Below are 72,089 nucleotides of genomic sequence, written 5' to 3'. Positions count from 1 at the left end.
TTCTCTGTGGAAATATGTTCATACGTGTCAGTTGTTAGGTAACAGCTAGGAGTGATATCACAGGTTATTTGTCGGCTGCTTTCCGACTTACCTCATGTTCTGTGATTATCTCTAGGCTCATCTATGGTGCTGCAAAGAGCAGTGTTTCATCCTTTTCCATGGCGAATATTGCATTGTGTAGATGGACCACTTCTTCTTTGTGCATTCATCTGTGGATGGACATTTTGGTTACTTCCAAGTCTTGGCAATGCTAAATATTGATGCAGTGCAGGATTGCCAGCCTGTGTCTTTTGGATTCTGGTCTTCTCAGGGATTAGGCCCAGCAGTGGGCCTACTAGATCATATGGTAGTTCAAATTTTTCCCTTTCAACGCACCTCCATTCTGTTCTCACTACTGGCTGTTACCAGTTTACATCCCACCAGCAACTAGAGGGTACACAGTTCTCTAAAACCCCTTCAGAATTTATTGTTTGTAGACTTTTTACTGATGGCATTTTGAGTGTTGGGTGGTGATACCTTCTTGTAGGTTGGATTTGCATGTGTCTAATAATTCCCGATATTGAGCTTTCATCTACATTTTTTTTAAGTAAAACAGAAACTCACCTCTTCAAATTGTTTCCTTGAAAAATTTGCCATGTTCTGAATTCCTGTGGCCATTACCTGCACCAGGACATTTTTTGAGGGCAGGTGTCCTTTACAGCCCTGTAGTAATTGTGAATATCACATGACCATTAGTTCTGCATTTAAAGCTGCTGTTGCAGGAAACGGCCACAAGGGGGCAGCATTTCTATATTCCCAACTCTGGTTACTAGGGCAACACAGCCTTCCTGGAAGTCCTGTTTGTAGGTTGTAAAGTAGAGTGGAATGTGCCAGGACAAACCCCCAGAAACTATGTCTACTTATTTGTTGTTGATATTCTCAGTTTAATTTTCATTTTTCTCAGAGCAAATTTGATTGCAATGTTGTGTTTGTTCTAGGTGTACAGAATGTCTTTCATTGATTCATATATCTTTTCATGTTTGGATCCTGTTCCGTAGAGATTATTACAGAATGTTGTGTAGACCTCTCTTGGTATTCGGTATGTCTGATGATTATATATTTTATAAGTATTAGCATATGTCTGTTAAACCCAATATCCTCCGTTATACATTCCTCACACCTTTCCGTTTGGTTAAGCACAAGCTTGTTTTCTGAACACGTGAGTGTCCTTCTCTGTGGAAATAGGTTCATTCCTATCAATTTTTACATAAGACCTATACGTGATATCATAGGATATGTGTCTCTCGCTTTCTGACTTACTTCAAGTTGTGTGATTGTCTGTAGCCTCGTCTATGGTGCTGCAAACGGCATTGTTTCATTCTTTTCTGTGTCTAATATTGCATTGTGTACATGGACCACTTTTTCGTCCATTCATCTGATGATGGACATTTTTGTTGCTTCCATGTCTTGGCTATTGTAAATACTGCTGCAATACACGATGTTCCATCCTGTGTCTTTTTGATTCTGGCTTTCACAGGTGACAGGCCCAATAGTGGGCCTTCCGGATCATATGGGGACTCAATTTTTACCTTTCAACGCACTGCCATTCTGTTCCTATTATTGGCGGTTACCAGTTTACATCCCACTTAGACCGAGAGGTTACGCTATTCTCCACAACTTCTTCAACATCTATTGTTTGTTGACGTTTTGCTGATGGTCATTCTGACTGGTGTGAGGTGATATGTTTGTGTAGATTGGATTTGCATGCGTCTAATAATTCCTGATGTTTTGCGTGTATCAATGTCCTTTTCATTTTTTTTTAAGATTCAGCTAAACTTACAACTTCAAATTTCCTTCTTGAAAAATTTGCCGCGTTTGGATTTTTTTGGCCATTCCCTACCCCAGGACAGTTTTTGAGGGCATGAGTCATTTACAGCCCTGCAGTCCTTGTGAATATTAGTGACCATTAGCAGTGGATTTAAAGCTGCTGTTTGAGGAAACGGCCTTAAGGTGGCAGCATTTCTACGTTGCCAACTCTGCTTGCTAGGGAAACAGAACCTTGCTGCAAGTTGTGCTTTTAGGTTGCAGATTAGAGTGGAATGTGTCAGGACAAACCCCCATAAGTTTTAGCCTCCTTAATTCTTGTTTGTGTCTTTAAGTTTTCATTTTTATCAGAGCAAATTGGATTTTAAAATGTCTTTTGTTCTAGCTGCACAGAATCTTGTTCATGTACACATATACATATATCTATTGATCTTTGTGTCCTTTTCCATGTAGGTTATTGTAGAGTGTTGAATAGACCACTCTTGGTATTCCATAGGTCTTTGGGGATGATATATTTTATATGTATTAGTATATGTTTGTTAACCCCAATATCCTAATTTGTCCATTCCTCACACCTTTTCTTTGGCTTAACCATAAGTTTGTCTTCTCCATCTGAGATTGTCTTTCCCTATGGAAATATGTTCATTTTTATGAATTTTCAGATAACATAAGTGATATCGTAGAACATTTGTCTTTCGCAATCTGACTTACTTCACGTTGTGTGGTTATCTCTAGGCTCATCCGTGGTGCTGCATATGCCATTCTTTTATTTTTTTTCGTGGCTAATATTCCATTCTGTACATATACCACTTCTTCTTTGTCCATTCATCTGTTTATGGAGCTTTTTTTTGCTTCCATGTCTTGGCTCTTTCAATATTGCTGCAGTGCACATTTGCCTGCCTCTGTCTTTCCGATTCTGGTGGTCTTAGGTTATAGGCCCAGAAGGTGCCCTGCCGCATCATACGGTAGCTCAATTTTTACCTTTTAAAGCAGCTGCATTCAGTTTTCATTAGTGCTGTTAGCACTTTACACCCCATCAGCAGCTAGAAGGTACACAGTTCCCTAAAACCTCTTCAGCATTTATAGTTTGTAGACTTTTTGCTGATGGTCATTTGACTGGTGTGAGCTGAAACCTTTGTGGACGTTGGATTTGCATGCAGCTAATAATTCCTTATACTGAGCTTTAGGCGTGTCTTTTTTTTTCTTTTCCTTTTTTTTTTAAAGAGTGAGTACAACTTCCCTCTCATATTGACTTCTTGAAAACTTTGTCATGTGTTGAAATTTCTTGCCTATTCCCTACCCCAGGACATTTTTTGAGGGCAGGTATCATTTACAGCCCCGCAGTCCTCGTGACTATTAAGCGACCATTAGCACTGTGTTTAAAGCTGCTGTTGTGGGAAACAGCCACAAGGCGGCAGCATTATTACGTTCTTAACTCTTGTTACTAGGGCAACAGAGTCTTCCTGGACGTCGTGTTCCTCGGTTGTAAATTAGAGTGGAATGTGCTGGGACAAGCCCCCAGAAGTTTATGTCTCCTTACTTATGTTCGTTTTTTAAATTTAATTTATATTTCTTATCGGAGGAAATTTGATTAGAGTGTTGTGATTGTCTGGCTGTACAGAATCTGGTCAATGATTCATACATATGTCTGTTCATCTTCGGATCCTGTTACCATGTATGTTATTACAGAATGTTGAGTAGACCTCCCTTGGTATTTGGTAGGTGTTTTGTCATGATATATTTTATATGTATTGGTGATTATATAATTCATATAGTTTATATGTTATATGTTTATATACATTTAACATACGTTAGTATATGTATGCTACCCCCATAATCCTAATTTATCCATCCTCCCACCTTTCATTTTGGTTAACCATTAGTTTGTTTTATCAGTCTGTGAGTGTGTTTTTCTGTGGAAATATGTTCATTGGGAGCAATCTTAGGATAACACGTATAAATGATATCATAGGATATTTGTCATTCCCTTTTGACTTACGTAACGTACTATGATTATTTCTAGGCTCATGTGTAGTCCTGAAAACGGCATTGTTCATTTTTTTCCCGAGGCTACTATTCCATTCGGTACGTATACCACTTCTTCTTTGTCCATTTATCTGTTGATGGACATTTTGTTTGCTTGCATGGCTTGGCTATTGTAAATATTGCTGCAGGGCATGTTTGCCTGTCTGTGCCTTTCCCATTCTGGTCTTCTTAGGGTATAGGCCCATTAGGGGATCGGCCGCATGATATGGTAGCTCAATTTTTACCTTTTAAACGCAGCTCCGTTCTGTTCTCATGATTAGCTGTTACCAGTTTACATCCAACCAACAGCATAGTGGGTATGCATTTCTCCCCCAACCCGTCAGCATGCATTGTTTGTAGACTTTTTACGGATGGCATTTTGAATATTGGGTGGTGAAATCTTTTTGTAGTTTGGATTTGCATCCAACCAATAATTCCTGATATTGAGCTTTTATCCATGTTCTTCTTTTTTTAAAACAACCGAGTGAGTAACACTTACCTCTTCAAATTGTTTTCTTGAAAAATTTTCCGTGTTGTGAACTTTCTTGGCCATTACCTACCCCAGGACATGTTTTGAGGACACGTGTCATTTACGGCCCTACAATTACTGTGAATCTCAAGTGACCCTTAGCCCTGTGTTTAAAGCTGCTGTTGTGGGAAACGGCCACAAGGCGGCAGCATTTCTCCATTCCCAAGTCTGGTTACTAGGGCAGCAGAGCCTTCCTGAAAGTTGTGTTCCTAGGTTGTAAATTAGAATGGGATGTGCCAGGGAAAACCCCAATAACTTTATGTCTCATTAATTGTTGTTCGTGGTTTTAATTTTTTAAATTGGGGTAATGAGCAGAATAGTGTTTGTTCTGGGTGTGCACAATCAGGTTCAATTGAACATTATATATATCTACTCATGTACAGATCCTCTTCCCATGTAAATTACTATTATTTTTTTAAATAAATTTATTTTATTTATTTATTTATTTTTGGCTGAGTTGGATCTTCGTTGCTGCATGTGGGCTTTCTCCAGTTGCGGTGAGCGGGGGCTACTCTCCGTTGCGGTGCACCGGCTTCTCACTGCAGTGGCTTCTCTTGTTGCGGAGCACGGGCTCTAGGCGTGTGGGCTTCAGTAGTTGTGGCGCATGGGCTCAGTAGTTATGGCTCATGGGCTCCAGAGCGTAGGCTCATTAGTTGTGGTGCACGGGCTTAGTTGCTCTGCTGCATGTGGGACCTTCCCGAACCAGGGATCGAACCTGTGTCCCCTGCATTGGCAGGTGGATTCTTAACCACGGTGCCACCAGGCAAGCCCCCGTGTAAATTATTACAGAGCGTTCAGTAGACCTCCCTTGGTATATGGTCGGTCTTTTTGATACGTGTGTTTAATATGTATTTGTATACGTACGGTAACCCTAATCTTAATGTGTCCATTCCTCCCACCTTTCCTTTTAGATAACCATAGTTTGTTTTCTAAGTCTGTGAGAGTCTTTCTCTGTGGAAATATGTTCATACGTGTCAGTTGTTAGGTAACAGCTAGGAGTGATATCACAGGTTATTTGTCGGCTGCTTTCCGACTTACCTCATGTTCTGTGATTATCTCTAGGCTCATCTATGGTGCTGCAAAGAGCAGTGTTTCATCCTTTTCCATGGCGAATATTGCATTGTGTAGATGGACCACTTCTTCTTTGTGCATTCATCTGTGGATGGACATTTTGGTTACTTCCAAGTCTTGGCAATGCTAAATATTGATGCAGTGCAGGATTGCCAGCCTGTGTCTTTTGGATTCTGGTCTTCTCAGGGATTAGGCCCAGCAGTGGGCCTACTAGATCATATGGTAGTTCAAATTTTTCCCTTTCAACGCACCTCCATTCTGTTCTCACTACTGGCTGTTACCAGTTTACATCCCACCAGCAACTAGAGGGTACACAGTTCTCTAAAACCCCTTCAGAATTTATTGTTTGTAGACTTTTTACTGATGGCATTTTGAGTGTTGGGTGGTGATACCTTCTTGTAGGTTGGATTTGCATGTGTCTAATAATTCCCGATATTGAGCTTTCATCTACATTTTTTTTAAGTAAAACAGAAACTCACCTCTTCAAATTGTTTCCTTGAAAAATTTGCCATGTTCTGAATTCCTGTGGCCATTACCTGCACCAGGACATTTTTTGAGGGCAGGTGTCCTTTACAGCCCTGTAGTAATTGTGAATATCACATGACCATTAGTTCTGCATTTAAAGCTGCTGTTGCAGGAAACGGCCACAAGGGGGCAGCATTTCTATATTCCCAACTCTGGTTACTAGGGCAACACAGCCTTCCTGGAAGTCCTGTTTGTAGGTTGTAAAGTAGAGTGGAATGTGCCAGGACAAACCCCCAGAAACTATGTCTACTTATTTGTTGTTGATATTCTCAGTTTAATTTTCATTTTTCTCAGAGCAAATTTGATTGCAATGTTGTGTTTGTTCTAGGTGTACAGAATGTCTTTCATTGATTCATATATCTTTTCATGTTTGGATCCTGTTCCGTAGAGATTATTACAGAATGTTGTGTAGACCTCTCTTGGTATTCGGTATGTCTGATGATTATATATTTTATAAGTATTAGCATATGTCTGTTAAACCCAATATCCTCCGTTATACATTCCTCACACCTTTCCGTTTGGTTAAGCACAAGCTTGTTTTCTGAACACGTGAGTGTCCTTCTCTGTGGAAATAGGTTCATTCCTATCAATTTTTACATAAGACCTATACGTGATATCATAGGATATGTGTCTCTCGCTTTCTGACTTACTTCAAGTTGTGTGATTGTCTGTAGCCTCATCTATGGTGCTGCAAACGGCATTGTTTCATTCTTTTCTGTGTCTAATATTGCATTGTGTACATGGACCACTTTTTCGTCCATTCATCTGATGATGGACATTTTTGTTGCTTCCATGTCTTGGCTATTGTAAATACTGCTGCAATACACGATGTTCCATCCTGTGTCTTTTTGATTCTGGCTTTCACAGGTGACAGGCCCAATAGTGGGCCTTCCGGATCATATGGGGACTCAATTTTTACCTTTCAACGCACTGCCATTCTGTTCCTATTATTGGCGGTTACCAGTTTACATCCCACTTAGACCGAGAGGTTACGCTATTCTCCACAACTTCTTCAACATCTATTGTTTGTTGACGTTTTGCTGATGGTCATTCTGACTGGTGTGAGGTGATACGTTTGTGTAGATTGGATTTGCATGCGTCTAATAATTCCTGATGTTTTGCGTGTATCAATGTCCTTTTCATTTTTTTTTAAGATTCAGCTAAACTTACAACTTCAAATTTCCTTCTTGAAAAATTTGCCGCGTTTGGATTTTTTTGGCCATTCCCTACCCCAGGACAGTTTTTGAGGGCATGAGTCATTTACAGCCCTGCAGTCCTTGTGAATATTAGTGACCATTAGCAGTGGATTTAAAGCTGCTGTTTGAGGAAACGGCCTTAAGGTGGCAGCATTTCTACGTTGCCAACTCTGCTTGCTAGGGAAACAGAACCTTGCTGCAAGTTGTGCTTTTAGGTTGCAGATTAGAGTGGAATGTGTCAGGACAAACCCCCATAAGTTTTAGCCTCCTTAATTCTTGTTTGTGTCTTTAAGTTTTCATTTTTATCAGAGCAAATTGGATTTTAAAATGTCTTTTGTTCTAGCTGCACAGAATCTTGTTCATGTACACATATACATATATCTATTGATCTTTGTGTCCTTTTCCATGTAGGTTATTGTAGAGTGTTGAATAGACCACTCTTGGTATTCCATAGGTCTTTGGGGATGATATATTTTATATGTATTAGTATATGTTTGTTAACCCCAATATCCTAATTTGTCCATTCCTCACACCTTTTCTTTGGCTTAACCATAAGTTTGTCTTCTCCATCTGAGATTGTCTTTCCCTATGGAAATATGTTCATTTTTATGAATTTTCAGATAACATAAGTGATATCGTAGAACATTTGTCTTTCGCAATCTGACTTACTTCACGTTGTGTGGTTATCTCTAGGCTCATCCGTGGTGCTGCATATGCCATTCTTTTATTTTTTTTCGTGGCTAATATTCCATTCTGTACATATACCACTTCTTCTTTGTCCATTCATCTGTTTATGGAGCTTTTTTTTGCTTCCATGTCTTGGCTCTTTCAATATTGCTGCAGTGCACATTTGCCTGCCTCTGTCTTTCCGATTCTGGTGGTCTTAGGTTATAGGCCCAGAAGGTGCCCTGCCGCATCATACGGTAGCTCAATTTTTACCTTTTAAAGCAGCTGCATTCAGTTTTCATTAGTGCTGTTAGCACTTTACACCCCATCAGCAGCTAGAAGGTACACAGTTCCCTAAAACCTCTTCAGCATTTATAGTTTGTAGACTTTTTGCTGATGGTCATTTGACTGGTGTGAGCTGAAACCTTTGTGGACGTTGGATTTGCATGCAGCTAATAATTCCTTATACTGAGCTTTAGGCGTGTCTTTTTTTTTCTTTTCCTTTTTTTTTTAAAGAGTGAGTACAACTTCCCTCTCATATTGACTTCTTGAAAACTTTGTCATGTGTTGAAATTTCTTGCCTATTCCCTACCCCAGGACATTTTTTGAGGGCAGGTATCATTTACAGCCCCGCAGTCCTCGTGACTATTAAGCGACCATTAGCACTGTGTTTAAAGCTGCTGTTGTGGGAAACAGCCACAAGGCGGCAGCATTATTACGTTCTTAACTCTTGTTACTAGGGCAACAGAGTCTTCCTGGACGTCGTGTTCCTCGGTTGTAAATTAGAGTGGAATGTGCTGGGACAAGCCCCCAGAAGTTTATGTCTCCTTACTTATGTTCGTTTTTTAAATTTAATTTATATTTCTTATCGGAGGAAATTTGATTAGAGTGTTGTGATTGTCTGGCTGTACAGAATCTGGTCAATGATTCATACATATGTCTGTTCATCTTCGGATCCTGTTACCATGTATGTTATTACAGAATGTTGAGTAGACCTCCCTTGGTATTTGGTAGGTGTTTTGTCATGATATATTTTATATGTATTGGTGATTATATAATTCATATCGTTTATATGTTATATGTTTATATACATTTAACATACGTTAGTATATGTATGCTACCCCCATAATCCTAATTTATCCATCCTCCCACCTTTCATTTTGGTTAACCATTAGTTTGTTTTATCAGTCTGTGAGTGTGTTTTTCTGTGGAAATATGTTCATTGGGAGCAATCTTAGGATAACACGTATAAATGATATCATAGGATATTTGTCATTCCCTTTTGACTTACGTAACGTACTATGATTATTTCTAGGCTCATGTGTAGTCCTGAAAACGGCATTGTTCATTTTTTTCCCGAGGCTACTATTCCATTCGGTACGTATACCACTTCTTCTTTGTCCATTTATCTGTTGATGGACATTTTGTTTGCTTGCATGGCTTGGCTATTGTAAATATTGCTGCAGGGCATGTTTGCCTGTCTGTGCCTTTCCCATTCTGGTCTTCTTAGGGTATAGGCCCATTAGGGGATCGGCCGCATGATATGGTAGCTCAATTTTTACCTTTTAAACGCAGCTCCGTTCTGTTCTCATGATTAGCTGTTACCAGTTTACATCCAACCAACAGCATAGTGGGTATGCATTTCTCCCCCAACCCGTCAGCATGCATTGTTTGTAGACTTTTTACGGATGGCATTTTGAATATTGGGTGGTGAAATCTTTTTGTAGTTTGGATTTGCATCCAACCAATAATTCCTGATATTGAGCTTTTATCCATGTTCTTCTTTTTTTAAAACAACCGAGTGAGTAACACTTACCTCTTCAAATTGTTTTCTTGAAAAATTTTCCGTGTTGTGAACTTTCTTGGCCATTACCTACCCCAGGACATGTTTTGAGGACACGTGTCATTTACGGCCCTACAATTACTGTGAATCTCAAGTGACCCTTAGCCCTGTGTTTAAAGCTGCTGTTGTGGGAAACGGCCACAAGGCGGCAGCATTTCTCCATTCCCAAGTCTGGTTACTAGGGCAGCAGAGCCTTCCTGAAAGTTGTGTTCCTAGGTTGTAAATTAGAATGGGATGTGCCAGGGAAAACCCCAATAACTTTATGTCTCATTAATTGTTGTTCGTGGTTTTAATTTTTTAAATTGGGGTAATGAGCAGAATAGTGTTTGTTCTGGGTGTGCACAATCAGGTTCAATTGAACATTATATATATCTACTCATGTACAGATCCTCTTCCCATGTAAATTACTATTATTTTTTTAAATAAATTTATTTTATTTATTTATTTATTTTTGGCTGAGTTGGATCTTCGTTGCTGCATGTGGGCTTTCTCCAGTTGCGGTGAGCGGGGGCTACTCTCCGTTGCGGTGCACTGGCTTCTCACTGCAGTGGCTTCTCTTGTTGCGGAGCACGGGCTCTAGGCGTGTGGGCTTCAGTAGTTGTGGCGCATGGGCTCAGTAGTTATGGCTCATGGGCTCCAGAGCGTAGGCTCATTAGTTGTGGTGCACGGGCTTAGTTGCTCTGCTGCATGTGGGACCTTCCCGAACCAGGGATCGAACCTGTGTCCCCTGCATTGGCAGGTGGATTCTTAACCACGGTGCCACCAGGCAAGCCCCCGTGTAAATTATTACAGAGCGTTCAGTAGACCTCCCTTGGTATATGGTCGGTCTTTTTGATACGTGTGTTTAATATGTATTTGTATACGTACGGTAACCCTAATCTTAATGTGTCCATTCCTCCCACCTTTCCTTTTAGATAACCATAGTTTGTTTTCTAAGTCTGTGAGAGTCTTTCTCTGTGGAAATATGTTCATACGTGTCAGTTGTTAGGTAACAGCTAGGAGTGATATCACAGGTTATTTGTCGGCTGCTTTCCGACTTACCTCATGTTCTGTGATTATCTCTAGGCTCATCTATGGTGCTGCAAAGAGCAGTGTTTCATCCTTTTCCATGGCGAATATTGCATTGTGTACATGGACCACTTCTTCTTTGTGCATTCATCTGTGGATGGACATTTTGGTTACTTCCAAGTCTTGGCAATGCTAAATATTGATGCAGTGCAGGATTGCCAGCCTGTGTCTTTTGGATTCTGGTCTTCTCAGGGATTAGGCCCAGCAGTGGGCCTACTAGATCATATGGTAGTTCAAATTTTTCCCTTTCAACGCACCTCCATTCTGTTCTCACTACTGGCTGTTACCAGTGTACATCCCACCAGCAACTAGAGGGTACACAGTTCTCTAAAACCCCTTCAGAATTTATTGTTTGTAGACTTTTTACTGATGGCATTTTGAGTGTTGGGTGGTGATACCTTCTTGTAGGTTGGATTTGCATGCGTCTAATAATTCCCGATATTGAGCTTTCATGTACTTTTTTTTTTTAAGTAAAACAGAGAAACTCACCTCTTCAAATTGTTTCCTTGAAAAATTTGCCATGTTCTGAATTCCTGTGGCCATTACCTGCACCAGGACATTTTTTGAGGGCAGGTGTCCTTTACAGCCCTGTAGTAATTGTGAATATCACATGACCATTAGTTCTGCATTTAAAGCTGCTGTTGCAGGAAACGGCCACAAGGGGGCAGCATTTCTATATTCCCAACTCTGGTTACTAGGGCAACACAGCCTTCCTGGAAGTCCTGTTTGTAGGTTGTAAAGTAGAGTGGAATGTGCCAGGACAAACCCCCAGAAACTATGTCTACTTATTTGTTGTTGATATTCTCAGTTTAATTTTCATTTTTCTCAGAGCAAATTTGATTGCAATGTTGTGTTTGTTCTAGGTGTACAGAATGTCTTTCATTGATTCATATATCTTTTCATGTTTGGATCCTGTTCCGTAGAGATTATTACAGAATGTTGTGTAGACCTCTCTTGGTATTCGGTATGTCTGATGATTATATATTTTATAAGTATTAGCATATGTCTGTTAAACCCAATATCCTCCGTTATACATTCCTCACACCTTTCCGTTTGGTTAAGCACAAGCTTGTTTTCTGAACACGTGAGTGTCCTTCTCTGTGGAAATAGGTTCATTCCTATCAATTTTTACATAAGACCTATACGTGATATCATAGGATATGTGTCTCTCGCTTTCTGACTTACTTCAAGTTGTGTGATTGTCTGTAGCCTCATCTATGGTGCTGCAAACGGCATTGTTTCATTCTTTTCTGTGTCTAATATTGCATTGTGTACATGGACCACTTTTTCGTCCATTCATCTGATGATGGACATTTTTGTTGCTTCCATGTCTTGGCTATTGTAAATACTGCTGCAATACACGATGTTCCATCCTGTGTCTTTTTGATGCTGGCTTTCACAGGTGACAGGCCCAATAGTGGGCCTTCCGGATCATATGGGGACTCAATTTTTACCTTTCAACGCACTGCCATTCTGTTCCTATTATTGGCGGTTACCAGTTTACATCCCACTTAGACCGAGAGGTTACGCTATTCTCCACAACTTCTTCAACATCTATTGTTTGTTGACGTTTTGCTGATGGTCATTCTGACTGGTGTGAGGTGATACGTTTGTGTAGATTGGATTTGCATGCGTCTAATAATTCCTGATGTTTTGCGTGTATCAATGTCCTTTTCATTTTTTTTTAAGATTCAGCTAAACTTACAACTTCAAATTTCCTTCTTGAAAAATTTGCCGCGTTTGGATTTTTTTGGCCATTCCCTACCCCAGGACAGTTTTTGAGGGCATGAGTCATTTACAGCCCTGCAGTCCTTGTGAATATTAGTGACCATTAGCAGTGGATTTAAAGCTGCTGTTTGAGGAAACGGCCTTAAGGTGGCAGCATTTCTACGTTGCCAACTCTGCTTGCTAGGGAAACAGAACCTTGCTGCAAGTTGTGCTTTTAGGTTGCAGATTAGAGTGGAATGTGTCAGGACAAACCCCCATAAGTTTTAGCCTCCTTAATTCTTGTTTGTGTCTTTAAGTTTTCATTTTTATCAGAGCAAATTGGATTTTAAAATGTCTTTTGTTCTAGCTGCACAGAATCTTGTTCATGTACACATATACATATATCTATTGATCTTTGTGTCCTTTTCCATGTAGGTTATTGTAGAGTGTTGAATAGACCACTCTTGGTATTCCATAGGTCTTTGGGGATGATATATTTTATATGTATTAGTATATGTTTGTTAACCCCAATATCCTAATTTGTCCATTCCTCACACCTTTTCTTTGGCTTAACCATAAGTTTGTCTTCTCCATCTGAGATTGTCTTTCCCTATGGAAATATGTTCATTTTTATGAATTTTCAGATAACATAAGTGATATCGTAGAACATTTGTCTTTCGCAATCTGACTTACTTCACGTTGTGTGGTTATCTCTAGGCTCATCCGTGGTGCTGCATATGCCATTCTTTTATTTTTTTTCGTGGCTAATATTCCATTCTGTACATATACCACTTCTTCTTTGTCCATTCATCTGTTTATGGAGCTTTTTTTTGCTTCCATGTCTTGGCTCTTTCAATATTGCTGCAGTGCACATTTGCCTGCCTCTGTCTTTCCGATTCTGGTGGTCTTAGGTTATAGGCCCAGAAGGTGCCCTGCCGCATCATACGGTAGCTCAATTTTTACCTTTTAAAGCAGCTGCATTCAGTTTTCATTAGTGCTGTTAGCACTTTACACCCCATCAGCAGCTAGAAGGTACACAGTTCCCTAAAACCTCTTCAGCATTTATAGTTTGTAGACTTTTTGCTGATGGTCATTTGACTGGTGTGAGCTGAAACCTTTGTGGACGTTGGATTTGCATGCAGCTAATAATTCCTTATACTGAGCTTTAGGCGTGTCTTTTTTTTTCTTTTCCTTTTTTTTTTAAAGAGTGAGTACAACTTCCCTCTCATATTGACTTCTTGAAAACTTTGTCATGTGTTGAAATTTCTTGCCTATTCCCTACCCCAGGACATTTTTTGAGGGCAGGTATCATTTACAGCCCCGCAGTCCTCGTGACTATTAAGCGACCATTAGCACTGTGTTTAAAGCTGCTGTTGTGGGAAACAGCCACAAGGCGGCAGCATTATTACGTTCTTAACTCTTGTTACTAGGGCAACAGAGTCTTCCTGGACGTCGTGTTCCTCGGTTGTAAATTAGAGTGGAATGTGCTGGGACAAGCCCCCAGAAGTTTATGTCTCCTTACTTATGTTCGTTTTTTAAATTTAATTTATATTTCTTATCGGAGGAAATTTGATTAGAGTGTTGTGATTGTCTGGCTGTACAGAATCTGGTCAATGATTCATACATATGTCTGTTCATCTTCGGATCCTGTTACCATGTATGTTATTACAGAATGTTGAGTAGACCTCCCTTGGTATTTGGTAGGTGTTTTGTCATGATATATTTTATATGTATTGGTGATTATATAATTCATATAGTTTATATGTTATATGTTTATATACATTTAACATACGTTAGTATATGTATGCTACCCCCATAATCCTAATTTATCCATCCTCCCACCTTTCATTTTGGTTAACCATTAGTTTGTTTTATCAGTCTGTGAGTGTGTTTTTCTGTGGAAATATGTTCATTGGGAGCAATCTTAGGATAACACGTATAAATGATATCATAGGATATTTGTCATTCCCTTTTGACTTACGTAACGTACTATGATTATTTCTAGGCTCATGTGTAGTCCTGAAAACGGCATTGTTCATTTTTTTCCCGAGGCTACTATTCCATTCGGTACGTATACCACTTCTTCTTTGTCCATTTATCTGTTGATGGACATTTTGTTTGCTTGCATGGCTTGGCTATTGTAAATATTGCTGCAGGGCATGTTTGCCTGTCTGTGCCTTTCCCATTCTGGTCTTCTTAGGGTATAGGCCCATTAGGGGATCGGCCACATGATATGGTAGCTCAATTTTTACCTTTTAAACGCAGCTCCGTTCTGTTCTCATGATTAGCTGTTACCAGTTTACATCCAACCAACAGCATAGTGGGTATGCATTTCTCCCCCAACCCGTCAGCATGCATTGTTTGTAGACTTTTTACGGATGGCATTTTGAATATTGGGTGGTGAAATCTTTTTGTAGTTTGGATTTGCATCCAACCAATAATTCCTGATATTGAGCTTTTATCCATGTTCTTCTTTTTTTAAAACAACCGAGTGAGTAACACTTACCTCTTCAAATTGTTTTCTTGAAAAATTTTCCGTGTTGTGAACTTTCTTGGCCATTACCTACCCCAGGACATGTTTTGAGGACACGTGTCATTTACGGCCCTACAATTACTGTGAATCTCAAGTGACCCTTAGCCCTGTGTTTAAAGCTGCTGTTGTGGGAAACGGCCACAAGGCGGCAGCATTTCTCCATTCCCAAGTCTGGTTACTAGGGCAGCAGAGCCTTCCTGAAAGTTGTGTTCCTAGGTTGTAAATTAGAATGGGATGTGCCAGGGAAAACCCCAATAACTTTATGTCTCATTAATTGTTGTTCGTGGTTTTAATTTTTTAAATTGGGGTAATGAGCAGAATAGTGTTTGTTCTGGGTGTGCACAATCAGGTTCAATTGAACATTATATATATCTACTCATGTACAGATCCTCTTCCCATGTAAATTACTATTATTTTTTTAAATAAATTTATTTTATTTATTTATTTATTTTTGGCTGAGTTGGATCTTCGTTGCTGCATGTGGGCTTTCTCCAGTTGCGGTGAGCGGGGGCTACTCTCCGTTGCGGTGCACCGGCTTCTCACTGCAGTGGCTTCTCTTGTTGCGGAGCACGGGCTCTAGGCGTGTGGGCTTCAGTAGTTGTGGCGCATGGGCTCAGTAGTTATGGCTCATGGGCTCCAGAGCGTAGGCTCATTAGTTGTGGTGCACGGGCTTAGTTGCTCTGCTGCATGTGGGACCTTCCCGAACCAGGGATCGAACCTGTGTCCCCTGCATTGGCAGGTGGATTCTTAACCACGGTGCCACCAGGCAAGCCCCCGTGTAAATTATTACAGAGCGTTCAGTAGACCTCCCTTGGTATATGGTCGGTCTTTTTGATACGTGTGTTTAATATGTATTTGTATACGTACGGTAACCCTAATCTTAATGTGTCCATTCCTCCCACCTTTCCTTTTAGATAACCATAGTTTGTTTTCTAAGTCTGTGAGAGTCTTTCTCTGTGGAAATATGTTCATACGTGTCAGTTGTTAGGTAACAGCTAGGAGTGATATCACAGGTTATTTGTCGGCTGCTTTCCGACTTACCTCATGTTCTGTGATTATCTCTAGGCTCATCTATGGTGCTGCAAAGAGCAGTGTTTCATCCTTTTCCATGGCGAATATTGCATTGTGTACATGGACCACTTCTTCTTTGTGCATTCATCTGTGGATGGACATTTTGGTTACTTCCAAGTCTTGGCAATGCTAAATATTGATGCAGTGCAGGATTGCCAGCCTGTGTCTTTTGGATTCTGGTCTTCTCAGGGATTAGGCCCAGCAGTGGGCCTACTAGATCATATGGTAGTTCAAATTTTTCCCTTTCAACGCACCTCCATTCTGTTCTCACTACTGGCTGTTACCAGTGTACATCCCACCAGCAACTAGAGGGTACACAGTTCTCTAAAACCCCTTCAGAATTTATTGTTTGTAGACTTTTTACTGATGGCATTTTGAGTGTTGGGTGGTGATACCTTCTTGTAGGTTGGATTTGCATGCGTCTAATAATTCCCGATATTGAGCTTTCATGTACTTTTTTTTTTTAAGTAAAACAGAGAAACTCACCTCTTCAAATTGTTTCCTTGAAAAATTTGCCATGTTCTGAATTCCTGTGGCCATTACCTGCACCAGGACATTTTTTGAGGGCAGGTGTCCTTTACAGCCCTGTAGTAATTGTGAATATCACATGACCATTAGTTCTGCATTTAAAGCTGCTGTTGCAGGAAATGGCCACAAGGGGGCAGCATTTCTATATTCCCAACTCTGGTTACTAGGGCAACACAGCCTTCCTGGAAGTCCTGTTTGTAGGTTGTAAAGTAGAGTGGAATGTGCCAGGACAAACCCCCAGAAACTATGTCTACTTATTTGTTGTTGATATTCTCAGTTTAATTTTCATTTTTCTCAGAGCAAATTTGATTGCAATGTTGTGTTTGTTCTAGGTGTACAGAATGTCTTTCATTGATTCATATATCTTTTCATGTTTGGATCCTGTTCCGTAGAGATTATTACAGAATGTTGTGTAGACCTCTCTTGGTATTCGGTATGTCTGATGATTATATATTTTATAAGTATTAGCATATGTCTGTTAAACCCAATATCCTCCGTTATACATTCCTCACACCTTTCCGTTTGGTTAAGCACAAGCTTGTTTTCTGAACACGTGAGTGTCCTTCTCTGTGGAAATAGGTTCATTCCTATCAATTTTTACATAAGACCTATACGTGATATCATAGGATATGTGTCTCTCGCTTTCTGACTTACTTCAAGTTGTGTGATTGTCTGTAGCCTCGTCTATGGTGCTGCAAACGGCATTGTTTCATTCTTTTCTGTGTCTAATATTGCATTGTGTACATGGACCACTTTTTCGTCCATTCATCTGATGATGGACATTTTTGTTGCTTCCATGTCTTGGCTATTGTAAATACTGCTGCAATACACGATGTTCCATCCTGTGTCTTTTTGATGCTGGCTTTCACAGGTGACAGGCCCAATAGTGGGCCTTCCGGATCATATGGGGACTCAATTTTTACCTTTCAACGCACTGCCATTCTGTTCCTATTATTGGCGGTTACCAGTTTACATCCCACTTAGACCGAGAGGTTACGCTATTCTCCACAACTTCTTCAACATCTATTGTTTGTTGACGTTTTGCTGATGGTCATTCTGACTGGTGTGAGGTGATACGTTTGTGTAGATTGGATTTGCATGCGTCTAATAATTCCTGATGTTTTGCGTGTATCAATGTCCTTTTCATTTTTTTTTAAGATTCAGCTAAACTTACAACTTCAAATTTCCTTCTTGAAAAATTTGCCGCGTTTGGATTTTTTTGGCCATTCCCTACCCCAGGACAGTTTTTGAGGGCATGAGTCATTTACAGCCCTGCAGTCCTTGTGAATATTAGTGACCATTAGCAGTGGATTTAAGGCTGCTGTTTGAGGAAACGGCCTTAAGGTGGCAGCATTTCTACGTTGGCAACTCTGCTTGCTAGGGAAACAGAACCTTGCTGCAAGTTGTGCTTTTAGGTTGCAGATTAGAGTGGAATGTGTCAGGACAAACCCCCATAAGTTTTAGCCTCCTTAATTCTTGTTTGTGTCTTTAAGTTTTCATTTTTATCAGAGCAAATTGGATTTTAAAATGTCTTTTGTTCTAGCTGCACAGAATCTTGTTCATGTACACATATACATATATCTATTGATCTTTGTGTCCTTTTCCATGTAGGTTATTGTAGAGTGTTGAATAGACCACTCTTGGTATTCCATAGGTCTTTGGGGATGATATATTTTATATGTATTAGTATATGTTTGTTAACCCCAATATCCTAATTTGTCCATTCCTCACACCTTTTCTTTGGCTTAACCATAAGTTTGTCTTCTCCATCTGAGATTGTCTTTCCCTATGGAAATATGTTCATTTTTATGAATTTTCAGATAACATAAGTGATATCGTAGAACATTTGTCTTTCGCAATCTGACTTACTTCACGTTGTGTGATTATCTCTAGGCTCATCCGTGGTGCTGCATATGCCATTCTTTTATTTTTTTTCGTGGCTAATATTCCATTCTGTACATATACCACTTCTTCTTTGTCCATTCATCTGTTTATGGAGCTTTTTTTTGCTTCCATGTCTTGGCTCTTTCAATATTGCTGCAGTGCACATTTGCCTGCCTCTGTCTTTCCGATTCTGGTGGTCTTAGGTTATAGGCCCAGAAGGTGCCCTGCCGCATCATACGGTAGCTCAATTTTTACCTTTTAAAGCAGCTGCATTCAGTTTTCATTAGTGCTGTTAGCACTTTACACCCCATCAGCAGCTAGAAGGTACACAGTTCCCTAAAACCTCTTCAGCATTTATAGTTTGTAGACTTTTTGCTGATGGTCATTTGACTGGTGTGAGCTGAAACCTTTGTGGACGTTGGATTTGCATGCAGCTAATAATTCCTTATACTGAGCTTTAGGCGTGTCTTTTTTTTTCTTTTCCTTTTTTTTTTAAAGAGTGAGTACAACTTCCCTCTCATATTGACTTCTTGAAAACTTTGTCATGTGTTGAAATTTCTTGCCTATTCCCTACCCCAGGACATTTTTTGAGGGCAGGTATCATTTACAGCCCCACAGTCCTCGTGACTATTAAGCGACCATTAGCACTGTGTTTAAAGCTGCTGTTGTGGGAAACAGCCACAAGGCGGCAGCATTATTACGTTCTCAACTCTTGTTACTAGGGCAACAGAGTCTTCCTGGACGTCGTGTTCCTCGGTTGTAAATTAGAGTGGAATGTGCTGGGACAAGCCCCCAGAAGTTTATGTCTCCTTACTTATGTTCGTTTTTTAAATTTAATTTATATTTCTTATCGGAGGAAATTTGATTAGAGTGTTGTGATTGTCTGGCTGTACAGAATCTGGTCAATGATTCATACATATGTCTGTTCATCTTCGGATCCTGTTACCATGTATGTTATTACAGAATGTTGAGTAGACCTCCCTTGGTATTTGGTAGGTGTTTTGTCATGATATATTTTATATGTATTGGTGATTATATAATTCATATAGTTTATATGTTATATGTTTATATACATTTAACATACGTTAGTATATGTATGCTACCCCCATAATCCTAATTTATCCATCCTCCCACCTTTCATTTTGGTTAACCATTAGTTTGTTTTATCAGTCTGTGAGTGTGTTTTTCTGTGGAAATATGTTCATTGGGAGCAATCTTAGGATAACACGTATAAATGATATCATAGGATATTTGTCATTCCCTTTTGACTTACGTAACGTACTATGATTATTTCTAGGCTCATGTGTAGTCCTGAAAACGGCATTGTTCATTTTTTTCCCGAGGCTACTATTCCATTCGGTACGTATACCACTTCTTCTTTGTCCATTTATCTGTTGATGGACATTTTGTTTGCTTGCATGGCTTGGCTATTGTAAATATTGCTGCAGGGCATGTTTGCCTGTCTGTGCCTTTCCCATTCTGGTCTTCTTAGGGTATAGGCACATTAGGGGATCGGCCGCATGATATGGTAGCTCAATTTTTACCTTTTAAACGCAGCTCCGTTCTGTTCTCATGATTAGCTGTTACCAGTTTACATCCAACCAACAGCATAGTGGGTATGCATTTCTCCCCCAACCCGTCAGCATGCATTGTTTGTAGACTTTTTACGGATGGCATTTTGAATATTGGGTGGTGAAATCTTTTTGTAGTTTGGATTTGCATCCAACCAATAATTCCTGATATTGAGCTTTTATCCATGTTCTTCTTTTTTTAAAACAACCGAGTGAGTAACACTTACCTCTTCAAATTGTTTTCTTGAAAAATTTTCCGTGTTGTGAACTTTCTTGGCCATTACCTACCCCAGGACATGTTTTGAGGACACGTGTCATTTACGGCCCTACAATTACTGTGAATCTCAAGTGACCCTTAGCCCTGTGTTTAAAGCTGCTGTTGTGGGAAACGGCCACAAGGCGGCAGCATTTCTCCATTCCCAAGTCTGGTTACTAGGGCAGCAGAGCCTTCCTGAAAGTTGTGTTCCTAGGTTGTAAATTAGAATGGGATGTGCCAGGGAAAACCCCAATAACTTTATGTCTCATTAATTGTTGTTCGTGGTTTTAATTTTTTAAATTGGGGTAATGAGCAGAATAGTGTTTGTTCTGGGTGTGCACAATCAGGTTCAATTGAACATTATATATATCTACTCATGTACAGATCCTCTTCCCATGTAAATTACTATTATTTTTTTAAATAAATTTATTTTATTTATTTATTTATTTTTGGCTGAGTTGGATCTTCGTTGCTGCATGTGGGCTTTCTCCAGTTGCGGTGAGCGGGGGCTACTCTCCGTTGCGGTGCACCGGCTTCTCACTGCAGTGGCTTCTCTTGTTGCGGAGCACGGGCTCTAGGCGTGTGGGCTTCAGTAGTTGTGGCGCATGGGCTCAGTAGTTATGGCTCATGGGCTCCAGAGCGTAGGCTCATTAGTTGTGGTGCACGGGCTTAGTTGCTCTGCTGCATGTGGGACCTTCCCGAACCAGGGATCGAACCTGTGTCCCCTGCATTGGCAGGTGGATTCTTAACCACGGTGCCACCAGGCAAGCCCCCGTGTAAATTATTACAGAGCGTTCAGTAGACCTCCCTTGGTATATGGTCGGTCTTTTTGATACGTGTGTTTAATATGTATTTGCATACGTACGGTAACCCTAATCTTAATGTATCCATTCCTCCCACCTTTCCTTTTAGATAACCATAGTTTGTTTTCTAAGTCTGTGAGAGTCTTTCTCTGTGGAAATATGTTCATACGTGTCAGTTGTTAGGTAACAGCTAGGAGTGATATCACAGGTTATTTGTCGGCTGCTTTCCGACTTACCTCATGTTCTGTGATTATCTCTAGGCTCATCTATGGTGCTGCAAAGAGCAGTGTTTCATCCTTTTCCATGGCGAATATTGCATTGTGTACATGGACCACTTCTTCTTTGTGCATTCATCTGTGGATGGACATTTTGGTTACTTCCAAGTCTTGGCAATGCTAAATATTGATGCAGTGCAGGATTGCCAGCCTGTGTCTTTTGGATTCTGGTCTTCTCAGGGATTAGGCCCAGCAGTGGGCCTACTAGATCATATGGTAGTTCAAATTTTTCCCTTTCAACGCACCTCCATTCTGTTCTCACTACTGGCTGTTACCAGTTTACATCCCACCAGCAACTAGAGGGTACACAGTTCTCTAAAACCCCTTCAGAATTTATTGTTTGTAGACTTTTTACTGATGGCATTTTGAGTGTTGGGTGGTGATACCTTTTTGTAGGTTGGATTTGCATGCGTCTAATAATTCCCGATATTGAGCTTTCATGTACTTTTTTTTTTTAAGTAAAACAGAGAAACTCACCTCTTCAAATTGTTTCCTTGAAAAATTTGCCATGTTCTGAATTCCTGTGGCCATTACCTGCACCAGGACATTTTTTGAGGGCAGGTGTCCTTTACAGCCCTGTAGTAATTGTGAATATCACATGACCATTAGTTCTGCATTTAAAGCTGCTGTTGCAGGAAACGGCCACAAGGGGGCAGCATTTCTATATTCCCAACTCTGGTTACTAGGGCAACACAGCCTTCCTGGAAGTCCTGTTTGTAGGTTGTAAAGTAGAGTGGAATGTGCCAGGACAAACCCCCAGAAACTATGTCTACTTATTTGTTGTTGATATTCTCAGTTTAATTTTCATTTTTCTCAGAGCAAATTTGATTGCAATGTTGTGTTTGTTCTAGGTGTACAGAATGTCTTTCATTGATTCATATATCTTTTCATGTTTGGATCCTGTTCCGTAGAGATTACTACAGAATGTTGTGTAGACCTCTCTTGGTATTCGGTATGTCTGATGATTATATATTTTATAAGTATTAGCATATGTCTGTTAAACCCAATATCCTCCGTTATACATTCCTCACACCTTTCCGTTTGGTTAAGCACAAGCTTGTTTTCTGAACACGTGAGTGTCCTTCTCTGTGGAAATAGGTTCATTCCTATCAATTTTTACATAAGACCTATACGTGATATCATAGGATATGTGTCTCTCGCTTTCTGACTTACTTCAAGTTGTGTGATTGTCTGTAGCCTCGTCTATGGTGCTGCAAACGGCATTGTTTCATTCTTTTCTGTGTCTAATATTGCATTGTGTACATGGACCACTTTTTCGTCCATTCATCTGATGATGGACATTTTTGTTGCTTCCATGTCTTGGCTATTGTAAATACTGCTGCAATACACGATGTTCCATCCTGTGTCTTTTTGATGCTGGCTTTCACAGGTGACAGGCCCAATAGTGGGCCTTCCGGATCATATGGGGACTCAATTTTTACCTTTCAACGCACTGCCATTCTGTTCCTATTATTGGCGGTTACCAGTTTACATCCCACTTAGACCGAGAGGTTACGCTATTCTCCACAACTTCTTCAACATCTATTGTTTGTTGACGTTTTGCTGATGGTCATTCTGACTGGTGTGAGGTGATACGTTTGTGTAGATTGGATTTGCATGCGTCTAATAATTCCTGATGTTTTGCGTGTATCAATGTCCTTTTCATTTTTTTTTAAGATTCAGCTAAACTTACAACTTCAAATTTCCTTCTTGAAAAATTTGCCGCGTTTGGATTTTTTTGGCCATTCCCTACCCCAGGACAGTTTTTGAGGGCATGAGTCATTTACAGCCCTGCAGTCCTTGTGAATATTAGTGACCATTAGCAGTGGATTTAAGGCTGCTGTTTGAGGAAACGGCCTTAAGGTGGCAGCATTTCTACGTTGCCAACTCTGCTTGCTAGGGAAACAGAACCTTGCTGCAAGTTGTGCTTTTAGGTTGCAGATTAGAGTGGAATGTGTCAGGACAAACCCCCATAAGTTTTAGCCTCCTTAATTCTTGTTTGTGTCTTTAAGTTTTCATTTTTATCAGAGCAAATTGGATTTTAAAATGTCTTTTGTTCTAGCTGCACAGAATCTTGTTCATGTACACATATACATATATCTATTGATCTTTGTGTCCTTTTCCATGTAGGTTATTGTAGAGTGTTGAATAGACCACTCTTGGTATTCCATAGGTCTTTGGGGATGATATATTTTATATGTATTAGTATATGTTTGTTAACCCCAATATCCTAATTTGTCCATTCCTCACACCTTTTCTTTGGCTTAACCATAAGTTTGTCTTCTCCATCTGAGATTGTCTTTCCCTATGGAAATATGTTCATTTTTATGAATTTTCAGATAACATAAGTGATATCGTAGAACATTTGTCTTTCGCAATCTGACTTACTTCACGTTGTGTGATTATCTCTAGGCTCATCCGTGGTGCTGCATATGCCATTCTTTTATTTTTTTTCGTGGCTAATATTCCATTCTGTACATATACCACTTCTTCTTTGTCCATTCATCTGTTTATGGAGCTTTTTTTTGCTTCCATGTCTTGGCTCTTTCAATATTGCTGCAGTGCACATTTGCCTGCCTCTGTCTTTCCGATTCTGGTGGTCTTAGGTTATAGGCCCAGAAGGTGCCCTGCCGCATCATACGGTAGCTCAATTTTTACCTTTTAAAGCAGCTGCATTCAGTTTTCATTAGTGCTGTTAGCACTTTACACCCCATCAGCAGCTAGAAGGTACACAGTTCCCTAAAACCTCTTCAGCATTTATAGTTTGTAGACTTTTTGCTGATGGTCATTTGACTGGTGTGAGCTGAAACCTTTGTGGACGTTGGATTTGCATGCAGCTAATAATTCCTTATACTGAGCTTTAGGCGTGTCTTTTTTTTTCTTTTCCTTTTTTTTTTAAAGAGTGAGTACAACTTCCCTCTCATATTGACTTCTTGAAAACTTTGTCATGTGTTGAAATTTCTTGCCTATTCCCTACCCCAGGACATTTTTTGAGGGCAGGTATCATTTACAGCCCCACAGTCCTCGTGACTATTAAGCGACCATTAGCACTGTGTTTAAAGCTGCTGTTGTGGGAAACAGCCACAAGGCGGCAGCATTATTACGTTCTCAACTCTTGTTACTAGGGCAACAGAGTCTTCCTGGACGTCGTGTTCCTCGGTTGTAAATTAGAGTGGAATGTGCTGGGACAAGCCCCCAGAAGTTTATGTCTCCTTACTTATGTTCGTTTTTTAAATTTAATTTATATTTCTTATCGGAGGAAATTTGATTAGAGTGTTGTGATTGTCTGGCTGTACAGAATCTGGTCAATGATTCATACATATGTCTGTTCATCTTCGGATCCTGTTACCATGTATGTTATTACAGAATGTTGAGTAGACCTCCCTTGGTATTTGGTAGGTGTTTTGTCATGATATATTTTATATGTATTGGTGATTATATAATTCATATAGTTTATATGTTATATGTTTATATACATTTAACATACGTTAGTATATGTATGCTACCCCCATAATCCTAATTTATCCATCCTCCCACCTTTCATTTTGGTTAACCATTAGTTTGTTTTATCAGTCTGTGAGTGTGTTTTTCTGTGGAAATATGTTCATTGGGAGCAATCTTAGGATAACACGTATAAATGATATCATAGGATATTTGTCATTCCCTTTTGACTTACGTAACGTACTATGATTATTTCTAGGCTCATGTGTAGTCCTGAAAACGGCATTGTTCATTTTTTTCCCGAGGCTACTATTCCATTCGGTACGTATACCACTTCTTCTTTGTCCATTTATCTGTTGATGGACATTTTGTTTGCTTGCATGGCTTGGCTATTGTAAATATTGCTGCAGGGCATGTTTGCCTGTCTGTGCCTTTCCCATTCTGGTCTTCTTAGGGTATAGGCCCATTAGGGGATCGGCCGCATGATATGGTAGCTCAATTTTTACCTTTTAAACGCAGCTCCGTTCTGTTCTCATGATTAGCTGTTACCAGTTTACATCCAACCAACAGCATAGTGGGTATGCATTTCTCCCCCAACCCGTCAGCATGCATTGTTTGTAGACTTTTTACGGATGGCATTTTGAATATTGGGTGGTGAAATCTTTTTGTAGTTTGGATTTGCATCCAACCAATAATTCCTGATATTGAGCTTTTATCCATGTTCTTCTTTTTTTAAAACAACCGAGTGAGTAACACTTACCTCTTCAAATTGTTTTCTTGAAAAATTTTCCGTGTTGTGAACTTTCTTGGCCATTACCTACCCCAGGACATGTTTTGAGGACACGTGTCATTTACGGCCCTACAATTACTGTGAATCTCAAGTGACCCTTAGCCCTGTGTTTAAAGCTGCTGTTGTGGGAAACGGCCACAAGGCGGCAGCATTTCTCCATTCCCAAGTCTGGTTACTAGGGCAGCAGAGCCTTCCTGAAAGTTGTGTTCCTAGGTTGTAAATTAGAATGGGATGTGCCAGGGAAAACCCCAATAACTTTATGTCTCATTAATTGTTGTTCGTGGTTTTAATTTTTTAAATTGGGGTAATGAGCAGAATAGTGTTTGTTCTGGGTGTGCACAATCAGGTTCAATTGAACATTATATATATCTACTCATGTACAGATCCTCTTCCCATGTAAATTACTATTATTTTTTTAAATAAATTTATTTTATTTATTTATTTATTTTTGGCTGAGTTGGATCTTCGTTGCTGCATGTGGGCTTTCTCCAGTTGCGGTGAGCGGGGGCTACTCTCCGTTGCGGTGCACCGGCTTCTCACTGCAGTGGCTTCTCTTGTTGCGGAGCACGGGCTCTAGGCGTGTGGGCTTCAGTAGTTGTGGCGCATGGGCTCAGTAGTTATGGCTCATGGGCTCCAGAGCGTAGGCTCATTAGTTGTGGTGCACGGGCTTAGTTGCTCTGCTGCATGTGGGACCTTCCCGAACCAGGGATCGAACCTGTGTCCCCTGCATTGGCAGGTGGATTCTTAACCACGGTGCCACCAGGCAAGCCCCCGTGTAAATTATTACAGAGCGTTCAGTAGACCTCCCTTGGTATATGGTCGGTCTTTTTGATACGTGTGTTTAATATGTATTTGTATACGTACGGTAACCCTAATCTTAATGTGTCCATTCCTCCCACCTTTCCTTTTAGATAACCATAGTTTGTTTTCTAAGTCTGTGAGAGTCTTTCTCTGTGGAAATATGTTCATACGTGTCAGTTGTTAGGTAACAGCTAGGAGTGATATCACAGGTTATTTGTCGGCTGCTTTCCGACTTACCTCATGTTCTGTGATTATCTCTAGGCTCATCTATGGTGCTGCAAAGAGCAGTGTTTCATCCTTTTCCATGGCGAATATTGCATTGTGTACATGGACCACTTCTTCTTTGTGCATTCATCTGTGGATGGACATTTTGGTTACTTCCAAGTCTTGGCAATGCTAAATATTGATGCAGTGCAGGATTGCCAGCCTGTGTCTTTTGGATTCTGGTCTTCTCAGGGATTAGGCCCAGCAGTGGGCCTACTAGATCATATGGTAGTTCAAATTTTTCCCTTTCAACGCACCTCCATTCTGTTCTCACTACTGGCTGTTACCAGTGTACATCCCACCAGCAACTAGAGGGTACACAGTTCTCTAAAACCCCTTCAGAATTTATTGTTTGTAGACTTTTTACTGATGGCATTTTGAGTGTTGGGTGGTGATACCTTCTTGTAGGTTGGATTTGCATGCGTCTAATAATTCCCGATATTGAGCTTTCATGTACTTTTTTTTTTTAAGTAAAACAGAGAAACTCACCTCTTCAAATTGTTTCCTTGAAAAATTTGCCATGTTCTGAATTCCTGTGGCCATTACCTGCACCAGGACATTTTTTGAGGGCAGGTGTCCTTTACAGCCCTGTAGTAATTGTGAATATCACATGACCATTAGTTCTGCATTTAAAGCTGCTGTTGCAGGAAACGGCCACAAGGGGGCAGCATTTCTATATTCCCAACTCTGGTTACTAGGGCAACACAGCCTTCCTGGAAGTCCTGTTTGTAGGTTGTAAAGTAGAGTGGAATGTGCCAGGACAAACCCCCAGAAACTATGTCTACTTATTTGTTGTTGATATTCTCAGTTTAATTTTCATTTTTCTCAGAGCAAATTTGATTGCAATGTTGTGTTTGTTCTAGGTGTACAGAATGTCTTTCATTGATTCATATATCTTTTCATGTTTGGATCCTGTTCCGTAGAGATTATTACAGAATGTTGTGTAGACCTCTCTTGGTATTCGGTATGTCTGATGATTATATATTTTATAAGTATTAGCATATGTCTGTTAAACCCAATATCCTCCGTTATACATTCCTCACACCTTTCCGTTTGGTTAAGCACAAGCTTGTTTTCTGAACACGTGAGTGTCCTTCTCTGTGGAAATAGGTTCATTCCTATCAATTTTTACATAAGACCTATACGTGATATCATAGGATATGTGTCTCTCGCTTTCTGACTTACTTCAAGTTGTGTGATTGTGTGTAGCCTCGTCTATGGTGCTGCAAACGGCATTGTTTCATTCTTTTCTGTGTCTAATATTGCATTGTGTACATGGACCACTTTTTCGTCCATTCATCTGATGATGGACATTTTTGTTGCTTCCATGTCTTGGCTATTGTAAATACTGCTGCAATACACGATGTTCCATCCTGTGTCTTTTTGATGCTGGCTTTCACAGGTGACAGGCCCAATAGTGGGCCTTCCGGATCATATGGGGACTCAATTTTTACCTTTCAACGCACTGCCATTCTGTTCCTATTATTGGCGGTTACCAGTTTACATCCCACTTAGACCGAGAGGTTACGCTATTCTCCACAACTTCTTCAACATCTATTGTTTGTTGACGTTTTGCTGATGGTCATTCTGACTGGTGTGAGGTGATACGTTTGTGTAGATTGGATTTGCATGCGTCTAATAATTCCTGATGTTTTGCGTGTATCAATGTCCTTTTCATTTTTTTTTAAGATTCAGCTAAACTTACAACTTCAAATTTCCTTCTTGAAAAATTTGCCGCGTTTGGATTTTTTTGGCCATTCCCTACCCCAGGACAGTTTTTGAGGGCATGAGTCATTTACAGCCCTGCAGTCCTTGTGAATATTAGTGACCATTAGGAGTGGATTTAAAGCTGCTGTTTGAGGAAACGGCCTTAAGGTGGCAGCATTTCTACGTTGCCAACTCTGCTTGCTAGGGAAACAGAACCTTGCTGCAAGTTGTGCTTTTAGGTTGCAGATTAGAGTGGAATGTGTCAGGACAAACCCCCATAAGTTTTAGCCTCCTTAATTCTTGTTTGTGTCTTTAAGTTTTCATTTTTATCAGAGCAAATTGGATTTTAAAATGTCTTTTGTTCTAGCTGCACAGAATCTTGTTCATGTACACATATACATATATCTATTGATCTTTGTGTCCTTTTCCATGTAGGTTATTGTAGAGTGTTGAATAGACCACTCTTGGTATTCCATAGGTCTTTGGGGATGATATATTTTATATGTATTAGTATATGTTTGTTAACCCCAATATCCTAATTTGTCCATTCCTCACACCTTTTCTTTGGCTTAACCATAAGTTTGTCTTCTCCATCTGAGATTGTCTTTCCCTATGGAAATATGTTCATTTTTATGAATTTTCAGATAACATAAGTGATATCGTAGAACATTTGTCTTTCGCAATCTGACTTACTTCACGTTGTGTGATTATCTCTAGGCTCATCCGTGGTGCTGCATATGCCATTCTTTTATTTTTTTTCGTGGCTAATATTCCATTCTGTACATATACCACTTCTTCTTTGTCCATTCATCTGTTTATGGAGCTTTTTTTTGCTTCCATGTCTTGGCTCTTTCAATATTGCTGCAGTGCACATTTGCCTGCCTCTGTCTTTCCGATTCTGGTGGTCTTAGGTTATAGGCCCAGAAGGTGCCCTGCCGCATCATACGGTAGCTCAATTTTTACCTTTTAAAGCAGCTGCATTCAGTTTTCATTAGTGCTGTTAGCACTTTACACCCCATCAGCAGCTAGAAGGTACACAGTTCCCTAAAACCTCTTCAGCATTTATAGTTTGTAGACTTTTTGCTGATGGTCATTTGACTGGTGTGAGCTGAAACCTTTGTGGACGTTGGATTTGCATGCAGCTAATAATTCCTTATACTGAGCTTTAGGCGTGTCTTTTTTTTTCTTTTCCTTTTTTTTTTAAAGAGTGAGTACAACTTCCCTCTCATATTGACTTCTTGAAAACTTTGTCATGTGTTGAAATTTCTTGCCTATTCCCTACCCCAGGACATTTTTTGAGGGCAGGTATCATTTACAGCCCCACAGTCCTCGTGACTATTAAGCGACCATTAGCACTGTGTTTAAAGCTGCTGTTGTGGGAAACAGCCACAAGGCGGCAGCATTATTACGTTCTCAACTCTTGTTACTAGGGCAACAGAGTCTTCCTGGACGTCGTGTTCCTCGGTTGTAAATTAGAGTGGAATGTGCTGGGACAAGCCCCCAGAAGTTTATGTCTCCTTACTTATGTTCGTTTTTTAAATTTAATTTATATTTCTTATCGGAGGAAATTTGATTAGAGTGTTGTGATTGTCTGGCTGTACAGAATCTGGTCAATGATTCATACATATGTCTGTTCATCTTCGGATCCTGTTACCATGTATGTTATTACAGAATGTTGAGTAGACCTCCCTTGGTATTTGGTAGGTGTTTTGTCATGATATATTTTATATGTATTGGTGATTATATAATTCATATCGTTTATATGTTATATGTTTATATACATTTAACATACGTTAGTATATGTATGCTACCCCCATAATCCTAATTTATCCATCCTCCCACCTTTCATTTTGGTTAACCATTAGTTTGTTTTATCAGTCTGTGAGTGTGTTTTTCTGTGGAAATATGTTCATTGGGAGCAATCTTAGGATAACACGTATAAATGATATCATAGGATATTTGTCATTCCCTTTTGACTTACGTAACGTACTATGATTATTTCTAGGCTCATGTGTAGTCCTGAAAACGGCATTGTTCATTTTTTTCCCGAGGCTACTATTCCATTCGGTACGTATACCACTTCTTCTTTGTCCATTTATCTGTTGATGGACATTTTGTTTGCTTGCATGGCTTGGCTATTGTAAATATTGCTGCAGGGCATGTTTGCCTGTCTGTGCCTTTCCCATTCTGGTCTTCTTAGGGTATAGGCCCATTAGGGGATCGGCCGCATGATATGGTAGCTCAATTTTTACCTTTTAAACGCAGCTCCGTTCTGTTCTCATGATTAGCTGTTACCAGTTTACATCCAACCAACAGCATAGTGGGTATGCATTTCTCCCCCAACCCGTCAGCATGCATTGTTTGTAGACTTTTTACGGATGGCATTTTGAATATTGGGTGGTGAAATCTTTTTGTAGTTTGGATTTGCATCCAACCAATAATTCCTGATATTGAGCTTTTATCCATGTTCTTCTTTTTTTAAAACAACCGAGTGAGTAACACTTACCTCTTCAAATTGTTTTCTTGAAAAATTTTCCGTGTTGTGAACTTTCTTGGCCATTACCTACCCCAGGACATGTTTTGAGGACACGTGTCATTTACGGCCCTACAATTACTGTGAATCTCAAGTGACCCTTAGCCCTGTGTTTAAAGCTGCTGTTGTGGGAAACGGCCACAAGGCGGCAGCATTTCTCCATTCCCAAGTCTGGTTACTAGGGCAGCAGAGCCTTCCTGAAAGTTGTGTTCCTAGGTTGTAAATTAGAATGGGATGTGCCAGGGAAAACCCCAATAACTTTATGTCTCATTAATTGTTGTTCGTGGTTTTAATTTTTTAAATTGGGGTAATGAGCAGAATAGTGTTTGTTCTGGGTGTGCACAATCAGGTTCAATTGAACATTATATATATCTACTCATGTACAGATCCTCTTCCCATGTAAATTACTATTATTTTTTTAAATAAATTTATTTTATTTATTTATTTATTTTTGGCTGAGTTGGATCTTCGTTGCTGCATGTGGGCTTTCTCCAGTTGCGGTGAGCGGGGGCTACTCTCCGTTGCGGTGCACCGGCTTCTCACTGCAGTGGCTTCTCTTGTTGCGGAGCACGGGCTCTAGGCGTGTGGGCTTCAGTAGTTGTGGCGCATGGGCTCAGTAGTTATGGCTCATGGGCTCCAGAGCGTAGGCTCATTAGTTGTGGTGCACGGGCTTAGTTGCTCTGCTGCATGTGGGACCTTCCCGAACCAGGGATCGAACCTGTGTCCCCTGCATTGGCAGGTGGATTCTTAACCACGGTGCCACCAGGCAAGCCCCCGTGTAAATTATTACAGAGCGTTCAGTAGACCTCCCTTGGTATATGGTCGGTCTTTTTGATACGTGTGTTTAATATGTATTTGCATACGTACGGTAACCCTAATCTTAATGTATCCATTCCTCCCACCTTTCCTTTTAGATAACCATAGTTTGTTTTCTAAGTCTGTGAGAGTCTTTCTCTGTGGAAATATGTTCATACGTGTCAGTTGTTAGGTAACAGCTAGGAGTGATATCACAGGTTATTTGTCGGCTGCTTTCCGACTTACCTCATGTTCTGTGATTATCTCTAGGCTCATCTATGGTGCTGCAAAGAGCAGTGTTTCATCCTTTTCCATGGCGAATATTGCATTGTGTACATGGACCACTTCTTCTTTGTGCATTCATCTGTGGATGGACATTTTGGTTACTTCCAAGTCTTGGCAATGCTAAATATTGATGCAGTGCAGGATTGCCAGCCTGTGTCTTTTGGATTCTGGTCTTCTCAGGGATTAGGCCCAGCAGTGGGCCTACTAGATCATATGGTAGTTCAAATTTTTCCCTTTCAACGCACCTCCATTCTGTTCTCACTACTGGCTGTTACCAGTTTACATCCCACCAGCAACTAGAGGGTACACAGTTCTCTAAAACCCCTTCAGAATTTATTGTTTGTAGACTTTTTACTGATGGCATTTTGAGTGTTGGGTGGTGATACCTTCTTGTAGGTTGGATTTGCATGTGTCTAATAATTCCCGATATTGAGCTTTCATCTACATTTTTTTTAAGTAAAACAGAAACTCACCTCTTCAAATTGTTTCCTTGAAAAATTTGCCATGTTCTGAATTCCTGTGGCCATTACCTGCACCAGGACATTTTTTGAGGGCAGGTGTCCTTTACAGCCCTGTAGTAATTGTGAATATCACATGACCATTAGTTCTGCATTTAAAGCTGCTGTTGCAGGAAACGGCCACAAGGGGGCAGCATTTCTATATTCCCAACTCTGGTTACTAGGGCAACACAGCCTTCCTGGAAGTCCTGTTTGTAGGTTGTAAAGTAGAGTGGAATGTGCCAGGACAAACCCCCAGAAACTATGTCTACTTATTTGTTGTTGATATTCTCAGTTTAATTTTCATTTTTCTCAGAGCAAATTTGATTGCAATGTTGTGTTTGTTCTAGGTGTACAGAATGTCTTTCATTGATTCATATATCTTTTCATGTTTGGATCCTGTTCCGTAGAGATTATTACAGAATGTTGTGTAGACCTCTCTTGGTATTCGGTATGTCTGATGATTATATATTTTATAAGTATTAGCATATGTCTGTTAAACCCAATATCCTCCGTTATACATTCCTCACACCTTTCCGTTTGGTTAAGCACAAGCTTGTTTTCTGAACACGTGAGTGTCCTTCTCTGTGGAAATAGGTTCATTCCTATCAATTTTTACATAAGACCTATACGTGATATCATAGGATATGTGTCTCTCGCTTTCTGACTTACTTCAAGTTGTGTGATTGTCTGTAGCCTCATCTATGGTGCTGCAAACGGCATTGTTTCATTCTTTTCTGTGTCTAATATTGCATTGTGTACATGGACCACTTTTTCGTCCATTCATCTGATGATGGACATTTTTGTTGCTTCCATGTCTTGGCTATTGTAAATACTGCTGCAATACACGATGTTCCATCCTGTGTCTTTTTGATGCTGGCTTTCACAGGTGACAGGCCCAATAGTGGGCCTTCCGGATCATATGGGGACTCAATTTTTACCTTTCAACGCACTGCCATTCTGTTCCTATTATTGGCGGTTACCAGTTTACATCCCACTTAGACCGAGAGGTTACGCTATTCTCCACAACTTCTTCAACATCTATTGTTTGTTGACGTTTTGCTGATGGTCATTCTGACTGGTGTGAGGTGATACGTTTGTGTAGATTGGATTTGCATGCGTCTAATAATTCCTGATGTTTTGCGTGGATCAATGTCCTTTTCATTTTTTTTTAAGATTCAGCTAAACTTACAACTTCAAATTTCCTTCTTGAAAAATTTGCCGCGTTTGGATTTTTTTGGCCATTCCCTACCCCAGGACAGTTTTTGAGGGCATGAGTCATTTACAGCCCTGCAGTCCTTGTGAATATTAGTGACCATTAGCAGTGGATTTAAAGCTGCTGTTTGAGGAAACGGCCTTAAGGTGGCAGCATTTCTACGTTGCCAACTCTGCTTGCTAGGGAAACAGAACCTTGCTGCAAGTTGTGCTTTTAGGTTGCAGATTAGAGTGGAATGTGTCAGGACAAACCCCCATAAGTTTTAGCCTCCTTAATTCTTGTTTGTGTCTTTAAGTTTTCATTTTTATCAGAGCAAATTGGATTTTAAAATGTCTTTTGTTCTAGCTGCACAGAATCTTGTTCATGTACACATATACATATATCTATTGATCTTTGTGTCCTTTTCCATGTAGGTTATTGTAGAGTGTTGAATAGACCACTCTTGGTATTCCATAGGTCTTTGGGGATGATATATTTTATATGTATTAGTATATGTTTGTTAACCCCAATATCCTAATTTGTCCATTCCTCACACCTTTTCTTTGGCTTAACCATAAGTTTGTCTTCTCCATCTGAGATTGTCTTTCCCTATGGAAATATGTTCATTTTTATGAATTTTCAGATAACATAAGTGATATCGTAGAACATTTGTCTTTCGCAATCTGACTTACTTCACGTTGTGTGGTTATCTCTAGGCTCATCCGTGGTGCTGCATATGCCATTCTTTTATTTTTTTTCGTGGCTAATATTCCATTCTGTACATATACCACTTCTTCTTTGTCCATTCATCTGTTTATGGAGCTTTTTTTTGCTTCCATGTCTTGGCTCTTTCAATATTGCTGCAGTGCACATTTGCCTGCCTCTGTCTTTCCGATTCTGGTGGTCTTAGGTTATAGGCCCAGAAGGTGCCCTGCCGCATCATACGGTAGCTCAATTTTTACCTTTTAAAGCAGCTGCATTCAGTTTTCATTAGTGCTGTTAGCACTTTACACCCCATCAGCAGCTAGAAGGTACACAGTTCCCTAAAACCTCTTCAGCATTTATAGTTTGTAGACTTTTTGCTGATGGTCATTTGACTGGTGTGAGCTGAAACCTTTGTGGACGTTGGATTTGCATGCAGCTAATAATTCCTTATACTGAGCTTTAGGCGTGTCTTTTTTTTTCTTTTCCTTTTTTTTTTAAAGAGTGAGTACAACTTCCCTCTCATATTGACTTCTTGAAAACTTTGTCATGTGTTGAAATTTCTTGCCTATTCCCTACCCCAGGACATTTTTTGAGGGCAGGTATCATTTACAGCCCCGCAGTCCTCGTGACTATTAAGCGACCATTAGCACTGTGTTTAAAGCTGCTGTTGTGGGAAACAGCCACAAGGCGGCAGCATTATTACGTTCTTAACTCTTGTTACTAGGGCAACAGAGTCTTCCTGGACGTCGTGTTCCTCGGTTGTAAATTAGAGTGGAATGTGCTGGGACAAGCCCCCAGAAGTTTATGTCTCCTTACTTATGTTCGTTTTTTAAATTTAATTTATATTTCTTATCGGAGGAAATTTGATTAGAGTGTTGTGATTGTCTGGCTGTACAGAATCTGGTCAATGATTCATACATATGTCTGTTCATCTTCGGATCCTGTTACCATGTATGTTATTACAGAATGTTGAGTAGACCTCCCTTGGTATTTGGTAGGTGTTTTGTCATGATATATTTTATATGTATTGGTGATTATATAATTCATATAGTTTATATGTTATATGTTTATATACATTTAACATACGTTAGTATATGTATGCTACCCCCATAATCCTAATTTATCCATCCTCCCACCTTTCATTTTGGTTAACCATTAGTTTGTTTTATCAGTCTGTGAGTGTGTTTTTCTGTGGAAATATGTTCATTGGGAGCAATCTTAGGATAACACGTATAAATGATATCATAGGATATTTGTCATTCCCTTTTGACTTACGTAACGTACTATGATTATTTCTAGGCTCATGTGTAGTCCTGAAAACGGCATTGTTCATTTTTTTCCCGAGGCTACTATTCCATTCGGTACGTATACCACTTCTTCTTTGTCCATTTATCTGTTGATGGACATTTTGTTTGCTTGCATGGCTTGGCTATTGTAAATATTGCTGCAGGGCATGTTTGCCTGTCTGTGCCTTTCCCATTCTGGTCTTCTTAGGGTATAGGCCCATTAGGGGATCGGCCGCATGATATGGTAGCTCAATTTTTACCTTTTAAACGCAGCTCCGTTCTGTTCTCATGATTAGCTGTTACCAGTTTACATCCAACCAACAGCATAGTGGGTATGCATTTCTCCCCCAACCCGTCAGCATGCATTGTTTGTAGACTTTTTACGGATGGCATTTTGAATATTGGGTGGTGAAATCTTTTTGTAGTTTGGATTTGCATCCAACCAATAATTCCTGATATTGAGCTTTTATCCATGTTCTTCTTTTTTTAAAACAACCGAGTGAGTAACACTTACCTCTTCAAATTGTTTTCTTGAAAAATTTTCCGTGTTGTGAACTTTCTTGGCCATTACCTACCCCAGGACATGTTTTGAGGACACGTGTCATTTACGGCCCTACAATTACTGTGAATCTCAAGTGACCCTTAGCCCTGTGTTTAAAGCTGCTGTTGTGGGAAACGGCCACAAGGCGGCAGCATTTCTCCATTCCCAAGTCTGGTTACTAGGGCAGCAGAGCCTTCCTGAAAGTTGTGTTCCTAGGTTGTAAATTAGAATGGGATGTGCCAGGGAAAACCCCAATAACTTTATGTCTCATTAATTGTTGTTCGTGGTTTTAATTTTTTAAATTGGGGTAATGAGCAGAATAGTGTTTGTTCTGGGTGTGCACAATCAGGTTCAATTGAACATTATATATATCTACTCATGTACAGATCCTCTTCCCATGTAAATTACTATTATTTTTTTAAATAAATTTATTTTATTTATTTATTTATTTTTGGCTGAGTTGGATCTTCGTTGCTGCATGTGGGCTTTCTCCAGTTGCGGTGAGCGGGGGCTACTCTCCGTTGCGGTGCACCGGCTTCTCACTGCAGTGGCTTCTCTTGTTGCGGAGCACGGGCTCTAGGCGTGTGGGCTTCAGTAGTTGTGGCGCATGGGCTCAGTAGTTATGGCTCATGGGCTCCAGAGCGTAGGCTCATTAGTTGTGGTGCACGGGCTTAGTTGCTCTGCTGCATGTGGGACCTTCCCGAACCAGGGATCGAACCTGTGTCCCCTGCATTGGCAGGTGGATTCTTAACCACGGTGCCACCAGGCAAGCCCCCGTGTAAATTATTACAGAGCGTTCAGTAGACCTCCCTTGGTATATGGTCGGTCTTTTTGATACGTGTGTTTAATATGTATTTGTATACGTACGGTAACCCTAATCTTAATGTGTCCATTCCTCCCACCTTTCCTTTTAGATAACCATAGTTTGTTTTCTAAGTCTGTGAGAGTCTTTCTCTGTGGAAATATGTTCATACGTGTCAGTTGTTAGGTAACAGCTAGGAGTGATATCACAGGTTATTTGTCGGCTGCTTTCCGACTTACCTCATGTTCTGTGATTATCTCTAGGCTCATCTATGGTGCTGCAAAGAGCAGTGTTTCATCCTTTTCCATGGCGAATATTGCATTGTGTAGATGGACCACTTCTTCTTTGTGCATTCATCTGTGGATGGACATTTTGGTTACTTCCAAGTCTTGGCAATGCTAAATATTGATGCAGTGCAGGATTGCCAGCCTGTGTCTTTTGGATTCTGGTCTTCTCAGGGATTAGGCCCAGCAGTGGGCCTACTAGATCATATGGTAGTTCAAATTTTTCCCTTTCAACGCACCTCCATTCTGTTCTCACTACTGGCTGTTACCAGTGTACATCCCACCAGCAACTAGAGGGTACACAGTTCTCTAAAACCCCTTCAGAATTTATTGTTTGTAGACTTTTTACTGATGGCATTTTGAGTGTTGGGTGGTGATACCTTCTTGTAGGTTGGATTTGCATGTGTCTAATAATTCCCGATATTGAGCTTTCATCTACATTTTTTTTAAGTAAAACAGAAACTCACCTCTTCAAATTGTTTCCTTGAAAAATTTGCCATGTTCTGAATTCCTGTGGCCATTACCTGCACCAGGACATTTTTTGAGGGCAGGTGTCCTTTACAGCCCTGTAGTAATTGTGAATATCACATGACCATTAGTTCTGCATTTAAAGCTGCTGTTGCAGGAAACGGCCACAAGGGGGCAGCATTTCTATATTCCCAACTGTGGTTACTAGGGCAACACAGCCTTCCTGGAAGTCCTGTTTGTAGGTTGTAAAGTAGAGTGGAATGTGCCAGGACAAACCCCCAGAAACTATGTCTACTTATTTGTTGTTGATATTCTCAGTTTAATTTTCATTTTTCTCAGAGCAAATTTGATTGCAATGTTGTGTTTGTTCTAGGTGTACAGAATGTCTTTCATTGATTCATATATCTTTTCATGTTTGGATCCTGTTCCGTAGAGATTATTACAGAATGTTGTGTAGACCTCTCTTGGTATTCGGTATGTCTGATGATTATATATTTTATAAGTATTAGCATATGTCTGTTAAACCCAATATCCTCCGTTATACATTCCTCACACCTTTCCGTTTGGTTAAGCACAAGCTTGTTTTCTGAACACGTGAGTGTCCTTCTCTGTGGAAATAGGTTCATTCCTATCAATTTTTACATAAGACCTATACGTGATATCATAGGATATGTGTCTCTCGCTTTCTGACTTACTTCAAGTTGTGTGATTGTGTGTAGCCTCGTCTATGGTGCTGCAAACGGCATTGTTTCATTCTTTTCTGTGTCTAATATTGCATTGTGTACATGGACCACTTTTTCGTCCATTCATCTGATGATGGACATTTTTGTTGCTTCCATGTCTTGGCTATTGTAAATACTGCTGCAATACACGATGTTCCATCCTGTGTCTTTTTGATGCTGGCTTTCACAGGTGACAGGCCCAATAGTGGGCCTTCCGGATCATATGGGGACTCAATTTTTACCTTTCAACGCACTGCCATTCTGTTCCTATTATTGGCGGTTACCAGTTTACATCCCACTTAGACCGAGAGGTTACGCTATTCTCCACAACTTCTTCAACATCTATTGTTTGTTGACGTTTTGCTGATGGTCATTCTGACTGGTGTGAGGTGATACGTTTGTGTAGATTGGATTTGCATGCGTCTAATAATTCCTGATGTTTTGCGTGTATCAATGTCCTTTTCATTTTTTTTTAAGATTCAGCTAAACTTACAACTTCAAATTTCCTTCTTGAAAAATTTGCCGCGTTTGGATTTTTTTGGCCATTCCCTACCCCAGGACAGTTTTTGAGGGCATGAGTCATTTACAGCCCTGCAGTCCTTGTGAATATTAGTGACCATTAGGAGTGGATTTAAAGCTGCTGTTTGAGGAAACGGCCTTAAGGTGGCAGCATTTCTACGTTGCCAACTCTGCTTGCTAGGGAAACAGAACCTTGCTGCAAGTTGTGCTTTTAGGTTGCAGATTAGAGTGGAATGTGTCAGGACAAACCCCCATAAGTTTTAGCCTCCTTAATTCTTGTTTGTGTCTTTAAGTTTTCATTTTTATCAGAGCAAATTGGATTTTAAAATGTCTTTTGTTCTAGCTGCACAGAATCTTGTTCATGTACACATATACATATATCTATTGATCTTTGTGTCCTTTTCCATGTAGGTTATTGTAGAGTGTTGAATAGACCACTCTTGGTATTCCATAGGTCTTTGGGGATGATATATTTTATATGTATTAGTATATGTTTGTTAACCCCAATATCCTAATTTGTCCATTCCTCACACCTTTTCTTTGGCTTAACCATAAGTTTGTCTTCTCCATCTGAGATTGTCTTTCCCTATGGAAATATGTTCATTTTTATGAATTTTCAGATAACATAAGTGATATCGTAGAACATTTGTCTTTCGCAATCTGACTTACTTCACGTTGTGTGATTATCTCTAGGCTCATCCGTGGTGCTGCATATGCCATTCTTTTATTTTTTTTCGTGGCTAATATTCCATTCTGTACATATACCACTTCTTCTTTGTCCATTCATCTGTTTATGGAGCTTTTTTTTGCTTCCATGTCTTGGCTCTTTCAATATTGCTGCAGTGCACATTTGCCTGCCTCTGTCTTTCCGATTCTGGTGGTCTTAGGTTATAGGCCCAGAAGGTGCCCTGCCGCATCATACGGTAGCTCAATTTTTACCTTTTAAAGCAGCTGCATTCAGTTTTCATTAGTGCTGTTAGCACTTTACACCCCATCAGCAGCTAGAAGGTACACAGTTCCCTAAAACCTCTTCAGCATTTATAGTTTGTAGACTTTTTGCTGATGGTCATTTGACTGGTGTGAGCTGAAACCTTTGTGGACGTTGGATTTGCATGCAGCTAATAATTCCTTATACTGAGCTTTAGGCGTGTCTTTTTTTTTCTTTTCCTTTTTTTTTTAAAGAGTGAGTACAACTTCCCTCTCATATTGACTTCTTGAAAACTTTGTCATGTGTTGAAATTTCTTGCCTATTCCCTACCCCAGGACATTTTTTGAGGGCAGGTATCATTTACAGCCCCACAGTCCTCGTGACTATTAAGCGACCATTAGCACTGTGTTTAAAGCTGCTGTTGTGGGAAACAGCCACAAGGCGGCAGCATTATTACGTTCTCAACTCTTGTTACTAGGGCAACAGAGTCTTCCTGGACGTCGTGTTCCTCGGTTGTAAATTAGAGTGGAATGTGCTGGGACAAGCCCCCAGAAGTTTATGTCTCCTTACTTATGTTCGTTTTTTAAATTTAATTTATATTTCTTATCGGAGGAAATTTGATTAGAGTGTTGTGATTGTCTGGCTGTACAGAATCTGGTCAATGATTCATACATATGTCTGTTCATCTTCGGATCCTGTTACCATGTATGTTATTACAGAATGTTGAGTAGACCTCCCTTGGTATTTGGTAGGTGTTTTGTCATGATATATTTTATATGTATTGGTGATTATATAATTCATATCGTTTATATGTTATATGTTTATATACATTTAACATACGTTAGTATATGTATGCTACCCCCATAATCCTAATTTATCCATCCTCCCACCTTTCATTTTGGTTAACCATTAGTTTGTTTTATCAGTCTGTGAGTGTGTTTTTCTGTGGAAATATGTTCATTGGGAGCAATCTTAGGATAACACGTATAAATGATATCATAGGATATTTGTCATTCCCTTTTGACTTACGTAACGTACTATGATTATTTCTAGGCTCATGTGTAGTCCTGAAAACGGCATTGTTCATTTTTTTCCCGAGGCTACTATTCCATTCGGTACGTATACCACTTCTTCTTTGTCCATTTATCTGTTGATGGACATTTTGTTTGCTTGCATGGCTTGGCTATTGTAAATATTGCTGCAGGGCATGTTTGCCTGTCTGTGCCTTTCCCATTCTGGTCTTCTTAGGGTATAGGCCCATTAGGGGATCGGCCGCATGATATGGTAGCTCAATTTTTACCTTTTAAACGCAGCTCCGTTCTGTTCTCATGATTAGCTGTTACCAGTTTACATCCAACCAACAGCATAGTGGGTATGCATTTCTCCCCCAACCCGTCAGCATGCATTGTTTGTAGACTTTTTACGGATGGCATTTTGAATATTGGGTGGTGAAATCTTTTTGTAGTTTGGATTTGCATCCAACCAATAATTCCTGATATTGAGCTTTTATCCATGTTCTTCTTTTTTTAAAACAACCGAGTGAGTAACACTTACCTCTTCAAATTGTTTTCTTGAAAAATTTTCCGTGTTGTGAACTTTCTTGGCCATTACCTACCCCAGGACATGTTTTGAGGACACGTGTCATTTACGGCCCTACAATTACTGTGAATCTCAAGTGACCCTTAGCCCTGTGTTTAAAGCTGCTGTTGTGGGAAACGGCCACAAGGCGGCAGCATTTCTCCATTCCCAAGTCTGGTTACTAGGGCAGCAGAGCCTTCCTGAAAGTTGTGTTCCTAGGTTGTAAATTAGAATGGGATGTGCCAGGGAAAACCCCAATAACTTTATGTCTCATTAATTGTTGTTCGTGGTTTTAATTTTTTAAATTGGGGTAATGAGCAGAATAGTGTTTGTTCTGGGTGTGCACAATCAGGTTCAATTGAACATTATATATATCTACTCATGTACAGATCCTCTTCCCATGTAAATTACTATTATTTTTTTTAATAAATTTATTTTATTTATTTATTTATTTTTGGCTGAGTTGGATCTTCGTTGCTGCATGTGGGCTTTCTCCAGTTGCGGTGAGCGGGGGCTACTCTCCGTTGCGGTGCACCGGCTTCTCACTGCAGTGGCTTCTCTTGTTGCGGAGCATGGGCTCTAGGCGTGTGGGCTTCAGTAGTTGTGGCGCATGGGCTCAGTAGTTATGGCTCATGGGCTCCAGAGCGTAGGCTCATTAGTTGTGGTGCACGGGCTTAGTTGCTCTGCTGCATGTGGGACCTTCCCGAACCAGGGATCGAACCTGTGTCCCCTGCATTGGCAGGTGGATTCTTAACCACGGTGCCACCAGGCAAGCCCGCGTGTAAATTATTACAGAGCGTTCAGTAGACCTCCCTTGGTATATGGTCGGTCTTTTTGATACGTGTGTTTAATATGTATTTGTATACGTACGGTAACCCTAATCTTAATGTGTCCATTCCTCCCACCTTTCCTTTTAGATAACCATAGTTTGTTTTCTAAGTCTGTGAGAGTCTTTCTCTGTGGAAATATGTTCATACGTGTCAGTTGTTAGGTAACAGCTAGGAGTGATATCACAGGTTATTTGTCGGCTGCTTTCCGACTTACCTCATGTTCTGTGATTATCTCTAGGCTCATCTATGGTGCTGCAAAGAGCAGTGTTTCATCCTTTTCCATGGCGAATATTGCATTGTGTACATGGACCACTTCTTCTTTGTGCATTCATCTGTGGATGGACATTTTGGTTACTTCCAAGTCTTGGCAATGCTAAATATTGATGCAGTGCAGGATTGCCAGCCTGTGTCTTTTGGATTCTGGTCTTCTCAGGGATTAGGCCCAGCAGTGGGCCTACTAGATCATATGGTAGTTCAAATTTTTCCCTTTCAACGCACCTCCATTCTGTTCTCACTACTGGCTGTTACCAGTGTACATCCCACCAGCAACTAGAGGGTACACAGTTCTCTAAAACCCCTTCAGAATTTATTGTTTGTAGACTTTTTACTGATGGCATTTTGAGTGTTGGGTGGTGATACCTTTTTGTAGGTTGGATTTGCATGCGTCTAATAATTCCCGATATTGAGCTTTCATGTACTTTTTTTTTTTAAGTAAAACAGAGAAACTCACCTCTTCAAATTGTTTCCTTGAAAAATTTGCCATGTTCTGAATTCCTGTGGCCATTACCTGCACCAGGACATTTTTTGAGGGCAGGTGTCCTTTACAGCCCTGTAGTAATTGTGAATATCACATGACCATTAGTTCTGCATTTAAAGCTGCTGTTGCAGGAAACGGCCACAAGGGGGCAGCATTTCTATATTCCCAACTCTGGTTACTAGGGCAACACAGCCTTCCTGGAAGTCCTGTTTGTAGGTTGTAAAGTAGAGTGGAATGTGCCAGGACAAACCCCCAGAAACTATGTCTACTTATTTGTTGTTGATATTCTCAGTTTAATTTTCATTTTTCTCAGAGCAAATTTGATTGCAATGTTGTGTTTGTTCTAGGTGTACAGAATGTCTTTCATTGATTCATATATCTTTTCATGTTTGGATCCTGTTCCGTAGAGATTATTACAGAATGTTGTGTAGACCTCTCTTGGTATTCGGTATGTCTGATGATTATATATTTTATAAGTATTAGCATATGTCTGTTAAACCCAATATCCTCCGTTATACATTCCTCACACCTTTCCGTTTGGTTAAGCACAAGCTTGTTTTCTGAACACGTGAGTGTCCTTCTCTGTGGAAATAGGTTCATTCCTATCAATTTTTACATAAGACCTATACGTGATATCATAGGATATGTGTCTCTCGCTTTCTGACTTACTTCAAGTTGTGTGATTGTGTGTAGCCTCGTCTATGGTGCTGCAAACGGCATTGTTTCATTCTTTTCTGTGTCTAATATTGCATTGTGTACATGGACCACTTTTTCGTCCATTCATCTGATGATGGACATTTTTGTTGCTTCCATGTCTTGGCTATTGTAAATACTGCTGCAATACACGATGTTCCATCCTGTGTCTTTTTGATTCTGGCTTTCACAGGTGACAGGCCCAATAGTGGGCCTTCCGGATCATATGGGGACTCAATTTTTACCTTTCAACGCACTGCCATTCTGTTCCTATTATTGGCGGTTACCAGTTTACATCCCACTTAGACCAAGAGGTTACGCTATTCTCCACAACTTCTTCAACATCTATTGTTTGTTGACGTTTTGCTGATGGTCATTCTGACTGGTGTGAGGTGATACGTTTGTGTAGATTGGATTTGCATGCGTCTAATAATTCCTGATGTTTTGCGTGTATCAATGTCCTTTTCATTTTTTTTTAAGATTCAGCTAAACTTACAACTTCAAATTTCCTTCTTGAAAAATTTGCCGCGTTTGGATTTTTTTGGCCATTCCCTACCCCAGGACAGTTTTTGAGGGCATGAGTCATTTACAGCCCTGCAGTCCTTGTGAATATTAGTGACCATTAGCAGTGGATTTAAAGCTGCTGTTTGAGGAAACGGCCTTAAGGTGGCAGCATTTCTACGTTGCCAACTCTGCTTGCTAGGGAAACAGAACCTTGCTGCAAGTTGTGCTTTTAGGTTGCAGATTAGAGTGGAATGTGTCAGGACAAACCCCCATAAGTTTTAGCCTCCTTAATTCTTGTTTGTGTCTTTAAGTTTTCATTTTTATCAGAGCAAATTGGATTTTAAAATGTCTTTTGTTCTAGCTGCACAGAATCTTGTTCATGTACACATATACATATATCTATTGATCTTTGTGTCCTTTTCCATGTAGGTTATTGTAGAGTGTTGAATAGACCACTCTTGGTATTCCATAGGTCTTTGGGGATGATATATTTTATATGTATTAGTATATGTTTGTTAACCCCAATATCCTAATTTGTCCATTCCTCACACCTTTTCTTTGGCTTAACCATAAGTTTGTCTTCTCCATCTGAGATTGTCTTTCCCTATGGAAATATGTTCATTTTTATGAATTTTCAGATAACATAAGTGATATCGTAGAACATTTGTCTTTCGCAATCTGACTTACTTCACGTTGTGTGATTATCTCTAGGCTCATCCGTGGTGCTGCATATGCCATTCTTTTATTTTTTTTCGTGGCTAATATTCCATTCTGTACATATACCACTTCTTCTTTGTCCATTCATCTGTTTATGGAGCTTTTTTTTGCTTCCATGTCTTGGCTCTTTCAATATTGCTGCAGTGCACATTTGCCTGCCTCTGTCTTTCCGATTCTGGTGGTCTTAGGTTATAGGCCCAGAAGGTGCCCTGCCGCATCATACGGTAGCTCAATTTTTACCTTTTAAAGCAGCTGCATTCAGTTTTCATTAGTGCTGTTAGCACTTTACACCCCATCAGCAGCTAGAAGGTACACAGTTCCCTAAAACCTCTTCAGCATTTATAGTTTGTAGACTTTTTGCTGATGGTCATTTGACTGGTGTGAGCTGAAACCTTTGTGGACGTTGGATTTGCATGCAGCTAATAATTCCTTATACTGAGCTTTAGGCGTGTCTTTTTTTTTCTTTTCCTTTTTTTTTTAAAGAGTGAGTACAACTTCCCTCTCATATTGACTTCTTGAAAACTTTGTCATGTGTTGAAATTTCTTGCCTATTCCCTACCCCAGGACATTTTTTGAGGGCAGGTATCATTTACAGCCCCGCAGTCCTCGTGACTATTAAGCGACCATTAGCACTGTGTTTAAAGCTGCTGTTGTGGGAAACAGCCACAAGGCGGCAGCATTATTACGTTCTCAACTCTTGTTACTAGGGCAACAGAGTCTTCCTGGACGTCGTGTTCCTCGGTTGTAAATTAGAGTGGAATGTGCTGGGACAAGCCCCCAGAAGTTTATGTCTCCTTACTTATGTTCGTTTTTTAAATTTAATTTATATTTCTTATCGGAGGAAATTTGATTAGAGTGTTGTGATTGTCTGGCTGTACAGAATCTGGTCAATGATTCATACATATGTCTGTTCATCTTCGGATCCTGTTACCATGTATGTTATTACAGAATGTTGAGTAGACCTCCCTTGGTATTTGGTAGGTGTTTTGTCATGATATATTTTATATGTATTGGTGATTATATAATTCATATAGTTTATATGTTATATGTTTATATACATTTAACATACGTTAGTATATGTATGCTACCCCCATAATCCTAATTTATCCATCCTCCCACCTTTCATTTTGGTTAACCATTAGTTTGTTTTATCAGTCTGTGAGTGTGTTTTTCTGTGGAAATATGTTCATTGGGAGCAATCTTAGGATAACACGTATAAATGATATCATAGGATATTTGTCATTCCCTTTTGACTTACGTAACGTACTATGATTATTTCTAGGCTCATGTGTAATCCTGAAAACGGCATTGTTCATTTTTTTCCCGAGGCTACTATTCCATTCGGTACGTATACCACTTCTTCTTTGTCCATTTATCTGTTGATGGACATTTTGTTTGCTTGCATGGCTTGGCTATTGTAAATATTGCTGCAGGGCATGTTTGCCTGTCTGTGCCTTTCCCATTCTGGTCTTCTTAGGGTATAGGCCCATTAGGGGATCGGCCGCATGATATGGTAGCTCAATTTTTACCTTTTAAACGCAGCTCCGTTCTGTTCTCATGATTAGCTGTTACCAGTTTACATCCAACCAACAGCATAGTGGGTATGCATTTCTCCCCCAACCCGTCAGCATGCATTGTTTGTAGACTTTTTACGGATGGCATTTTGAATATTGGGTGGTGAAATCTTTTTGTAGTTTGGATTTGCATCCAACCAATAATTCCTGATATTGAGCTTTTATCCATGTTCTTCTTTTTTTAAAACAACCGAGTGAGTAACACTTACCTCTTCAAATTGTTTTCTTGAAAAATTTTCCGTGTTGTGAACTTTCTTGGCCATTACCTACCCCAGGACATGTTTTGAGGACACGTGTCATTTACGGCCCTACAATTACTGTGAATCTCAAGTGACCCTTAGCCCTGTGTTTAAAGCTGCTGTTGTGGGAAACGGCCACAAGGCGGCAGCATTTCTCCATTCCCAAGTCTGGTTACTAGGGCAGCAGAGCCTTCCTGAAAGTTGTGTTCCTAGGTTGTAAATTAGAATGGGATGTGCCAGGGAAAACCCCAATAACTTTATGTCTCATTAATTGTTGTTCGTGGTTTTAATTTTTTAAATTGGGGTAATGAGCAGAATAGTGTTTGTTCTGGGTGTGCACAATCAGGTTCAATTGAACATTATATATATCTACTCATGTACAGATCCTCTTCCCATGTAAATTACTATTATTTTTTTAAATAAATTTATTTTATTTATTTATTTATTTTTGGCTGAGTTGGATCTTCGTTGCTGCATGTGGGCTTTCTCCAGTTGCGGTGAGCGGGGGCTACTCTCCGTTGCGGTGCACCGGCTTCTCACTGCAGTGGCTTCTCTTGTTGCGGAGCACGGGCTCTAGGCGTGTGGGCTTCAGTAGTTGTGGCGCATGGGCTCAGTAGTTATGGCTCATGGGCTCCAGAGCGTAGGCTCATTAGTTGTGGTGCACGGGCTTAGTTGCTCTGCTGCATGTGGGACCTTCCCGAACCAGGGATCGAACCTGTGTCCCCTGCATTGGCAGGTGGATTCTTAACCACGGTGCCACCAGGCAAGCCCGCGTGTAAATTATTACAGAGCGTTCAGTAGACCTCCCTTGGTATATGGTCGGTCTTTTTGATACGTGTGTTTAATATGTATTTGTATACGTACGGTAACCCTAATCTTAATGTGTCCATTCCTCCCACCTTTCCTTTTAGATAACCATAGTTTGTTTTCTAAGTCTGTGAGAGTCTTTCTCTGTGGAAATATGTTCATACGTGTCAGTTGTTAGGTAACAGCTAGGAGTGATATCACAGGTTATTTGTCGGCTGCTTTCCGACTTACCTCATGTTCTGTGATTATCTCTAGGCTCATCTATGGTGCTGCAAAGAGCAGTGTTTCATCCTTTTCCATGGCGAATATTGCATTGTGTACATGGACCACTTCTTCTTTGTGCATTCATCTGTGGATGGACATTTTGGTTACTTCCAAGTCTTGGCAATGCTAAATATTGATGCAGTGCAGGATTGCCAGCCTGTGTCTTTTGGATTCTGGTCTTCTCAGGGATTAGGCCCAGCAGTGGGCCTACTAGATCATATGGTAGTTCAAATTTTTCCCTTTCAACGCACCTCCATTCTGTTCTCACTACTGGCTGTTACCAGTGTACATCCCACCAGCAACTAGAGGGTACACAGTTCTCTAAAACCCCTTCAGAATTTATTGTTTGTAGACTTTTTACTGATGGCATTTTGAGTGTTGGGTGGTGATACCTTTTTGTAGGTTGGATTTGCATGCGTCTAATAATTCCCGATATTGAGCTTTCATGTACTTTTTTTTTTTAAGTAAAACAGAGAAACTCACCTCTTCAAATTGTTTCCTTGAAAAATTTGCCATGTTCTGAATTCCTGTGGCCATTACCTGCACCAGGACATTTTTTGAGGGCAGGTGTCCTTTACAGCCCTGTAGTAATTGTGAATATCACATGACCATTAGTTCTGCATTTAAAGCTGCTGTTGCAGGAAACGGCCACAAGGGGGCAGCATTTCTATATTCCCAACTCTGGTTACTAGGGCAACACAGCCTTCCTGGAAGTCCTGTTTGTAGGTTGTAAAGTAGAGTGGAATGTGCCAGGACAAACCCCCAGAAACTATGTCTACTTATTTGTTGTTGATATTCTCAGTTTAATTTTCATTTTTCTCAGAGCAAATTTGATTGCAATGTTGTGTTTGTTCTAGGTGTACAGAATGTCTTTCATTGATTCATATATCTTTTCATGTTTGGATCCTGTTCCGTAGAGATTATTACAGAATGTTGTGTAGACCTCTCTTGGTATTCGGTATGTCTGATGATTATATATTTTATAAGTATTAGCATATGTCTGTTAAACCCAATATCCTCCGTTATACATTCCTCACACCTTTCCGTTTGGTTAAGCACAAGCTTGTTTTCTGAACACGTGAGTGTCCTTCTCTGTGGAAATAGGTTCATTCCTATCAATTTTTACATAAGACCTATACGTGATATCATAGGATATGTGTCTCTCGCTTTCTGACTTACTTCAAGTTGTGTGATTGTGTGTAGCCTCGTCTATGGTGCTGCAAACGGCATTGTTTCATTCTTTTCTGTGTCTAATATTGCATTGTGTACATGGACCACTTTTTCGTCCATTCATCTGATGATGGACATTTTTGTTGCTTCCATGTCTTGGCTATTGTAAATACTGCTGCAATACACGATGTTCCATCCTGTGTCTTTTTGATTCTGGCTTTCACAGGTGACAGGCCCAATAGTGGGCCTTCCGGATCATATGGGGACTCAATTTTTACCTTTCAACGCACTGCCATTCTGTTCCTATTATTGGCGGTTACCAGTTTACATCCCACTTAGACCAAGAGGTTACGCTATTCTCCACAACTTCTTCAACATCTATTGTTTGTTGACGTTTTGCTGATGGTCATTCTGACTGGTGTGAGGTGATACGTTTGTGTAGATTGGATTTGCATGCGTCTAATAATTCCTGATGTTTTGCGTGTATCAATGTCCTTTTCATTTTTTTTTAAGATTCAGCTAAACTTACAACTTCAAATTTCCTTCTTGAAAAATTTGCCGCGTTTGGATTTTTTTGGCCATTCCCTACCCCAGGACAGTTTTTGAGGGCATGAGTCATTTACAGCCCTGCAGTCCTTGTGAATATTAGTGACCATTAGCAGTGGATTTAAAGCTGCTGTTTGAGGAAACGGCCTTAAGGTGGCAGCATTTCTACGTTGCCAACTCTGCTTGCTAGGGAAACAGAACCTTGCTGCAAGTTGTGCTTTTAGGTTGCAGATTAGAGTGGAATGTGTCAGGACAAACCCCCATAAGTTTTAGCCTCCTTAATTCTTGTTTGTGTCTTTAAGTTTTCATTTTTATCAGAGCAAATTGGATTTTAAAATGTCTTTTGTTCTAGCTGCACAGAATCTTGTTCATGTACACATATACATATATCTATTGATCTTTGTGTCCTTTTCCATGTAGGTTATTGTAGAGTGTTGAATAGACCACTCTTGGTATTCCATAGGTCTTTGGGGATGATATATTTTATATGTATTAGTATATGTTTGTTAACCCCAATATCCTAATTTGTCCATTCCTCACACCTTTTCTTTGGCTTAACCATAAGTTTGTCTTCTCCATCTGAGATTGTCTTTCCCTATGGAAATATGTTCATTTTTATGAATTTTCAGATAACATAAGTGATATCGTAGAACATTTGTCTTTCGCAATCTGACTTACTTCACGTTGTGTGGTTATCTCTAGGCTCATCCGTGGTGCTGCATATGCCATTCTTTTATTTTTTTTCGTGGCTAATATTCCATTCTGTACATATACCACTTCTTCTTTGTCCATTCATCTGTTTATGGAGCTTTTTTTTGCTTCCATGTCTTGGCTCTTTCAATATTGCTGCAGTGCACATTTGCCTGCCTCTGTCTTTCCGATTCTGGTGGTCTTAGGTTATAGGCCCAGAAGGTGCCCTGCCGCATCATACGGTAGCTCAATTTTTACCTTTTAAAGCAGCTGCATTCAGTTTTCATTAGTGCTGTTAGCACTTTACACCCCATCAGCAGCTAGAAGGTACACAGTTCCCTAAAACCTCTTCAGCATTTATAGTTTGTAGACTTTTTGCTGATGGTCATTTGACTGGTGTGAGCTGAAACCTTTGTGGACGTTGGATTTGCATGCAGCTAATAATTCCTTATACTGAGCTTTAGGCGTGTCTTTTTTTTTCTTTTCCTTTTTTTTTTAAAGAGTGAGTACAACTTCCCTCTCATATTGACTTCTTGAAAACTTTGTCATGTGTTGAAATTTCTTGCCTATTCCCTACCCCAGGACATTTTTTGAGGGCAGGTATCATTTACAGCCCCACAGACCTCGTGACTATTAAGCGACCATTAGCACTGTGTTTAAAGCTGCTGTTGTGGGAAACAGCCACAAGGCGGCAGCATTATTACGTTCTCAACTCTTGTTACTAGGGCAACAGAGTCTTCCTGGACGTCGTGTTCCTCGGTTGTAAATTAGAGTGGAATGTGCTGGGACAAGCCCCCAGAAGTTTATGTCTCCTTACTTATGTTCGTTTTTTAAATTTAATTTATATTTCTTATCGGAGGAAATTTGATTAGAGTGTTGTGATTGTCTGGCTGTACAGAATCTGGTCAATGATTCATACATATGTCTGTTCATCTTCGGATCCTGTTACCATGTATGTTATTACAGAATGTTGAGTAGACCTCCCTTGGTATTTGGTAGGTGTTTTGTCATGATATATTGTATATGTATTGGTGATTATATAATTCATATAGTTTATATGTTATATGTTTATATACATTTAACATACGTTAGTATATGTATGCTACCCCCATAATCCTAATTTATCCATCCTCCCACCTTTCATTTTGGTTAACCATTAGTTTGTTTTATCAGTCTGTGAGTGTGTTTTTCTGTGGAAATATGTTCATTGGGAGCAATCTTAGGATAACACGTATAAATGATATCATAGGATATTTGTCATTCCCTTTTGACTTACGTAACGTACTATGATTATTTCTAGGCTCATGTGTAGTCCTGAAAACGGCATTGTTCATTTTTTTCCCGAGGCTACTATTCCATTTGGTACGTATACCACTTCTTCTTTGTCCATTTATCTGTTGATGGACATTTTGTTTGCTTGCATGGCTTGGCTATTGTAAATATTGCTGCAGGGCATGTTTGCCTGTCTGTGCCTTTCCCATTCTGGTCTTCTTAGGGTATAGGCCCATTAGGGGATCGGCCACATGATATGGTAGCTCAATTTTTACCTTTTAAACGCAGCTCCGTTCTGTTCTCATGATTAGCTGTTACCAGTTTACATCCAACCAACAGCATAGTGGGTATGCATTTCTCCCCCAACCCGTCAGCATGCATTGTTTGTAGACTTTTTACGGATGGCATTTTGAATATTGGGTGGTGAAATCTTTTTGTAGTTTGGATTTGCATCCAACCAATAATTCCTGATATTGAGCTTTTATCCATGTTCTTCTTTTTTTAAAACAACCGAGTGAGTAACACTTACCTCTTCAAATTGTTTTCTTGAAAAATTTTCCGTGTTGTGAACTTTCTTGGCCATTACCTACCCCAGGACATGTTTTGAGGACACGTGTCATTTACGGCCCTACAATTACTGTGAATCTCAAGTGACCCTTAGCCCTGTGTTTAAAGCTGCTGTTGTGGGAAACGGCCACAAGGCGGCAGCATTTCTCCATTCCCAAGTCTGGTTACTAGGGCAGCAGAGCCTTCCTGAAAGTTGTGTTCCTAGGTTGTAAATTAGAATGGGATGTGCCAGGGAAAACCCCAATAACTTTATGTCTCATTAATTGTTGTTCGTGGTTTTAATTTTTTAAATTGGGGTAATGAGCAGAATAGTGTTTGTTCTGGGTGTGCACAATCAGGTTCAATTGAACATTATATATATCTACTCATGTACAGATCCTCTTCCCATGTAAATTACTATTATTTTTTTAAATAAATTTATTTTATTTATTTATTTATTTTTGGCTGAGTTGGATCTTCGTTGCTGCATGTGGGCTTTCTCCAGTTGCGGTGAGCGGGGGCTACTCTCCGTTGCGGTGCACCGGCTTCTCACTGCAGTGGCTTCTCTTGTTGCGGAGCACGGGCTCTAGGCGTGTGGGCTTCAGTAGTTGTGGCGCATGGGCTCAGTAGTTATGGCTCATGGGCTCCAGAGCGTAGGCTCATTAGTTGTGGTGCACGGGCTTAGTTGCTCTGCTGCATGTGGGACCTTCCCGAACCAGGGATCGAACCTGTGTCCCCTGCATTGGCAGGTGGATTCTTAACCACGGTGCCACCAGGCAAGCCCCCGTGTAAATTATTACAGAGCGTTCAGTAGACCTCCCTTGGTATATGGTCGGTCTTTTTGATACGTGTGTTTAATATGTATTTGCATACGTACGGTAACCCTAATCTTAATGTATCCATTCCTCCCACCTTTCCTTTTAGATAACCATAGTTTGTTTTCTAAGTCTGTGAGAGTCTTTCTCTGTGGAAATATGTTCATACGTGTCAGTTGTTAGGTAACAGCTAGGAGTCATATCACAGGTTATTTGTCGGCTGCTTTCCGACTTACCTCATGTTCTGTGATTATCTCTAGGCTCATCTATGGTGCTGCAAAGAGCAGTGTTTCATCCTTTTCCATGGCGAATATTGCATTGTGTACATGGACCACTTCTTCTTTGTGCATTCATCTGTGGATGGACATTTTGGTTACTTCCAAGTCTTGGCAATGCTAAATATTGATGCAGTGCAGGATTGCCAGCCTGTGTCTTTTGGATTCTGGTCTTCTCAGGGATTAGGCCCAGCAGTGGGCCTACTAGATCATATGGTAGTTCAAATTTTTCCCTTTCAACGCACCTCCATTCTGTTCTCACTACTGGCTGTTACCAGTTTACATCCCACCAGCAACTAGAGGGTACACAGTTCTCTAAAACCCCTTCAGAATTTATTGTTTGTAGACTTTTTACTGATGGCATTTTGAGTGTTGGGTGGTGATACCTTTTTGTAGGTTGGATTTGCATGCGTCTAATAATTCCCGATATTGAGCTTTCATGTACTTTTTTTTTTTTAAGTAAAACAGAGAAACTCACCTCTTCAAATTGTTTCCTTGAAAAATTTGCCATGTTCTGAATTCCTGTGGCCATTACCTGCACCAGGACATTTTTTGAGGGCAGGTGTCCTTTACAGCCCTGTAGTAATTGTGAATATCACATGACCATTAGTTCTGCATTTAAAGCTGCTGTTGCAGGAAACGGCCACAAGGGGGCAGCATTTCTATATTCCCAACTCTGGTTACTAGGGCAACACAGCCTTCCTGGAAGTCCTGTTTGTAGGTTGTAAAGTAGAGTGGAATGTGCCAGGACAAACCCCCAGAAACTATGTCTACTTATTTGTTGTTGATATTCTCAGTTTAATTTTCATTTTTCTCAGAGCAAATTTGATTGCAATGTTGTGTTTGTTCTAGGTGTACAGAATGTCTTTCATTGATTCATATATCTTTTCATGTTTGGATCCTGTTCCGTAGAGATTATTACAGAATGTTGTGTAGACCTCTCTTGGTATTCGGTATGTCTGATGATTATATATTTTATAAGTATTAGCATATGTCTGTTAAACCCAATATCCTCCGTTATACATTCCTCACACCTTTCCGTTTGGTTAAGCACAAGCTTGTTTTCTGAACACGTGAGTGTCCTTCTCTGTGGAAATAGGTTCATTCCTATCAATTTTTACATAAGACCTATACGTGATATCATAGGATATGTGTCTCTCGCTTTCTGACTTACTTCAAGTTGTGTGATTGTGTGTAGCCTCGTCTATGGTGCTGCAAACGGCATTGTTTCATTCTTTTCTGTGTCTAATATTGCATTGTGTACATGGACCACTTTTTCGTCCATTCATCTGATGATGGACATTTTTGTTGCTTCCATGTCTTGGCTATTGTAAATACTGCTGCAATACACGATGTTCCATCCTGTGTCTTTTTGATGCTGGCTTTCACAGGTGACAGGCCCAATAGTGGGCCTTCCGGATCATATGGGGACTCAATTTTTACCTTTCAACGCACTGCCATTCTGTTCCTATTATTGGCGGTTACCAGTTTACATCCCACTTAGACCGAGAGGTTACGCTATTCTCCACAACTTCTTCAACATCTATTGTTTGTTGACGTTTTGCTGATGGTCATTCTGACTGGTGTGAGGTGATACGTTTGTGTAGATTGGATTTGCATGCGTCTAATAATTCCTGATGTTTTGCGTGTATCAATGTCCTTTTCATTTTTTTTTAAGATTCAGCTAAACTTACAACTTCAAATTTCCTTCTTGAAAAATTTGCCGCGTTTGGATTTTTTTGGCCATTCCCTACCCCAGGACAGTTTTTGAGGGCATGAGTCATTTACAGCCCTGCAGTCCTTGTGAATATTAGTGACCATTAGCAGTGGATTTAAAGCTGCTGTTTGAGGAAACGGCCTTAAGGTGGCAGCATTTCTACGTTGCCAACTCTGCTTGCTAGGGAAACAGAACCTTGCTGCAAGTTGTGCTTTTAGGTTGCAGATTAGAGTGGAATGTGTCAGGACAAACCCCCATAAGTTTTAGCCTCCTTAATTCTTGTTTGTGTCTTTAAGTTTTCATTTTTATCAGAGCAAATTGGATTTTAAAATGTCTTTTGTTCTAGCTGCACAGAATCTTGTTCATGTACACATATACATATATCTATTGATCTTTGTGTCCTTTTCCATGTAGGTTATTGTAGAGTGTTGAATAGACCACTCTTGGTATTCCATAGGTCTTTGGGGATGATATATTTTATATGTATTAGTATATGTTTGTTAACCCCAATATCCTAATTTGTCCATTCCTCACACCTTTTCTTTGGCTTAACCATAAGTTTGTCTTCTCCATCTGAGATTGTCTTTCCCTATGGAAATATGTTCATTTTTATGAATTTTCAGATAACATAAGTGATATCGTAGAACATTTGTCTTTCGCAATCTGACTTACTTCACGTTGTGTGATTATCTCTAGGCTCATCCGTGGTGCTGCATATGCCATTCTTTTATTTTTTTTCGTGGCTAATATTCCATTCTGTACATATACCACTTCTTCTTTGTCCATTCATCTGTTTATGGAGCTTTTTTTTGCTTCCATGTCTTGGCTCTTTCAATATTGCTGCAGTGCACATTTGCCTGCCTCTGTCTTTCCGATTCTGGTGGTCTTAGGTTATAGGCCCAGAAGGTGCCCTGCCGCATCATACGGTAGCTCAATTTTTACCTTTTAAAGCAGCTGCATTCAGTTTTCATTAGTGCTGTTAGCACTTTACACCCCATCAGCAGCTAGAAGGTACACAGTTCCCTAAAACCTCTTCAGCATTTATAGTTTGTAGACTTTTTGCTGATGGTCATTTGACTGGTGTGAGCTGAAACCTTTGTGGACGTTGGATTTGCATGCAGCTAATAATTCCTTATACTGAGCTTTAGGCGTGTCTTTTTTTTTCTTTTCCTTTTTTTTTTAAAGAGTGAGTACAACTTCCCTCTCATATTGACTTCTTGAAAACTTTGTCATGTGTTGAAATTTCTTGCCTATTCCCTACCCCAGGACATTTTTTGAGGGCAGGTATCATTTACAGCCCCGCAGTCCTCGTGACTATTAAGCGACCATTAGCACTGTGTTTAAAGCTGCTGTTGTGGGAAACAGCCACAAGGCGGCAGCATTATTACGTTCTCAACTCTTGTTACTAGGGCAACAGAGTCTTCCTGGACGTCGTGTTCCTCGGTTGTAAATTAGAGTGGAATGTGCTGGGACAAGCCCCCAGAAGTTTATGTCTCCTTACTTATGTTCGTTTTTTAAATTTAATTTATATTTCTTATCGGAGGAAATTTGATTAGAGTGTTGTGATTGTCTGGCTGTACAGAATCTGGTCAATGATTCATACATATGTCTGTTCATCTTCGGATCCTGTTAGCATGTATGTTATTACAGAATGTTGAGTAGACCTCCCTTGGTATTTGGTAGGTGTTTTGTCATGATATATTTTATATGTATTGGTGATTATATAATTCATATAGTTTATATGTTATATGTTTATATACATTTAACATACGTTAGTATATGTATGCTACCCCCATAATCCTAATTTATCCATCCTCCCACCTTTCATTTTGGTTAACCATTAGTTTGTTTTATCAGTCTGTGAGTGTGTTTTTCTGTGGAAATATGTTCATTGGGAGCAATCTTAGGATAACACGTATAAATGATATCATAGGATATTTGTCATTCCCTTTTGACTTACGTAACGTACTATGATTATTTCTAGGCTCATGTGTAGTCCTGAAAACGGCATTGTTCATTTTTTTCCCGAGGCTACTATTCCATTCGGTACGTATACCACTTCTTCTTTGTCCATTTATCTGTTGATGGACATTTTGTTTGCTTGCATGGCTTGGCTATTGTAAATATTGCTGCAGGGCATGTTTGCCTGTCTGTGCCTTTCCCATTCTGGTCTTCTTAGGGTATAGGCCCATTAGGGGATCGGCCGCATGATATGGTAGCTCAGTTTTTACCTTTTAAACGCAGCTCCGTTCTGTTCTCATGATTAGCTGTTACCAGTTTACATCCAACCAACAGCATAGTGGGTATGCATTTCTCCCCCAACCCGTCAGCATGCATTGTTTGTAGACTTTTTACGGATGGCATTTTGAATATTGGGTGGTGAAATCTTTTTGTAGTTTGGATTTGCATCCAACCAATAATTCCTGATATTGAGCTTTTATCCATGTTCTTCTTTTTTTAAAACAACCGAGTGAGTAACACTTACCTCTTCAAATTGTTTTCTTGAAAAATTTTCCGTGTTGTGAACTTTCTTGGCCATTACCTACCCCAGGACATGTTTTGAGGACACGTGTCATTTATGGCCCTACAATTACTGTGAATCTCAAGTGACCCTTAGCCCTGTGTTTAAAGCTGCTGTTGTGGGAAACGGCCACAAGGCGGCAGCATTTCTCCATTCCCAAGTCTGGTTACTAGGGCAGCAGAGCCTTCCTGAAAGTTGTGTTCCTAGGTTGTAAATTAGAATGGGATGTGCCAGGGAAAACCCCAATAACTTTATGTCTCATTAATTGTTGTTCGTGGTTTTAATTTTTTAAATTGGGGTAATGAGCAGAATAGTGTTTGTTCTGGGTGTGCACAATCAGGTTCAATTGAACATTATATATATCTACTCATGTACAGATCCTCTTCCCATGTAAATTACTATTATTTTTTTAAATAAATTTATTTTATTTATTTATTTATTTTTGGCTGAGTTGGATCTTCGTTGCTGCATGTGGGCTTTCTCCAGTTGCGGTGAGCGGGGGCTACTCTCCGTTGCGGTGCACCGGCTTCTCACTGCAGTGGCTTCTCTTGTTGCGGAGCACGGGCTCTAGGCGTGTGGGCTTCAGTAGTTGTGGCGCATGGGCTCAGTAGTTATGGCTCATGGGCTCCAGAGCGTAGGCTCATTAGTTGTGGTGCACGGGCTTAGTTGCTCTGCTGCATGTGGGACCTTCCCGAACCAGGGATCGAACCTGTGTCCCCTGCATTGGCAGGTGGATTCTTAATCACGGTGCCACCAGGCAAGCCCCCGTGTAAATTATTACAGAGCGTTCAGTAGACCTCCCTTGGTATATGGTCGGTCTTTTTGATACGTGTGTTTAATATGTATTTGCATACGTACGGTAACCCTAATCTTAATGTATCCATTCCTCCCACCTTTCCTTTTAGATAACCATAGTTTGTTTTCTAAGTCTGTGAGAGTCTTTCTCTGTGGAAATATGTTCATACGTGTCAGTTGTTAGGTAACAGCTAGGAGTGATATCACAGGTTATTTGTCGGCTGCTTTCCGACTTACCTCATGTTCTGTGATTATCTCTAGGCTCATCTATGGTGCTGCAAAGAGCAGTGTTTCATCCTTTTCCATGGCGAATATTGCATTGTGTACATGGACCACTTCTTCTTTGTGCATTCATCTGTGGATGGACATTTTGGTTACTTCCAAGTCTTGGCAATGCTAAATATTGATGCAGTGCAGGATTGCCAGCCTGTGTCTTTTGGATTCTGGTCTTCTCAGGGATTAGGCCCAGCAGTGGGCCTACTAGATCATATGGTAGTTCAAATTTTTCCCTTTCAACGCACCTCCATTCTGTTCTCACTACTGGCTGTTACCAGTTTACATCCCACCAGCAACTAGAGGGTACACAGTTCTCTAAAACCCCTTCAGAATTTATTGTTTGTAGACTTTTTACTGATGGCATTTTGAGTGTTGGGTGGTGATACCTTCTTGTAGGTTGGATTTGCATGCGTCTAATAATTCCCGATATTGAGCTTTCATGTACTTTTTTTTTTTTAAGTAAAACAGAGAAACTCACCTCTTCAAATTGTTTCCTTGAAAAATTTGCCATGTTCTGAATTCCTGTGGCCATTACCTGCACCAGGACATTTTTTGAGGGCAGGTGTCCTTTACAGCCCTGTAGTAATTGTGAATATCACATGACCATTAGTTCTGCATTTAAAGCTGCTGTTGCAGGAAACGGCCACAAGGGGGCAGCATTTCTATATTCCCAACTCTGGTTACTAGGGCAACACAGCCTTCCTGGAAGTCCTGTTTGTAGGTTGTAAAGTAGAGTGGAATGTGCCAGGACAAACCCCCAGAAACTATGTCTACTTATTTGTTGTTGATATTCTCAGTTTAATTTTCATTTTTCTCAGAGCAAATTTGATTGCAATGTTGTGTTTGTTCTAGGTGTACAGAATGTCTTTCATTGATTCATATATCTTTTCATGTTTGGATCCTGTTCCGTAGAGATTATTACAGAATGTTGTGTAGACCTCTCTTGGTATTCGGTATGTCTGATGATTATATATTTTATAAGTATTAGCATATGTCTGTTAAACCCAATATCCTCCGTTATACATTCCTCACACCTTTCCGTTTGGTTAAGCACAAGCTTGTTTTCTGAACACGTGAGTGTCCTTCTCTGTGGAAATAGGTTCATTCCTATCAATTTTTACATAAGACCTATACGTGATATCATAGGATATGTGTCTCTCGCTTTCTGACTTACTTCAAGTTGTGTGATTGTGTGTAGCCTCGTCTATGGTGCTGCAAACGGCATTGTTTCATTCTTTTCTGTGTCTAATATTGCATTGTGTACATGGACCACTTTTTCGTCCATTCATCTGATGATGGACATTTTTGTTGCTTCCATGTCTTGGCTATTGTAAATACTGCTGCAATACACGATGTTCCATCCTGTGTCTTTTTGATGCTGGCTTTCACAGGTGACAGGCCCAATAGTGGGCCTTCCGGATCATATGGGGACTCAATTTTTACCTTTCAACGCACTGCCATTCTGTTCCTATTATTGGCGGTTACCAGTTTACATCCCACTTAGACCGAGAGGTAACGCTATTCTCCACAACTTCTTCAACATCTATTGTTTGTTGACGTTTTGCTGATGGTCATTCTGACTGGTGTGAGGTGATACGTTTGTGTAGATTGGATTTGCATGCGTCTAATAATTCCTGATGTTTTGCGTGTATCAATGTCCTTTTCATTTTTTTTAAGATTCAGCTAAACTTACAACTTCAAATTTCCTTCTTGAAAAATTTGCCGCGTTTGGATTTTTTTGGCCATTCCCTACCCCAGGACAGTTTTTGAGGGCATGAGTCATTTACAGCCCTGCAGTCCTTGTGAATATTAGTGACCATTAGCAGTGGATTTAAAGCTGCTGTTTGAGGAAACGGCCTTAAGGTGGCAGCATTTCTACGTTGCCAACTCTGCTTGCTAGGGAAACAGAACCTTGCTGCAAGTTGTGCTTTTAGGTTGCAGATTAGAGTGGAATGTGTCAGGACAAACCCCCATAAGTTTTAGCCTCCTTAATTCTTGTTTGTGTCTTTAAGTTTTCATTTTTATCAGAGCAAATTGGATTTTAAAATGTCTTTTGTTCTAGCTGCACAGAATCTTGTTCATGTACACATATACATATATCTATTGATCTTTGTGTCCTTTTCCATGTAGGTTATTGTAGAGTGTTGAATAGACCACTCTTGGTATTCCATAGGTCTTTGGGGATGATATATTTTATATGTATTAGTATATGTTTGTTAACCCCAATATCCTAATTTGTCCATTCCTCACACCTTTTCTTTGGCTTAACCATAAGTTTGTCTTCTCCATCTGAGATTGTCTTTCCCTATGGAAATATGTTCATTTTTATGAATTTTCAGATAACATAAGTGATATCGTAGAACATTTGTCTTTCGCAATCTGACTTACTTCACGTTGTGTGATTATCTCTAGGCTCATCCGTGGTGCTGCATATGCCATTCTTTTATTTTTTTTCGTGGCTAATATTCCATTCTGTACATATACCACTTCTTCTTTGTCCATTCATCTGTTTATGGAGCTTTTTTTTGCTTCCATGTCTTGGCTCTTTCAATATTGCTGCAGTGCACATTTGCCTGCCTCTGTCTTTCCGATTCTGGTGGTCTTAGGTTATAGGCCCAGAAGGTGCCCTGCCGCATCATACGGTAGCTCAATTTTTACCTTTTAAAGCAGCTGCATTCAGTTTTCATTAGTGCTGTTAGCACTTTACACCCCATCAGCAGCTAGAAGGTACACAGTTCCCTAAAACCACTTCAGCATTTATAGTTTGTAGACTTTTTGCTGATGGTCATTTGACTGGTGTGAGCTGAAACCTTTGTGGACGTTGGATTTGCATGCAGCTAATAATTCCTTATACTGAGCTTTAGGCGTGTCTTTTTTTTTCGTTTCCTTTTTTTTTTAAAGAGTGAGTACAACTTCCCTCTCATATTGACTTCTTGAAAACTTTGTCATGTGTTGAAATTTCTTGCCTATTCCCTACCCCAGGACATTTTTTGAGGGCAGGTATCATTTACAGCCCCGCAGTCCTCGTGACTATTAAGCGACCATTAGCACTGTGTTTAAAGCTGCTGTTGTGGGAAACAGCCACAAGGCGGCAGCATTATTACGTTCTCAACTCTTGTTACTAGGGCAACAGAGTCTTCCTGGACGTCGTGTTCCTCGGTTGTAAATTAGAGTGGAATGTGCTGGGACAAGCCCCCAGAAGTTTATGTCTCCTTACTTATGTTCGTTTTTTAAATTTAATTTATATTTCTTATCGGAGGAAATTTGATTAGAGTGTTGTGATTGTCTGGCTGTACAGAATCTGGTCAATGATTCATACATATGTCTGTTCATCTTCGGATCCTGTTACCATGTATGTTATTACAGAATGTTGAGTAGACCTCCCTTGGTATTTGGTAGGTGTTTTGTCATGATATATTTTATATGTATTGGTGATTATATAATTCATATAGTTTATATGTTATATGTTTATATACATTTAACATACGTTAGTATATGTATGCTACCCCCATAATCCTAATTTATCCATCCTCCCACCTTTCATTTTGGTTAACCATTAGTTTGTTTTATCAGTCTGTGAGTGTGTTTTTCTGTGGAAATATGTTCATTGGGAGCAATCTTAGGATAACACGTATAAATGATATCATAGGATATTTGTCATTCCCTTTTGACTTACGTAACGTACTATGATTATTTCTAGGCTCATGTGTAGTCCTGAAAACGGCATTGTTCATTTTTTTCCCGAGGCTACTATTCCATTCGGTACGTATACCACTTCTTCTTTGTCCATTTATCTGTTGATGGACATTTTGTTTGCTTGCATGGCTTGGCTATTGTAAATATTGCTGCAGGGCATGTTTGCCTGTCTGTGCCTTTCCCATTCTGGTCTTCTTAGGGTATAGGCCCATTAGGGGATCGGCCGCATGATATGGTAGCTCAATTTTTACCTTTTAAACGCAGCTCCGTTCTGTTCTCATGATTAGCTGTTACCAGTTTACATCCAACCAACAGCATAGTGGGTATGCATTTCTCCCCCAACCCGTCAGCATGCATTGTTTGTAGACTTTTTACGGATGGCATTTTGAATATTGGGTGGTGAAATCTTTTTGTAGTTTGGATTTGCATCCAACCAATAATTCCTGATATTGAGCTTTTATCCATGTTCTTCTTTTTTTAAAACAACCGAGTGAGTAACACTTACCTCTTCAAATTGTTTTCTTGAAAAATTTTCCGTGTTGTGAACTTTCTTGGCCATTACCTACCCCAGGACATGTTTTGAGGACACGTGTCATTTACGGCCCTACAATTACTGTGAATCTCAAGTGACCCTTAGCCCTGTGTTTAAAGCTGCTGTTGTGGGAAACGGCCACAAGGCGGCAGCATTTCTCCATTCCCAAGTCTGGTTACTAGGGCAGCAGAGCCTTCCTGAAAGTTGTGTTCCTAGGTTGTAAATTAGAATGGGATGTGCCAGGGAAAACCCCAATAACTTTATGTCTCATTAATTGTTGTTCGTGGTTTTAATTTTTTAAATTGGTGTAATGAGCAGAATAGTGTTTGTTCTGGGTGTGCACAATCAGGTTCAATTGAACATTATATATATCTACTCATGTACAGATCCTCTTCCCATGTAAATTACTATTATTTTTTTAAATAAATTTATTTTATTTATTTATTTATTTTTGGCTGAGTTGGATCTTCGTTGCTGCATGTGGGCTTTCTCCAGTTGCGGTGAGCGGGGGCTACTCTCCGTTGCGGTGCACCGGCTTCTCACTGCAGTGGCTTCTCTTGTTGCGGAGCACGGGCTCTAGGCGTGTGGGCTTCAGTAGTTGTGGCACATGGGCTCAATAGTTATGGCTCATGGGCTCCAGAGCGTAGGCTCATTAGTTGTGGTGCACGGGCTTAGTTGCTCTGCTGCATGTGGGACCTTCCCGAACCAGGGATCGAACCTGTGTCCCCTGCATTGGCAGGTGGATTCTTAACCACGGTGCCACCAGGCAAGCCCCCGTGTAAATTATTACAGAGCGTTCAGTAGACCTCCCTTGGTATATGGTCGGTCTTTTTGATACGTGTGTTTAATATGTATTTGCATACGTACGGTAACCCTAATCTTAATGTATCCATTCCTCCCACCTTTCCTTTTAGATAACCATAGTTTGTTTTCTAAGTCTGTGAGAGTCTTTCTCTGTGGAAATATGTTCATACGTGTCAGTTGTTAGGTAACAGCTAGGAGTGATATCACAGGTTATTTGTCGGCTGCTTTCCGACTTACCTCATGTTCTGTGATTATCTCTAGGCTCATCTATGGTGCTGCAAAGAGCAGTGTTTCATCCTTTTCCATGGCGAATATTGCATTGTGTACATGGACCACTTCTTCTTTGTGCATTCATCTGTGGATGGACATTTTGGTTACTTCCAAGTCTTGGCAATGCTAAATATTGATGCAGTGCAGGATTGCCAGCCTGTGTCTTTTGGATTCTGGTCTTCTCAGGGATTAGGCCCAGCAGTGGGCCTACTAGATCATATGGTAGTTCAAATTTTTCCCTTTCAACGCACCTCCATTCTGTTCTCACTACTGGCTGTTACCAGTGTACATCCCACCAGCAACTAGAGGGTACACAGTTCTCTAAAACCCCTTCAGAATTTATTGTTTGTAGACTTTTTACTGATGGCATTTTGAGTGTTGGGTGGTGATACCTTTTTGTAGGTTGGATTTGCATGCGTCTAATAATTCCCGATATTGAGCTTTCATCTACGTTTTTTTTTTTAATTAAACAGAGAAACTCACCTCTTCAAATTGTTTCCTTGAAAAATTTGCCATGTTCTGAATTCCTGTGGCCATTACCTGCACCAGGACATTTTTTGAGGGCAGGTGTCCTTTACAGCCCTGTAGTAATTGTGAATATCACATGACCATTAGTTCTGCATTTAAAGCTGCTGTTGCAGGAAACGGCCACAAGGGGGCAGCATTTCTATATTCCCAACTCTGGTTACTAGGGCAACACAGCCTTCCTGGAAGTCCTGTTTGTAGGTTGTAAAGTAGAGTGGAATGTGCCAGGACAAACCCCCAGAAACTATGTCTACTTATTTGTTGTTGATATTCTCAGTTTAATTTTCATTTTTCTCAGAGCAAATTTGATTGCAATGTTGTGTTTGTTCTAGGTGTACAGAATGTCTTTCATTGATTCATATATCTTTTCATGTTTGGATCCTGTTCCGTAGAGATTATTACAGAATGTTGTGTAGACCTCTCTTGGTATTCGGTATGTCTGATGATTATATATTTTATAAGTATTAGCATATGTCTGTTAAACCCAATATCCTCCGTTATACATTCCTCACACCTTTCCGTTTGGTTAAGCACAAGCTTGTTTTCTGAACACGTGAGTGTCCTTCTCTGTGGAAATAGGTTCATTCCTATCAATTTTTACATAAGACCTATACGTGATATCATAGGATATGTGTCTCTCGCTTTCTGACTTACTTCAAGTTGTGTGATTGTCTGTAGCCTCGTCTATGGTGCTGCAAACGGCATTGTTTCATTCTTTTCTGTGTCTAATATTGCATTGTGTACATGGACCACTTTTTCGTCCATTCATCTGATGATGGACATTTTTGTTGCTTCCATGTCTTGGCTATTGTAAATACTGCTGCAATACACGATGTTCCATCCTGTGTCTTTTTGATGCTGGCTTTCACAGGTGACAGGCCCAATAGTGGGCCTTCCGGATCATATGGGGACTCAATTTTTACCTTTCAACGCACTGCCATTCTGTTCCTATTATTGGCGGTTACCAGTTTACATCCCACTTAGACCGAGAGGTTACGCTATTCTCCACAACTTCTTCAACATCTATTGTTTGTTGACGTTTTGCTGATGGTCATTCTGACTGGTGTGAGGTGATACGTTTGTGTAGATTGGATTTGCATGCGTCTAATAATTCCTGATGTTTTGCGTGTATCAATGTCCTTTTCATTTTTTTTTAAGATTCAGCTAAACTTACAACTTCAAATTTCCTTCTTGAAAAATTTGCCGCGTTTGGATTTTTTTGGCCATTCCCTACCCCAGGACAGTTTTTGAGGGCATGAGTCATTTACAGCCCTGCAGTCCTTGTGAATATTAGTGACCATTAGCAGTGGATTTAAAGCTGCTGTTTGAGGAAACGGCCTTAAGGTGGCAGCATTTCTACGTTGCCAACTCTGCTTGCTAGGGAAACAGAACCTTGCTGCAAGTTGTGCTTTTAGGTTGCAGATTAGAGTGGAATGTGTCAGGACAAACCCCCATAAGTTTTAGCCTCCTTAATTCTTGTTTGTGTCTTTAAGTTTTCATTTTTATCAGAGCAAATTGGATTTTAAAATGTCTTTTGTTCTAGCTGCACAGAATCTTGTTCATGTACACATATACATATATCTATTGATCTTTGTGTCCTTTTCCATGTAGGTTATTGTAGAGTGTTGAATAGACCACTCTTGGTATTCCATAGGTCTTTGGGGATGATATATTTTATATGTATTAGTATATGTTTGTTAACCCCAATATCCTAATTTGTCCATTCCTCACACCTTTTCTTTGGCTTAACCATAAGTTTGTCTTCTCCATCTGAGATTGTCTTTCCCTATGGAAATATGTTCATTTTTATGAATTTTCAGATAACATAAGTGATATCGTAGAACATTTGTCTTTCGCAATCTGACTTACTTCACGTTGTGTGATTATCTCTAGGCTCATCCGTGGTGCTGCATATGCCATTCTTTTATTTTTTTTCGTGGCTAATATTCCATTCTGTACATATACCACTTCTTCTTTGTCCATTCATCTGTTTATGGAGCTTTTTTTTGCTTCCATGTCTTGGCTCTTTCAATATTGCTGCAGTGCACATTTGCCTGCCTCTGTCTTTCCGATTCTGGTGGTCTTAGGTTATAGGCCCAGAAGGTGCCCTGCCGCATCATACGGTAGCTCAATTTTTACCTTTTAAAGCAGCTGCATTCAGTTTTCATTAGTGCTGTTAGCACTTTACACCCCATCAGCAGCTAGAAGGTACACAGTTCCCTAAAACCTCTTCAGCATTTATAGTTTGTAGACTTTTTGCTGATGGTCATTTGACTGGTGTGAGCTGAAACCTTTGTGGACGTTGGATTTGCATGCAGCTAATAATTCCTTATACTGAGCTTTAGGCGTGTCTTTTTTTTTCGTTTCCTTTTTTTTTTAAAGAGTGAGTACAACTTCCCTCTCATATTGACTTCTTGAAAACTTTGTCATGTGTTGAAATTTCTTGCCTATTCCCTACCCCAGGACATTTTTTGAGGGCAGGTATCATTTACAGCCCCGCAGTCCTCGTGACTATTAAGCGACCATTAGCACTGTGTTTAAAGCTGCTGTTGTGGGAAACAGCCACAAGGCGGCAGCATTATTACGTTCTCAACTCTTGTTACTAGGGCAACAGAGTCTTCCTGGACGTCGTGTTCCTCGGTTGTAAATTAGAGTGGAATGTGCTGGGACAAGCCCCCAGAAGTTTATGTCTCCTTACTTATGTTCGTTTTTTAAATTTAATTTATATTTCTTATCGGAGGAAATTTGATTAGAGTGTTGTGATTGTCTGGCTGTACAGAATCTGGTCAATGATTCATACATATGTCTGTTCATCTTCGGATCCTGTTACCATGTATGTTATTACAGAATGTTGAGTAGACCTCCCTTGGTATTTGGTAGGTGTTTTGTCATGATATATTTTATATGTATTGGTGATTATATAATTCATATCGTTTATATGTTATATGTTTATATACATTTAACATACGTTAGTATATGTATGCTACCCCCATAATCCTAATTTATCCATCCTCCCACCTTTCATTTTGGTTAACCATTAGTTTGTTTTATCAGTCTGTGAGTGTGTTTTTCTGTGGAAATATGTTCATTGGGAGCAATCTTAGGATAACACGTATAAATGATATCATAGGATATTTGTCATTCCCTTTTGACTTACGTAACGTACTATGATTATTTCTAGGCTCATGTGTAGTCCTGAAAACGGCATTGTTCATTTTTTCCCCGAGGCTACTATTCCATTCGGTACGTATACCACTTCTTCTTTGTCCATTTATCTGTTGATGGACATTTTGTTTGCTTGCATGGCTTGGCTATTGTAAATATTGCTGCAGGGCATGTTTGCCTGTCTGTGCCTTTCCCATTCTGGTCTTCTTAGGGTATAGGCCCATTAGGGGATCGGCCGCATGATATGGTAGCTCAATTTTTACCTTTTAAACGCAGCTCCGTTCTGTTCTCATGATTAGCTGTTACCAGTTTACATCCAACCAACAGCATAGTGGGTATGCATTTCTCCCCCAACCCGTCAGCATGCATTGTTTGTAGACTTTTTACGGATGGCATTTTGAATATTGGGTGGTGAAATCTTTTTGTAGTTTGGATTTGCATCCAACCAATAATTCCTGATATTGAGCTTTTATCCATGTTCTTCTTTTTTTAAAACAACCGAGTGAGTAACACTTACCTCTTCAAATTGTTTTCTTGAAAAATTTTCCGTGTTGTGAACTTTCTTGGCCATTACCTACCCCAGGACATGTTTTGAGGACACGTGTCATTTACGGCCCTACAATTACTGTGAATCTCAAGTGACCCTTAGCCCTGTGTTTAAAGCTGCTGTTGTGGGAAACGGCCACAAGGCGGCAGCATTTCTCCATTCCCAAGTCTGGTTACTAGGGCAGCAGAGCCTTCCTGAAAGTTGTGTTCCTAGGTTGTAAATTAGAATGGGATGTGCCAGGGAAAACCCCAATAACTTTATGTCTCATTAATTGTTGTTCGTGGTTTTAATTTTTTAAATTGGGGTAATGAGCAGAATAGTGTTTGTTCTGGGTGTGCACAATCAGGTTCAATTGAACATTATATATATCTACTCATGTACAGATCCTCTTCCCATGTAAATTACTATTATTTTTTTAAATAAATTTATTTTATTTATTTATTTATTTTTGGCTGAGTTGGATCTTCGTTGCTGCATGTGGGCTTTCTCCAGTTGCGGTGAGCGGGGGCTACTCTCCGTTGCGGTGCACCGGCTTCTCACTGCAGTGGCTTCTCTTGTTGCGGAGCACGGGCTCTAGGCGTGTGGGCTTCAGTAGTTGTGGCGCATGGGCTCAGTAGTTATGGCTCATGGGCTCCAGAGCGTAGGCTCATTAGTTGTGGTGCACGGGCTTAGTTGCTCTGCTGCATGTGGGACCTTCCCGAACCAGGGATCGAACCTGTGTCCCCTGCATTGGCAGGTGGATTCTTAACCACGGTGCCACCAGGCAAGCCCCCGTGTAAATTATTACAGAGCGTTCAGTAGACCTCCCTTGGTATATGGTCGGTCTTTTTGATACGTGTGTTTAATATGTATTTGCATACGTACGGTAACCCTAATCTTAATGTATCCATTCCTCCCACCTTTCCTTTTAGATAACCATAGTTTGTTTTCTAAGTCTGTGAGAGTCTTTCTCTGTGGAAATATGTTCATACGTGTCAGTTGTTAGGTAACAGCTAGGAGTCATATCACAGGTTATTTGTCGGCTGCTTTCCGACTTACCTCATGTTCTGTGATTATCTCTAGGCTCATCTATGGTGCTGCAAAGAGCAGTGTTTCATCCTTTTCCATGGCGAATATTGCATTGTGTACATGGACCACTTCTTCTTTGTGCATTCATCTGTGGATGGACATTTTGGTTACTTCCAAGTCTTGGCAATGCTAAATATTGATGCAGTGCAGGATTGCCAGCCTGTGTCTTTTGGATTCTGGTCTTCTCAGGGATTAGGCCCAGCAGTGGGCCTACTAGATCATATGGTAGTTCAAATTTTTCCCTTTCAACGCACCTCCATTCTGTTCTCACTACTGGCTGTTACCAGTGTACATCCCACCAGCAACTAGAGGGTACACAGTTCTCTAAAACCCCTTCAGAATTTATTGTTTGTAGACTTTTTACTGATGGCATTTTGAGTGTTGGGTGGTGATACCTTTTTGTAGGTTGGATTTGCATGCGTCTAATAATTCCCGATATTGAGCTTTCATCTACGTTTTTTTTTTTAAAGTAAAACAGAGAAACTCACCTCTTCAAACTGTTTCCTTGAAAAATTTGCCATGTTCTGAATTCCTGTGGCCATTACCTGCACCAGGACATTTTTTGAGGGCAGGTGTCCTTTACAGCCCTGTAGTAATTGTGAATATCACATGACCATTAGTTCTGCATTTAAAGCTGCTGTTGCAGGAAACGGCCACAAGGGGGCAGCATTTCTATATTCCCAACTCTGGTTACTAGGGCAACACAGCCTTCCTGGAAGTCCTGTTTGTAGGTTGTAAAGTAGAGTGGAATGTGCCAGGACAAACCCCCAGAAACTATGTCTACTTATTTGTTGTTGATATTCTCAGTTTAATTTTCATTTTTCTCAGAGCAAATTTGATTGCAATGTTGTGTTTGTTCTAGGTGTACAGAATGTCTTTCATTGATTCATATATCTTTTCATGTTTGGATCCTGTTCCGTAGAGATTATTACAGAATGTTGTGTAGACCTCTCTTGGTATTCGGTATGTCTGATGATTATATATTTTATAAGTATTAGCATATGTCTGTTAAACCCAATATCCTCCGTTATACATTCCTCACACCTTTCCGTTTGGTTAAGCACAAGCTTGTTTTCTGAACACGTGAGTGTCCTTCTCTGTGGAAATAGGTTCATTCCTATCAATTTTTACATAAGACCTATACGTGATATCATAGGATATGTGTCTCTCGCTTTCTGACTTACTTCAAGTTGTGTGATTGTCTGTAGCCTCGTCTATGGTGCTGCAAACGGCATTGTTTCATTCTTTTCTGTGTCTAATATTGCATTGTGTACATGGACCACTTTTTCGTCCATTCATCTGATGATGGACATTTTTGTTGCTTCCATGTCTTGGCTATTGTAAATACTGCTGCAATACACGATGTTCCATCCTGTGTCTTTTTGATGCTGGCTTTCACAGGTGACAGGCCCAATAGTGGGCCTTCCGGATCATATGGGGACTCAATTTTTACCTTTCAACGCACTGCCATTCTGTTCCTATTATTGGCGGTTACCAGTTTACATCCCACTTAGACCGAGAGGTTACGCTATTCTCCACAACTTCTTCAACATCTATTGTTTGTTGACGTTTTGCTGATGGTCATTCTGACTGGTGTGAGGTGATACGTTTGTGTAGATTGGATTTGCATGCGTCTAATAATTCCTGATGTTTTGCGTGTATCAATGTCCTTTTCATTTTTTTTTAAGATTCAGCTAAACTTACAACTTCAAATTTCCTTCTTGAAAAATTTGCCGCGTTTGGATTTTTTTGGCCATTCCCTACCCCAGGACAGTTTTTGAGGGCATGAGTCATTTACAGCCCTGCAGTCCTTGTGAATATTAGTGACCATTAGCAGTGGATTTAAAGCTGCTGTTTGAGGAAACGGCCTTAAGGTGGCAGCATTTCTACGTTGCCAACTCTGCTTGCTAGGGAAACAGAACCTTGCTGCAAGTTGTGCTTTTAGGTTGCAGATTAGAGTGGAATGTGTCAGGACAAACCCCCATAAGTTTTAGCCTCCTTAATTCTTGTTTGTGTCTTTAAGTTTTCATTTTTATCAGAGCAAATTGGATTTTAAAATGTCTTTTGTTCTAGCTGCACAGAATCTTGTTCATGTACACATATACATATATCTATTGATCTTTGTGTCCTTTTCCATGTAGGTTATTGTAGAGTGTTGAATAGACCACTCTTGGTATTCCATAGGTCTTTGGGGATGATATATTTTATATGTATTAGTATATGTTTGTTAACCCCAATATCCTAATTTGTCCATTCCTCACACCTTTTCTTTGGCTTAACCATAAGTTTGTCTTCTCCATCTGAGATTGTCTTTCCCTATGGAAATATGTTCATTTTTATGAATTTTCAGATAACATAAGTGATATCGTAGAACATTTGTCTTTCGCAATCTGACTTACTTCACGTTGTGTGATTATCTCTAGGCTCATCCGTGGTGCTGCATATGCCATTCTTTTATTTTTTTTCGTGGCTAATATTCCATTCTGTACATATACCACTTCTTCTTTGTCCATTCATCTGTTTATGGAGCTTTTTTTTGCTTCCATGTCTTGGCTCTTTCAATATTGCTGCAGTGCACATTTGCCTGCCTCTGTCTTTCCGATTCTGGTGGTCTTAGGTTATAGGCCCAGAAGGTGCCCTGCCGCATCGTACGGTAGCTCAATTTTTACCTTTTAAAGCAGCTGCATTCAGTTTTCATTAGTGCTGTTAGCACTTTACACCCCATCAGCAGCTAGAAGGTACACAGTTCCCTAAAACCTCTTCAGCATTTATAGTTTGTAGACTTTTTGCTGATGGTCATTTGACTGGTGTGAGCTGAAACCTTTGTGGACGTTGGATTTGCATGCAGCTAATAATTCCTTATACTGAGCTTTAGGCATGTCTTTTTTTTTCGTTTCCTTTTTTTTTTAAAGAGTGAGTACAACTTCCCTCTCATATTGACTTCTTGAAAACTTTGTCATGTGTTGAAATTTCTTGCCT

This window comes from Eubalaena glacialis, chromosome 7 (assembly GCF_028564815.1).
Source record: "Eubalaena glacialis isolate mEubGla1 chromosome 7, mEubGla1.1.hap2.+ XY, whole genome shotgun sequence".
Classification (NCBI taxonomy): Eukaryota; Metazoa; Chordata; class Mammalia; order Artiodactyla; family Balaenidae; genus Eubalaena; species Eubalaena glacialis.
The sequence above is the reverse complement of the archived record's forward strand: the minus strand, read 5'-3'. Positions refer to the sequence as shown.